General features: G+C 42.8%; 1 protein-coding gene across 1 annotated transcript; it reads left to right on the top strand.

Annotated features, from left to right (window-relative positions):
* Nucleotides 1-1,163: 1,163 nt before the first annotated feature.
* On the top strand, nucleotides 1,164-29,032 carry LOC144608039 (uncharacterized). Its single transcript, XM_078425273.1, has 4 exons — nucleotides 1,164-1,337; nucleotides 4,376-4,529; nucleotides 10,934-11,697; nucleotides 27,282-29,032. The coding sequence occupies exons 1-4, from the start codon at nucleotides 1,198-1,200 to the stop codon at nucleotides 27,352-27,354; spliced, it is 1,131 nt and encodes a 376-aa protein (XP_078281399.1). The 5' UTR covers nucleotides 1,164-1,197; the 3' UTR covers nucleotides 27,355-29,032.
* Nucleotides 29,033-60,948: the final 31,916 nt, after the last annotated feature.

Genomic DNA, 60,948 nt, shown 5'->3' with positions numbered 1-60,948 from the left:
AAAGTTCATAGTGTTTTTGTGAAGCTTTGTGGGCTTTGAATCTTTTCTATTTTTCTACGCCTCTGGGACACATGAACTCGTTGTTGGGCTGGGGTGCGTTTGGATGAGCAGTCCTCTGGAATATTTACATATACTGCGTAGGCATTTTTCATGGAGATGAAAGAGAATGAAGATGCTAGAAACTGGAGCAAAAAAAAACCAACTGCCGGAGGAGCTCAGCAGGTCAAACAGCACCAGTGGTTGGGGGGGGGGGGGGGAATTATCGATGTTTCAGGTAAATGATCTACATCAGTCCTGATGCAGGGTATCGACCTGAAATGTGACAATTCCTGCCCCTCTCAGATCTTGCTGAATTTCTCCAGCAGTTTGTATTTTGTTCTGCATTTTTCATATCTTATTCAATGGTGGGAGCCTTTTTGACCTGAGGAGAGAGTAAAAGCATGGAGGCGTGGGGAGAGGGGTATGGAGCTGTGAGGAGAAGGGGCATGGAGCTGTGGGGAGAAGGGGCATGGAGCTGTGGGGAGAAGGGGCATGGAGCTGTGGGGAGAAGGGGCATGGAGCTGTGGGGAGAAGGGGTATGGAGCTGTGATGTGGGGAGAGGGGCAATGGAGGTGTGGTGAGAGGGGCCATGGAGGTGTGGTGAGAGGAAGAGTGGCGTGGGGAGAGGGAGGGTGGCGTGGGGAGAGGGAGAGTGGTGTGGGGAGAGGGGACAGAGGCATGGGAGAGGTAGAGTGGTGTGGGGAGAGGGAGTGTGGGGAGAGGGAGAGTGGTGTTGGTGCGAGGGAGAGTGGTGTGGGGAGAGGGGACAGAGGCATGGGAGAGGGAGAGTGGTGTGGGGAGAGGGAGAGTGGTGTTGGTGAGCGGGAGAGTGGTGTGGGGAGAGGGGACAGAGGCATGGGAGAGGGAGAGTGTGGGGAGATGGAGGCGGGGCATGTGGAGAGGGAGAGTGTGGGGAGATGGAGGCGGGGCATGTGGAGAGGGAGAGTGTGGGGAGATGGAGGCGGGGCATGTGGAGAGGGAGAGTGTGGGGAGATGGAGGCGGGGCATGTGGAGAGGGGGGAGGAGTGTGGGGCGGACTCGGCGGGGGATTTGTATTTAGGAAGTGAACTAACTTTCCGGCTGTAAGAGGCAACGTTCGCAGCGGAACACCGGGCCGGACCGGACCGGACCGTCCCGTCCCGTCCCTCGGGAGCGGTCATGGCCGAGGAGAGGAGGCTGAAGCTGAAGCGGAGGAGGGTTGGCGGCGGGCTGCGGGAGCTGAGCCCCAGGCCGCCGCCCGGGCCGTGCCAGGAGGCCGGGCAGAGCGGCAGCGAGCAGCCGGGGGCAGAGGGGAAGCTGTAAGTGAGCGGGTGGGTGGGTGCCGAGCAGCGGCCTCACTGTAGAGGAAGTCCGAGGCAGCTATGGATCGGCCCTGAGGGAGGGAGGGAGGGTAGTATGATGTTTATCGAGTCACAGAACAAACAAGCCCTTCGGCCCGCCACGTGGGCCGCCAAGTTGGCATGCTGGGCTAGTCCAATTTCCCTGCTTTTTTGCCCCCCTAACCCCTTCCTATCCATATATCTGTCCACGTGTCTTTTGGAAGTCATAATTGACTCTATTTCAATAGCTTCCCCAGGCATATTCCAGATACGGACCGAGGAAAAGGTTGCCCCTGAGATTCCTCTAAAATCTTCCCCCTCTCATCTTAAGCCTCAGCCCTTTAGTTTTAGAATTCTCTGCCCTGGGGGTAGAAAACCTTAGGCATTTATTTATGTTCCTCGTGTATATTTCAATAAGGTCGCCCCTAATCCTCCTAGTGCCAAAGAAAAAAGTTCCAGCTATCTCACTATAACTCAAGCCTGCATGGCCTGGTAACATCCTGGTGAATGTCTTCTGGTCCCTTTCCAACTTAACGACAACACACTTCTGTATCAGTGCCAGCAGAACTGCACACAGTACTCCAAGTGTGATCATACTAATGGCTTGTAGGGTTGCATCATGATGCTCCAACCTTTATAGTCGATGGTCTTCCCAATGAAGGTAAGTGTGCCAAAGGACATGTCCACCTGATTTGCCCCCTTTGGAGAACCATGCACCTGTACTCCCTGCAACGTTATCCAAAGCTCTACCATATACCATCTCAAGTACTGTCCTGGTTTGCCATACTAAATTGCAACACCTCATACTTGTCAGAGTTAAATTCCATTTAAGTTCCATTTGCCATTCCTTGGATGTAGATCCTGTTCTATTCTTGATTATCTTTTATAACTGTCCACTATTCTATCACTTTTGGTGGCCTCTGTAATTTACTAACAATGAAACATTAAAAAAACAGTACAGGAATAGTTCCCTCTGCCCACAATGTTTGTGCACAATATGAAGCCAAGATAAACTAATCATATCTACTTTGCGCATGATCCACATCCCTCCATTCCCTGGGTATCCATGTACCTATCTGAAGCTCAATCTGAAGAAGGGTCCCAACCCGAAATGTCACCGATCCATTTTCTCCCGAGATGTTGCCTGACCTGCTGAGTTACTCCAGCACTTTGTGTCTATCTGATATAAACCAGCATCTGCAGTTCCTTTTTATTACCTATATGAAAATCTCTTAAACAGCACTATTGTATCAGCCTCCACCACCATCCCTGGCATTGTGTTCCAGGCACCCAGCACCTTCTGTGTGAAAAAAAACAACTTGCCCAGCACATCTCCTTGTATAATTTTATATCTTCTTAAACCTTATAAATACTTTATTTTTCTTTTTGACCAAGTTTACAATCATCCAAGGTTCCCTTACCTTGCCATCCATATCCCTCCCCCTTACTGGAACATGCTGGTCCTGAACTTTGATCAGCTGGCCTTTAAACGACTTCCACTGGCAGATGGCAACTGACCCAATAACAACTGCTGCCAATTTACTCTCCATTCTAAGGACCAACTATTCAGCAAAATTTTGCCTTGGCATACATATTGATACCAATATTATTAAGTAAGATAGACACAAAAAGCTTGTGTAACTCAGTGGGTTATTAAGTATGACTTGTAGCTATATAGCACAAATACTCATACTGTATAAAAAAAATAAATCTGCAGAAGCGAGAAATCTGAAACTAACAACAGAAAATGCTGGAAACACAGAGTAGGTTAGGCAGTATCTGTGGAAAGGGAATCAAGTTAAACTAAACTTTGAAATGCAGCAGCTGACTTTTGTGCATATCCTTCAAGCACCGATTTATTCACAAAATGCTGGAGTAACTCAGCAGGTCAGGCAGCATCTCGGAAGAGAAGGAATGGGTGACGTTTCGGGTCGAGACCCTTCTTCAGACCCTTCTTCAAGCATCCACTGACTGAATGACCACTCAGTTTGTTTCTTGTCGGGAAATTTCAACCACTGCACTGGTCTTCCTCTGCAATGGCCCAGTCTCATTAACAGCCAGAATAAACAGGGGGGGTCATTTCAATTTGTTATTCCTAAGAAAGGAAATCTGTGATTACTACATTGCAGTTACAGTCTTTCAAAGAGAAAGGAATAACATGACTTGCATCCCTGTAACTCCAAGAATTTGTTTTGTAGTTGGTGCATTAAATATCCTTTAGTTTAGTGTAATTTATTATTGTCATGTGCATCGAGGTATTTTTTCAAAGCTTTTTTCAAAAGAATGCTAGAAAGCAGCATGACTCCAGAGTGGGTGTGTAATTGACTTGAAAATTAAGCTGACACTTTGCTGTACAGGCTTGTTCGAGGCAGTAGAGAGCTTCACAGCTACTGCCCACAATAATCTGGGTGGGGGAAAGGGGGGCTGAGGTTCCCACTGCCACAAACCCTGTAAAATGGGAAGAAACATCAGAAAAGTTCATGTTAATGTTCCAGCAGCTTCCACCAAGCAACCTTTGTTAGGTCAATAGGATCACCTCACAATGGCGTAGCTGATAGAGCTGTTTTCTCACAGCGCTAGAGACTCGGGTTTGATCCTGACCTCGGGTCCTGTCCGCATTGAGTTTTCACTTTCTCCTTGTGAACATGTTGCTATCCCCCGGGTGCCCTGGTTTCCCCCCACATCCTGATTATATGCGGGTTTGCCGGTTAATTGGCCTCTGTAAATTGCACTTAGTATGCTCGGCATGGACTCGATGGGATGAAGGGCTTAATTCTGTGCTGTACCTTTCAATCAAAAAAAAAGTTTGGCTGATGCCCAATGCAGTTGCTTATTGTGTAAGAGTTCATATGTGAAAAGTGACCAATTGGGCTCGAGGAATTATAGCTCTGAACTAGCAGATCAGTGAGTGAAATAACACTTTCTGCAAAAGAGATGAAAGTTAGCAATCTTACAATAAGACAAGTGTCTAAGCCAAATGACAATTACAAGCATCACCAAAGTTTTTGTATTTGCAGGCTGCCAGCTACTGTATCCACTTGGCTCGATGACAATGACATGAATGAGACTGACTACATTTGGGCTCTTTTGATGAAATCTATGTTTCCAGACATGAAAGGATCAGATTGGAAGACTATTTCAGTGCCGGACTTGCCCTTGGACTCCGAGAAGGTATGGCCCAATTCCCTGTGAAGAATGGGCATTCTCTTTAATTTCTTGAGTCCCTGATCTTTGACATTTACTCCAGGTATCCAATATTGCTCAATTATGTGGTTGAAGGATTGTTTGGCAATTTGCTTTTTGACCTTTTCACGGCCTTCTGAAACTTGTCACATAATTGTGCGTGTATATTTGCATTTTAATTACAACTGAGTTGGGAAGGCAGCAAATAAAAAAGCATTTCTTGCAGAACTTTTGTTTCCTGGTCTTTCAGCATTGATTGGGAAAACTGTACAGTTGGGGAACTTTAGGTGATGGTGAGCCCTTATGTCCAGGTTCTATGTTATTCCGCTGCTCAGCCAGTTAACAGATACTAACGCTGCAAAACTCACTGTGGGCTTGAACTCTGAACCACATAGACTAAATGTCCAATGCAGTTTCCAGCTTTGTGCTCAGCCAATTGATGTTGGCCAGGACACCAGTTGTGGTTATTCTAGTGGCCTTAGCACCTTCTGCCAAGTTTAAATGTTCTCTTTTTTTTCCAATGCATTTCAGTAATCCCTGCTGAGAAATGTACATATCTTGAATTCAATGCAGAGAGGCCACTTCAGTGAGGCTTGGAAGGGCTGCTGCCATTCTGAATCATGTCCCAGTAAGAGACCCGAGTGGGGAAAAGGGGGGGGGGGGGGGGGGGGGGGGGGAGGGAAATGGATTGATTGCCATTTAGGCTTGTTTGTAAGGTGAATGGCATGCTCTAAATTCAAGATCTTCATTTCTAATGAGCCAATGCATCACAACAAAGCTCTGCAGTCTTACCACATCCAGTCATAAACAACTAAAGGGAAGCCATTTAATGAATAACAAAGAGTAGGTCTGGTTTGGTTTAGTTTAGTTTAGAGATACAGCACAGAAACAGGCCCTTGGGCCCATCAGGGTTCCACCGACCAGCGATCCGCACACATTAACACTATTCTACACACACGAGGGACAATTTACGCATACACCAAGCTAATTAACCTACATACCTGTACGTCTTTGGAGTGTGGGAGGAAATCGTAGATCTCAGAGAAAACCTACGTGGTCACGGGGAGAACGTACAAACTCCGTACAGACAGCACCTGTACTCGGGATTGAACCCGGGTCTCTGGTGCTGCATGCGCTATTTGGCACCAACTCTACCGCTGCACCACCGTGGGTGTCCCCCTGGTGGTCGAGGAAGTGTGAAAAGGCCATATGTGAAATTACCAGCAGAAAAGTGAAAACATATATAAATGCCTGAAACAAGAGGTAGAAGGATTGAGGTACTGATTACCTGAAATTGCTGAATGCATTGTTGGTTCCAAAAGAGTAACGTGCCTTGTTGAAAGATGGGAATGTCGTTCCGCCAGCTTTCCTTGCTCATCTTTGGAACAGGGTAGGAAGCTGAGGAACGGTTTTTGAGAATTGGAGTGATGAGAAATTAGAAACTTCAGGTCACCCTTGCAGAGCAAATGATGAGGTTCTGCAAAGTGGTTATCAGTTTTGTTTAGTTTCCCATTAGCACAAAATTAGAAGAAGCACATAAAGAAAAACTGGGTACTATGAAACTGAGAGGACTTCCCAGCAAACAACACAAATCCAAAGCCAGTCAGACTGAGAATTGATAAATAAATAATGAATGGCCTGAGAAGGAAAGATAAATTAGTGGTAAATTCATAAACAGCAAGGAAGCTTAGATAACGAGAGAAACTGAGGCTCTGGTCAGGGAAAAGGAGGCATGGGACAGGAAAAGGCAACTGGGATCCCTGGGGGAGTTTCAGGAATGGAGGAGCTTACTTAAGAAGGAACCCAGGAAGGCAAAAAGGGGACCTGTGATTGCTCTGGCAGATAATCTTGAGACAAATCCCGAAAGATTTTATGTATATTGAAGCTAAGAGAGTAATTAGAGAGACAATAGGGCCCCTCAAGAAACCAAAGCGATCATCTCTGTGTCGACTGCAGGACATGGGCAAGGTCCTCAATGAGTATTTCTCCTCTGGTTTTACCGAGGGGGAAGACATGAAGACTAGAGAACTAGGGACAGTTAATTGAAATGTCTTCAGGACAGACCACATTACGGTCAACGCCACTTCTTGTAACTTCTAAATTGCATACATCCTGACTTCGACCTTTAACAGCATTAGGTCTAAATCCATTTCCAACTCCACCACGCAAATATCCTCACTGTAGGAAACACCAGTGGTTCAAGAAGGCAACTCGCCACCACTTCTCAAGGACCGTTGGGGATGGTTGATACTGTTCTTGCTAGCAATGCACCGATCCTGAACGATGCATAAAATAAAATCCACCCCACCGGCTGAATCATCCCCAATTTTTCTCGACTTTTCCTGCAGGTTAAGATTGGGAATTTTGGCTGATTTCCCCCCTCATCAATCCAGTGGCTTGGAGTGGCTTGCGTGAGGATCAGTTCCTTCAGAATATGCAGCTCACTTCTCACTAAACGCATTTGATTAGCCATCAGGACTGATTAATTTTATTTTCTATGGTACGAATAGAATTCATTTAACATAGACAAGCGGTATCTTTTATTCCTTCTGGAACCTTGAGTGGTTAATTTGTGCACTTTTTTGACCACTGTTTATTTACCGATTTGCTGTACAAAATCAACAAAATTTGTTTTCCTGTCAGCGGTCTGACCCCAGCTTGCTGCTGGGCGGTGTTCCAGACGGGGATAAATATAAGACCAATATTTACCACTGTCCAAATGAGTATCATTTTGTTCATCTCCTCTGCTAAAATCAGCAGTTAGTAAAGCAAAACCGATTTCCCTTCAAAGTGTGCATTGATTAATATATGAAGTCTTTCTATTTTAGGTGTTGGGCTGGACTGGGTGGGTTTGAGAGAGGAAGGCTGTCAATCAGTCAATTTAGTGGGCTGGATTCAGTGACTACTTGCCAGCGCATCCATTAATAATGACTCAGCTGTTGTTGGCTAACACACCGTATGCGAAAGTAGTATGACAGACACAGGCTGTTTGCTTCAACCAGTCTCTGTTGATGTTTATCAAGGGCCGTACATGTCCACCCTGTTTATCCACATTTCTTGCGTTTTAATGTGGGGCTGCTGGATTAATTTTTTGTGTGTGTGTAAATTATACATAAAGTAAAGCAGCTGATATGCACAGCTTTAGACTACACCCAAATACTTTACATTTGCAATGCAGAAGAATAATTTCAGTCTTCCTGCAGCATGATATTGGAGTAGCCCCAGCTGAAATTGCGTCATGTTTTTCAGATTAAGGAAAATCGTGGGTCACTTGGGAAACCGTAGCAATACTTCACAGCTGCAACACTGTTTAAAGCCACTTCATTTTGTTGTACAGAGTGTTGCATGGAGTTTTGAGACATTCACAGGAGAGGAACACAAGTGGCTTTGCGGCCTCTGGTGAGCTGTGAGGTATTACAGCTTCCAAATGTGATTTTGTTGGGTTTGATGCTCGATCAGAGACATGCAGAGATTCCATAGGGAGGGGACGCAGGGATCATGCCTGGAAACCTTGTTTGCTAAACATTCAAGAACTGCAATGGTTCTCTCCCAATTCCCCTCAAGGATAATTAGGAATGTGGATAAATGTGAGGTTATCCACTTTGGTGGCAAGAACAGGAAAGCAGATTATTACCTGAATGGTGGCCGATTAGGAGAAGGGGAGATACAACGAGACCTGGGTGTCGTGGTACACCAGTCATTGACAGTAGGCATGCAGGTGCAGCAGGCAGTGAAGAAAGCGAATGGTATGTTGGCATTCATAGCGAGGGGATTTGAGTATAGGAGCAGGGAGGTTCTGCTGCAGTTGTACAGGGCATTGGTGAGACCACACCTGGAGTATTGCGTACAGTTTTGGTCTCCTAATCTGAGGAAAGACATTCTTGCCATAGAGGGAGTACAGAGAAGGTCCACCAGATTGATTCCTGGGATGGCAGGACTTCATATGAAGAAAGATTGGATAGACTCGGCTTATACTCGCTGGAATTTAGAAGATTGAGGGGGGATCTTATAGAAACTTATAAAATTCTTAAGGGGTTGGACAGGCTAGATGCAGGAAGATTGTTCCCGATGTTGGGGAAGTCCAGAACAAGGGGTCACAGTTTAAGGATAAGGGGGAAGTCCTTTAGGACCGAGATGAGAAAGTTTTTTTTCACACAGAGAGTGGTGAATCTGTGGAATTCTCTGCCACAGAAGGTAGTTGAGGCCAGTTAATTGGCTATATTTAAGAGGGAGTTAGATGTGGCCCTTGTGGCTAAAGGGATCAGGGGGTATGGAGAGAAGGCAGGTACAGGTTACTGAGCTGGATGATCAGCCATGATCATATTGAATGGCGGTGCAGGCTCGAAGGGCCGAATGGCCTACTCCTGCACCTATTTTCTATGTTTCTATGAATATGCTCCCAGTGATACCCATATCTCAAAAATAAAAATGATACTGTGAACCATTATCCTACCTCCCCTTCTCCAAGGAGTATTGTATCTGGAGCTGTGCAAATGTGCTTCTCCACCTGGTCACCTCTCTAGCCTGTCCTGCAGGACTGGAAAGTAGCTAATGTTGTTCCTTTGTTTAAGAAGGGAAGTAGAGAGAATCCTGGGAATTATAGGCCTATGAACCTCGCGCCAGTGGTAGGGAAGCAATTGGAGAGGGTTCTTTGGAAGGGAATGGGTTAATTGGGGACAGTCAGCATGGCTTTGTTCACGACAGGTTATGGCTTACTAACAAGATACACAGGATTAATAGTGACTTGGACATATGGATTCAGACCCGGCTTAGTGAAAGAAATAAGAGGGTTGTGGCGAAAGGATAATATTCAGGCTGGAGGTCTGTTACAAATGGAATTGAGCAGTGATCTGTGCTGGGACCTCTGTTGTTTGTGATATATATATATATATGTGTGTGTGTGTGTGTGTGTGTGTGTATGTGTGTACATGTGTATATATATGTGTATATATATGTGTGTATATATGTGTATATATATATGTATATATATATATATATATATGTATGATTTTGATGTAAGCATCGACAGGTTGGTTCGTAAGTTTGTAGAGGCCACCTACAAGATGTAGAAGATGTCTGGGCTCATGGACTGTGAGGAAGAATGCCAAAGTATACTGCGGGATACAGATTAGTTACAGAAATGGGCAGAGAATTGTCAGATGGAGTTTAAACCAAGCCATTGTGAGGTATTGCACTTTGGGATGTTGAATATTTGGGGGAAATATACAATTTAATGGAATGACCCACAGAGAGATTTTGGGGCCCATGTCCTTAACTTCTTGAAAGATGCAACACAGACTTGGATTGTTTTCTCTGGAACGCCAGACGTTGAAGACTGATAGAAGTATATAAAATTATGAGAGGAATAGATAGGATAGACAGGCAGAACCTTTGCCCTACGATGGAAATATGAAATACTAGAGGATGTAGCTTTACGGTGAGAGGGGCGGGGCAAGGTTGATGATTGCCCAGGACGTTCTACTGGAGATGATGGTGGAGGCAGATATAATAGTGTCATTTAAGAGACTTTCGATAGGTACGTAGATATTCAAGGAATGGCGGGATATGGATTATGGCCTTATGACCTTCTGTGCAGTTGTGGCATCATATTTGCCATCGACATTGTGGGTCGAAGGGCCTGTTCCGGTGCTGTACTGTTCTATGTTCTATTTCGGGTGGTGGTGACTTGCTTTTGGCCTATTTACCTGTATCTAGCTCACCATTGTACTACAGATGCCAGAGATATTTCCCCCTTACAGGAAAGGATCTTCCTTTCATCCTTCTTTAGGAGACAAACAGTGCTTATGGGCTTTTGAGGATCGGTAAGTTCGGGGAGCATTAGATTGCACAAGGGAGACTTGGGCTCCTATGTGTACCGAGGTCTTGATGACTTTCTCTCCCTGAACATATGCATAACTAGTTTGTGACCAAAATAAGAATTGGAGAGAAAGAATGGGTGATTGGGTTACATCCCGCTGAGTTACTCCAGCATTTTGAGTTCAATTTAAACCAGCATCTGCAGTTCTTTCCTACACCTTCATATTCCATCTTGTTTCCTGATAAGGTGCAGATGCCAGTGGAGAGAATGTGCACAATTAGTGTTACCTCTCACTATCTTTGAGGTGGCTGTTCTTTATGGAAAAGTATCACAGATAGCGTTAATCTTCCCTAGTTAGGTGATTTTTATGTGCGTTCGAGGGAACCAGTAGAGACACTTCATTGTGAATTTATTTATTCATTAATGTGGAGAGTGAAGTATTACATTTGGAATGGGTATATCTCTGACGTTAGATATGGGCTTGGTTTGTTATTTTCCCCCATGCTACCCTTTTCTTTGATACCTTTTACATTTTGCAGAAACTGAACTGTGTTTAAACGTTCTTCCATGACAGATCCCCAAATACATTGAACCGGTTGTCACTGAAGCCATTTCTGTGGGAGGTGAGAGTTTTATGTGGACACCATTTCCACCTTCAGTGGCTCTGGAAGGGAAGAGCAGACCTGAGCCACTCCACAGCCATGGGACCGTCACTGCAAATAAGGGAGAACTGATCGATTCCACTGAGATCCATGCAGGCGGATCTCGACATCCTCTGTCAGAGAAGATGCAGAACAAACATGCTTTATCTTCTACAGACGCGGCAAAGTATCTTGTTTATCCAAAGGAAAATGATAACATGCAGCCAAAGAGCCACCTGGTCAATGTTAAATCGAATGATTCCTGTGAAGCAGATCCAGTGAGGTTCCCTGCAGAGCATGCCGTGGGGAAACGGGAAGACTCTTACCTAGTGGAAACATGGCACGTTACAGGTCACCGATCAGCTGACGCCCTGCTTGGTCCAGGCACATATCTTCAGAGGCCACGAGATCAAGAACCGCAGCAGCCGACGGCTATGACAATGCCCATCCGCAAGCCCAGTCAAGAGAAAGTAAAACAGCACAAAATGCTGACAGGAGGGACATTGTGTGCAGAGGAAGATGATGCTAGTATCAGCGTAGGAGAATGCCAGGTCCATTCTTTCTCTGAAAATAGTCTCTGTGTCACCATCACAAACAGTGACAAAGGTGCTATCACTAAAGGAAGGTCTGACGAGCAGATGGAAGCTGGGCTGGATTTGGAGAGCTGTCCAATGTGCCTTGTTCCCTTTCCTGCAGGGTAGGTGTTACTTGCAATGACGTTTTGATTTCTTTATGCCTTGATCTTCCTCTATCAGCCCTGTTTCGGCACAACTTGCCTATCTACTACCTTTCATTTTACTATTGCTAACGGAATGTATATTTTTATAATTCCTGTGTCTGTTTGAAGTTATTCTTTTTTTTAGTTAAAAGAAGTCTGTGTTGAGTGAAAAAAACCTTAATGAGAGGGAAGGTGTCTGAAAAATCTGATTAAATTCTCTTTATATATTGTATTTTTTCTGGGAATTCTTTCCGGAGTTTCTCCTACTTGTTCAGGTCTGTTCCTCATCTGACGTTCATCTGATCTGGTTCCAAGCTGTTAAATCTGTTGTTATATTAGCTGATAGAAGCTATGCAAACATTTGTATGGGCTCATGTTGATTTTCCTTTTGGTCCAGTTGACCAGGGCTTGGTGTTTGTTTCCAATTTGTCTCTTAATTACATGGGTGAAGCCAAGACTTTACTGCATGGAGGATAATAGAAATGTTCCAGAGGATGTTAAACACCAGAGGAGGACACAAAATGCTGGAGGAACCCAGTGGGTCAGGCAGCATCTCTGGAGAACATGGATAGGGAACATTTTGGGTTGGGACCCTTACTCATACTGATTTGGGGTGGGATGGGGGGAGAAAGCTGGGAGAGAGGAGGGGCAGGACTGAACTTTGTGGGTGATAGATGAACACGGGTGAGGCAGGTTTTGATAGGCAGGTGGTTGGAACAAAGGCCAGAGATTAAAGCAGAAGGTGTGAGACAAAAGGATTGAAGAGTTGCAAATTGTTGTACAACAGATTGGACTTAAAATAGACACAAAGTGCTGAAGTAACTCAACGGGTCAGGCAGCATCTCGAGGAAAAGGATAGGTGACATTTCGGCTCTGGACCCTTCTTCCTGTGGCATTCCTGTGGCCACACCATAATGACATTTAAGAGGCTTTTAGATATGCACATGGTATTCCAGGAATGGGAAAATAAGGATCACTTGCAGGCAGAGGACATTAGTTCAACTTAAGATCACGTTTGGTACGCACTTTGTGTCAGTCCCTGTCTGTTCCTGTACTGTACTGCTCTCGGTGAACCCTCAACAGCACTGATGTACAGATGGATCTTAGGATTCAAGTTCATAACTCTCTGAAAGTGACAACTCAATTCGATAGAGTGGTAAAGAAGGCATATGGTATGCATACCTTCATTGGTGCGGCATTGATTATAAGAGTCTGGAAGGAATGATGCAGCTTTCTAGGACTTGGTTAGGCTGCATTTGGAGTATTGCTTGTAGTTCTGGTCACTCCATTACAGGAAGGGTGGGGAGGTTTTGGGGTGGGTGCAGAAGAGGTTCACCAGAATTCTGCCTGGATTACAGGGTTTTAGCTATCAGGAGATGATGGACTAACTTGGATTGTTTTCTCTGGAGTGTCAGAGGCTGAGGGGAGATCTTATTATGAGAGGCAGAGATAGGGTAGACAGTCAGAACCTTTTTCCTGGGGTAGTAATTTGAAAGACTAGAAGGCATAGCATTAAGGTGAGAGGGACAAAGTTTAAAGAAGATGCATGGGACAGGTTTTCTACATAGAGGGTGCCTGGGACACGCTGCCAGGGGTGGTGGTGGAGGCAGATGTGATACTGGCGTTTAAGAGGCTTTCAGACAGGCACCTGAATATGCAAGGAATGGAAGGATATGGATCACGTGCATGCAGAGAGGATTATCTTGGCATCATGTGTGTCATGGGCATGTGACCAATGGGCCTGTTCCTGTGGTCTATGTTTTATGTTCTATGTATGTTATGACTGGGCTAGCACGTGTGGTTCTTGCACAATGGCAACACTCATTTGTTTCAGCCAGAGGCATTAAAGCCTTGATCGCAACTAATGTGTAATTCTGAAGTTTTTGCCCCTCCGTGCCAAAACCATTCCTGCACACCCTTATGGTACACTAACATATTTAAGTGACTTTTTACACAGCGTCCCTTGCTATGTTATGAGAATATCACCATAAAATCTGCAGAGTAAGCTCCATAGATATATATGATTTAGAGATTTATATGATTTTGCATTGTCTCCATGACAATACCTTGGAGTGAACACCTGATAGGGTTGTTTTTGCATTGTGTACACGAGTAATCACTTATAAAAGTTGATTTGTTTTTGTGTTGTGTAAAGATTATTTCCAAAGTTGTCCTTAGTTGTTGATGAAGAAAATAGGTTAAAATTCACAAATTTAACACTATTCTATTTGCATTATGGCACAAAGAATTGGAGTTGGATATATATTGAGTGTATTTCTATTTTGCAATGAATGTACATGTGCAAGGGCTAACTACAGAATCTAACATGGCTGGCATCACAACCACTCCAGCTCCTCTCAAAGTGGTTGACTCATGCAATCTCTAGGCAACAAGCATTGGCTACATTGCCTCTCACAGTGGAATTGACTGGTGCTTGCTTCATGGTGTTTATTATGGGCTTAATCGACTCCTGTTACATCACTGGTACATCAACCTGAGGCCACATTTTGAAATGGAAGTAGTTCCAAGGAAACTGTACAGACTCCATGAACGGGAGTGAGTTTATGGGCTGTAAAAATTGTGTTTGAAGCCAGCACTCAAATTGTGAATTTTTGGGAATTAAAGTGTTTTGTGCACACATTCCTGACTTCACTCCCTTGAGTGAAGTCACATCATCACCATGGTGATGCTTTGTCTTCACCCAAATTTTATACCTTTATGGACTTAAAGACCTAGAGCCAGCCATCTTAGAACATTATCATAAATTAGTTAACCCCTGTGCACTTCTGATGCTTTATGTGTATGATGTTTATTCATAAACATGAAGTGTAAACTTTGGACGGAATGATTCTGGACATTGGCATAATGCTCAATTTCCCTCCCTAAACAGCGAAAGATGGGGCAAGAATCTTTTACGGAAACTTAACGTCTCTTTGAATGCACCAATTTGACTTTGCTGAAGGAATATTGATGATCCTGTCTAGTATCTACACTTAGGTCAAAACTCAGGTCAAAACAGTGCGTGAGTGTAGGCAACGTGCGCTTTCCTACCCTTGCTTGAATTAGACTACACTGAATTGGTCTACACTCTAGTCTCTCCCCCCCCCCGCCCCGGGTTGAGTAGCTGTCAAATACTGTATTTGATATCTGGAATGAGCTGTCAGAGGAAGCTACTCAAGCAGATACAGTTACAGCTTTTAAAAGACCTTTGGACACATATATGGATAGGAAGGGTTTGAAGGGCTATGGGCGAAATGCAGGCAAATGGGACTATCCCAGCAACTTGGTCAGCATGGACCAGGTAATTCATGAAGATGTACCAGAGGGAAGACATGGAGTGGATACACAGTTTGCCTTTTCAGGAAAGGTTTAGATTGTTTTAAAATAGCACCTTTCCCCTCTCATTACTAAATTCTAAACAATGTGTGTGAATATCATGCACCCTGAATGTCTGAGAAGAAAAGTCTGAGTAGGTCCATTCTGGATGTTAGGCTGGGGAAGTAGCAACCTGTGGTTAAGTTCAACGTTAGATAGATTAGTTAGATAGATTGGTTCAAGATAGCCAAGAATAGTGTTGCTATACATAAGAACGCAGGATTGGAGGAAGCAAATTTTAATACTAATAATAATTTGGGGTTAGGATAGAGTCTGATGTAATTGTACATAAACTCCAACAGCAACACATACAGTTAATAAGTTATATTGTAGAAAGAATACAAAATATTAGGCGTGTATCCAAGGATAGAATTCTGAGTTCAGAATTTAAAATTAAGATTGCCACACTTTTTAAATACCAATCTTTTAATTTTTGGTTTAGTTTAGAGAAACAGTGTGGAAACGGTCCTTCGGCCCGTCAACCAATGATCACCCATTATCCCAGTTTTGCATCCAACACATGAAGGCCAATTTGCAGAGGCCAATTAACCTACAAACCCGCATGTCTTTGGAATTATTTTAAAAAAATCAGTTAGTAATTGGAATTTACTAATGATTAAATAATTAGTTCTGAGTAAATCACAGATTTAACAATATTAAACAGTAATGCAAACTTTGTGGTCAGTACTTTGCAATAAATATTTCAATAGTTTACCAATTATTAAGTCACTGTGAAAAAAGTAAACAACTCCAGAAAGTGTGGCGTGTAAATCTCACAACAATTTATAAAAGTTGACTTTTATAGTCTGAAGGTAATGGAATTGGATATATCAGAGTATCAGTTACAGTTGTTCAAGTAATGACTTGAGAGCGAGGAGGAAATTTCTATACGCGAGTTGCAAAGAATGATTTGCCACATGGAATAGATGAAACAGAGTCAGTTTCCACTCCTAAGGGAAGTGTAATTTAATATAGAGCCAAGGACAAAGCTGCCTGGTCCAATTGTAATTGGACTGTTCCAGCATGGATGCATTGTATATGCAAACACAGATGCTCCATCTAAGCCAGTCCCAGTTGTCTGCGTTTGGCCCATATCCATCAACATTTCCTTTCCATGTACCTGTCCAAATGTCTTTTAAATGTTGTTATTCTATCTGCCTCAACCATTTCCTTTGGAAGGTCATTCCATATACCCTCCACCCTCAGTGTGAAAAAGATGCACCTCAAGTTCCTATTAAATCTTTCCTCTCTCTCCTCAAACCTTTGCACCCTAGTTCTTAATTCCTCTATCATGAGAAAAAAATACTTTGTGCATTCACCTTATCTATTTCCCTAATTTTATACATGTTTATCATATGTTTATCAGCAAAGGTTTATCCTGCGCTCCAAGAAATAAAGTCTTAGACTGCCCAACCTCTCCCTAGCGGTCAGTCCCTCAACTCCTGGCAACATCCTCATAAATCTTCTCTGCATTCTTTCCAGCCTTATAACATCTTTACTATAGCAGGGAGACCACACAGAACACAATACTCCAAGTGTGCCCCACCGACGTCTTGTAAAATTGGAACATATCGTTCCAACCTCTACACTCAATTCCCTGACTGATGAAGGCCAGTGTGCCAAAAGCCTTCTTCGCCAGCCCATCTGCCTGCTTTGCCACCTTCAGGAACTATGTACTTGTACTCCGAGATCCCTCTGCTCTATAACTCTCTCCAGGGCCGTACCACTCACAGTGAAGATCCTGCCTTATTTTAACTTCACAAAATGCAACATTTCACATTTATCCTCATTAGGCCTTTCTCAGTCCACCGGCTGAGATGATCATGATCCCATTGTAATTTTTGATAACCATATTCAGTGTCCACGATGCGACCTAATTTAGGGTCATCTGTACATCATGCCTTGCAGATGCACAACAAAATTGTTGATAAAAATGACCAAACCGCAACCTGCCCAGCACTGATCCCTTAGGCACACCACCAATCACAGGCCCCCAGTCCAAAAAAACAACCTTCTACTGCCACCCTCTGCTTCTTACCATGAACCCCATACTCAGAATAAAAGGATAACCTTTAGAAAGGAGATAAGGAGGAATGGATTTAGTCAGACGATGATGAATCTGTGGAATTAATTGTCGTGAATAGTTGTGGAGGCTGTCATTGGGCATTTTTAAAGCAGAGATTGACAGGTTCTTGACTAGTAAGGGTGTCAAAGGTTATGGGGAGAAGGCAGGAGAATGGGGTTGAGAAGGAAAGATAGATCAACCATGGTTGAATGGTGAGTAGACTCGATGGGCCGAAATGCCTGATTCTGCTCCTATGGCCTGGTTATAAAACCAAGTGTAGTGGACATTTGCAGTTGGATCTGAAATACAGAAGAGGGAATTAATGCCATCAGACATCAAAGGATACATTTCCATTGAACAGTGCTGAGAATGAGAAATGAATGGCATCATGTGCAGGCTCGAAGGGCCGAATGGCCTACTCCTGCGCCTATTTTCTATGTGAATGATTTGAGGTGTAAAATGAAGAAGCGTAGCTTACAACGGGAACTTGATGTGGGAGAACATTTTCATTTTGGGCTTGGGTGATATTTAAAAAGGGGGTAAGAAAAGGAAGGGTTGGAGGGACTAAAGGGATCAGTATTGAATTGCTGACATGACATAAAAGGCTTGGTGTGTTGTGTGATTCAATAACATATCCCTTTAACATGTGGTCGTCATTACACATTGGATTACCATCTTCATGGTGCTGAGCAGCCAAATCACCATTTTCCACCTTGAGAGGCTGAGTCCCAGCAGTGAAGTCATGCCTGTTCTTGCATTACTCACTCCCCTGCCCATTTATCATTTATCATTTTCAATGTTTCTCAGCTGTTTCCTATTCTCAGAGTTAGAGCACAATTATTCTAGTCAAGGAATAATAATAAAATGTGGGGGAAAAGATGGCACAAAGACAAGGAATTTATACATAACTTGTAAAATTATATAGCCTTGTACAGCAATATAAACAAATGATTGTTCGCTTGTAACAGGCAGTTAAATAGTTCCCTGTCTCCCTGCAGTTACATGTCGTGCAGTACCACAGGGGAGGACAGGGGTAGGGCTAGTTCTGCACTCATTAATTCCAACAGGAAAATTGAAATGGTTATAAAGTTGTGCTCTCCATTAAGTCCATTGAAATGAATAAAGGTAGAATTTAATTTCACCGAAATAGCCCACTGTCCTTCAGAAACTGGCAGCAGTGGAAGAACAAGGCATAAAAAGAATGTTAAATATTCAAGTGTGTGTTATAAAGTGGGGAAAACCTAATTTTTCTGCCAATTAAGCGTGTTTGATCACAATGTCGGGATAGATGAGGAAGGCCATTCAGCCAATTAATCTAAAACATCCCATTCTGTCCCCCGCCTCATCCCTCCATCACAACAAGCAAACCATTCCGAAACATGTGTAGGAAGGAACTGCAGGCGCTGGTTTCTACCGAAGATGGACACAAATTGCTGGAGTTACTGGAGTCCATTCCGAAACATTCTCAGCTTTTTTCTTCCAAAAGCTTATGCAGAAATGTATGACATGTTGATGACTCCTTCAGTGAAGTCCAGGTTCTGGCTTCGATACTAAATTTTCTTTTACAAATTTGAACAACCTCGGCTCTCCTTTCCTTTACATGCTGCGGCCTTGATGTCAGGGAATGAATATATAAGCTGCTTTCAAACAAGTAGGCTCCTTTGTCCTGAAAGGTTTTGAGTAGTGAGTCCATTACCCCCTTGTGCCATGAATGGTGGAGCAATGTTGTTGAATTAGGACACATTCAGTTGTGGGGTACTCCTCTGACTGGGCAGCTTTCTGATGAATGCTGCTCCTGCTTCAATCAGACTGCTGCAGTTGGGGCTTCTGTGACGGCAATGTTTTTATCCTGTTGAATGTGAAGCAGATGTAGTTACCATTGTTGAGTGCCATTGTCTGGCAAGTTAAAATATTGCTCAAGGCTTACTACTTGCAGGCACGTACTTGCTGAGGACTTGCAACAGAACTGAATAGCACCCAATTTCTGTTATAAAGATGAAGGTCATTGATAGGTGTTGAAGATGATGGGATCGAGGATATTGTTCTGGAGAAAGTCCTTGGGCTGAGATAATTGTGCAGCCTACAAGCTGCCTCCATTTAGGTAAATGTTATTCCCTTTGTTCTGTGTCTGTACACTGTGGACGGCTTGATTAGGATCATGTATAGTCTTTCCGCTGACTGGATAGCATTTAACTAAAAAGCTTTTCACTGTACCTCGGTACACATGGCAACGAACGAGACTAAATTAAACTACTCAGTTAACACCATGGTTAATTGTATAGTTTGTGCCTGGATATCTATTTATCTGACCCTAAATGTACCAGTGTACAGGGTACTCACGGCACGGTAGCGCAGCGGTAGAGTTGCTGCTTTACAGCGAATGCAGCGCCGGAGACTCAGGTTCAATCCTGACTACGGGTGCTGCACTGTAAGGAGTTTGTACGTTCTCCCCGTGACCTGCGTGGGTTTTCTCCGAGATCTTCGGTTTCCTCCCACACTCCAAAGACGTACAGGTATGTAGGTTAATTGGCTGGGTAAATGTAAAAATTGTCCCTAGTGGGTGTAGGATAGTGTTAATGTACGGGGATCACTGGGCGGCACGGACTTGGAGGGCCGAAAAGGCCTGTTTCCAGCTGTATATATATGATATGATATGATATGAATGATTGATGACTTTTCTGCTGAAAATAAATTTCTCTTCATCTGCATTCCAAGTGGTCCACCTGTTAACCTGAGACTACGCCCCAGTTTCTCAACCTTCCTACTACTGGCTAGCAACCCCCTCAATCGTCTCAAGCTTGTATGTTGAATGAGCTCACGTCTTAATCTGCTAAACTCCAGTGAGTACCGGCCAATCTTATTCTCACGAGTGAGGACATTCTTCCCCGGAATCTATGCAGTGAATCTGTGCTGCAGAGTGAATGTATTCTTCTTTGGGTGAAGAGGCCAAAACTGTAGAATTTATTTCATATTACACAATTCTAAGCAAGACTTCATACATTTTGCACTCCATCTTGCTTGAAATAGAGGCCAACATGCCACATGCCCGTCCGATTGCTTGTTGTACTTGCTCTAGTGATTACACTGTCTCGTGAAGCAGCAGCAAAATGTCCAATTACATCAAATTGTCAACAGCAGAAGCCAAACACAAACCCAACGTCTTCAAGCTTGGCGTGCTGGCAACTGTTAACAGATAGAAACTTGCCATCTAGTCCAGGCAATCGAGTCACATAATCTATTTGGACAACTCAACAGTCACCCAAAAGAAAGAGGCTGCAAAAGAAACATTGCAAGTGCAAATTGGAGGTCAGCTGATGAGGCACAGCAAGTTTTCAACATAAAATATTGTGGGATCTTTTGTTTTGCAAGATGGACCCAGGAACGCAATCCAGATCTTGTCCTTATGTGAACCAACATGGATGTTATGCCTATCTGAGCATCCTGCCATGGCCTTCTACATAGTCAGCAAGGCTGGCTATTGTCCATGCTGAGAGAGGGATCCCTGTGGTGGCAGTGACAAGAATGCTCAAGTGGAGCCTGTGACGGGTGGTGTTGGACTGATTTAAAGCCCTAATGATAGGACCAGCAATCCCCACACATTAACACTATCTTATACCCACCAGGGACAATGTTTTTACATTTACCTAGCCAATTAACCTACAAACCTGTACGTCTTTGGAGTGTGGGAGAAAACCGAAGATCTCAGAAAAAATCCATGCAGGTCACGGGGAGAACGTACAAAGACCGTACAGACAGCACCCGTAGTCTGGATCGAACCCGGGCCTCCGGCGCTGCATTCGCTGTAAGGCAGCAACTCTACTGCTGCGCCACTGTGCCGCCCAAAATTAGCTCTGTAATTCATAGAGGTATCCATTTCTCTTTTTAATCACATTGGTAAGATGTCACTTTGGACTACTGTGTCAATCTTTTTTTTAAATGACTGAAAGCCTTCTCTGTGTTGATTTTCTTTAGTCTAGTTAGCAGCAGTGATATAGTGTTTCTCCGGTACTGCTGCTGAATTCTGATCAGCCCACATTTCTCTCTCATACTGTCTGTAAGTACACTCTACCATTCTTCCTCTCTCTTCCTCTCTCTTCCTCTCTCTTCCTCTCTCTTCCTCTCCCCCCGCCGAGTGGATGGCTTTACTTGAAAGCAACAGCCAATTTGCACAATGCAGGACCTCCCTGGCGATATTGAGATGTTCTATGACTGAATCTGTTGTCAGTTGTAGTTGGAAAGCCTGAGAACTCTCCTTGCTTTTCCATCACTTTTAGTCACACACTAGAAGTAGCCCGCGCAGGTCACATTGACAATAATGCAGACACATAAGCCGGGGACCTATTGAAGATGGTGTTGCTGTTGGGCTGATAGCCCACATGGTTGCCAACATGCCTGAGTTAAAATCTGACATTCCACATAGTTTCAGGCTCAGTTCTATGTGCTGATTATGTAAGCTTGGAAACTTTTAAAAATCTACTGAAAGAGAGTGAGGGGTTGGATTGGGGATGCATTTGGTGGTGGGGGAAAGGGAAGGGGTTGGATTAGATGGTTGCCTGGTGATCTGATATAAAACATTTCTCCATGGTTGACAGTCAGAAAGTGATCTTTAAGATCCCAAGGCTGGGCTGGTGGGCAAACATGTGGCACATGGAACTCGCTTTGGAGAAGTGTGAGGTCATGCATTTAAGGAAGGAACATGAGCCAAGTTAATACACAATAAATGAAAGGATGATGAAAATTGTTGGGGGGCAGAAGGATCTTGGATTGCTTATCCATGGATCTCCGAAGGTACTACAGCAGGTTGCTATAGTGGTTAAGAAGATATATGGGATGTTTTCCTTTATAATAGCCAAACAAAGACTATAACAACAGGGCGATCCTTCTGGAACTGCATAACTAGAGGGCACGAAGGGTATCTCCTGAAAGGGAACAAGGGTTTTAAGGTGATTTATCAAAGGTTTGAGGTAGGCTGAGGAAAAAAAATCTTTGAAAAAAGAAAGCTGAGGAAAACTGCGGAAAGCTTGATTAGAGGTGCATGAAAAGCAGATCTTTGTCCACATGGATCTGGTGGACCAGATGTATTGTAAGCATCGATGATTTTGTGCCCAGGCAATAATGACCACCGGCTGGCGCTGCGATGGCAGCCTACAGTCTGTCTGTCCTTTGTGTCCTTTTTTTTGTTATATTTGGTGAGTTTTAAAAGTCTGTATTAATGCTCTCTGGTTTGTTTTATGTGGGTGATGGGGGAAACATTTTTTCAATCTCTTACCTTGCCAGAGATGCGATTGTTTTTCGGATCGTATCTCTGGTCGCTCTGCGGCTTAACCTCATGGAGCTGGAGGCCTTGCCCGGGACTGACTTTGAGCCCCCGCGGGGCATGGACTTACCATCTGAGCGGGCGATTCCTTGCCTGGGTTGATGCTCCAACTGCGGACTTTAATATCAAGGAGCTAGCAGTCTCGGGTTGAGACCGAAGTCGGGAGCTCCAAGCTGCACTGTTCGACAAACCCCGACCCGGGGTAGATTGCCTGGCGTGGGGGAGCTGAGATCCCCCCCCCCCCACCGGATGCAGGAGCTTGACGAGGAAGGCCAGGCGGCGGCTGAGGAAGGCCAGGCGGCGGCTAAGGGAGTCAAGATCGTCCTGTCAACGGAAGGTTAGAGGGCCCCGACTGCTGGAGGACAAAGCAGGGAGAGATTGAACTTTTTTTCGCCTTCCATCACAGTGAGGAATGCGGAGGAGTCACTGTGGTGGAGTTCATGTTGAAATGTATTTTGTGTGTTCTGATGCTTTTTATAGTTATGACTGTATGGCAAATGGAATTCCTCGTATGTTGCAAAACATACTTGGCTAATAAAGTATGATTGTAAATGTGATTGGGATTGTGAGCTTTCGGGTTGTGTTTAATTTTACTCTGAATTTTGAATGCAATAGACAATGCTCGTTTCTGTGGGTTAGATTCATTGTTTGCCCAGTTAATGGACAGTATTGGATTTCAATAAAAACGAGCATTTGGATTGATGAGCTTCCTTCTCTATTGCTAAACTAGAAAGGAGCCGTTTGTGTTCCTGTGCTTGCATCCCCTGCTCACTGTCCAGGGCAATGTCATCAGCTAAGGCTTGAAATCTGCCATCATATCTGTGTTGATCAAGCTCATGCTACCATAGGCAAAACTCTGAAGTACATGTTGAATCTGTTTGGATATACATATTGAATGCAGCCTTTTGGGTCATGCTTCACACCCCCTTATCAGGTCAAGCATTCCTGTCCCAAATGGGGCAATCTGCAGGTCCCACATCAGCCACCTCAGAACCCGCAGAACTGGAGTGGAAGCCAGTCACCCACGATCCCCAGCGACTGTCTAAGTAAAAGGAGCCTTTATTTATTATTTAATGCAGGTCGGGTGAATAAAGGCAATTTTGCCTGCATCTCGGAGATTTTTTTTTGGACGTTGTCAGTGGGGCAGCACAGTGGCATAGCAGTAGAGTTACTGCCTTACAGCGCCAGAGACCCAGGTTTGATTCTGACTGCGGGTGCTGCCCACGGAATTTGTATGCTCTCCCTGTGATCGCGTAGGTTTTCTCCGGGTGCTCCAGTTTACTCCCACACTCCAAAGATGTACTGGTTTGTAGATTAATTGGCTTCAGTAAAATTGTAAGTTGCCTCTAGTGTGTGGTGTGATCACTGGTCGGTGTGGATTTGGTGGAAGGAAAGGGCCTGTTTCCATGCTGTATCTCCAAAGTAAAGTCGAAAAGGTTGTTGGAAATAGAGGTCAATATCTGCATCATGGGCATGAATCACTTTTGTCCAATACACAGTGTACACAGACGTCTTAACAGAAATGATAATTGGATCATGTCGACAGTGCAATGTAAATGTACACAGATGAACCTGGTTGAGGCAAGACATGGTTATGATCAGAATGCTTTTTAAAAAAATCCAGTTACGTTCTGAATTTTAAAAGAATTTGATGGGCCCTTTTTACTTAAAAGGGTCTTAAATTATAATATTTTTTCAGTGATATTAAAAGTAGACCATTGTTTTTCAAGGAGTTAATAAAGCTAATCAAACATTTGAGCAACTGGAGAAAAAATATTATACATTGTGGATGTTGCTGTAATTGAGATCCAGCATTGGATTTTCTTAACTTTCACCATTTCTTTTGTCTCCACTAATGTCAGCACATTTTTTTGTCTCTATCAAAATACTTCAGCTCCATAAAACTCTTCATTACTTTAACCAGTTGGTAACTAGGTTGTGTTAGTTGACATTTCAACTGAACTGAAGCTTGTCCATGGCTAAAATTCACAGTTGCATTCACCGAATAACAACAAGCATTGTTTACAGATATGTAACCAGAGGGTACCTGCTGGCCAATTTGACTTAATTGCTCATGGCTAAATTATAGACATCCAGAAAAAAAAAATCTAATTGTTCTAATCTCCCTATAACTCTTACAGGTCAACTTTTCTCTCTGTAAACATTTCTTTGGGAGTTTAGTTTACTGACACAGCATCAATCCAATTGTAGATTGGGAAGCAGAAGCTACAGCTGAAATGAATTACTTGGAGTGGCTGCCTCCTGGACAGAGATTTAATTTCTACTGGGACCGAAAAGATTCACTGCTGCACTGCTCCAATCAATCTGCCCTTGTGCATGCTTCGTTATGCAACTAATTGAGACTGATAGCAGCTGCATACTCTGCAGTTACACCAGGACTTTGGATGAGCAGCTCGATCGATGTAGAACATTCCGTTAAAGTTACAGAATCAGTCAACTTTTAGTGCTGGGTTTTCCCAGGGCTCTGAAAGGTGCTGACTCTTGCTAGGAGATGTTGCTATGGGCTGCAGATGTTCTTTGGTAATCTGTAGAAAGATTAAACTCTTCCCTTGGGTATAAGAAAGATTCCTAGTATGCCTGGAATCAAAATGGAAAAACTGAAACGGCCTGATAATTACAGCATAGTGGTTCTTATCCAGCACCCCATATCTGCCAATGTGAGGCAATAATATTTCTTCACTGTGTAAGAAGGAACTGCAGATGCTGGTTTAAACCAAAGATTGACACAGAAAGCTGGAGTAACTCAGCTGGACAAGCAGCATCTCTGGAGAGAAGGAATGGGTGATGTTTCGGGTCGAGACCCATCTTGAGGGTCTCGACCCGAAACATCACCCATTCCTTCTTTCCAGAGATGCTGCCTGTCCCGCTGAGTTACTCCAGCTCTCTGTGTTTATCTTATATTTCTTTACTGGTTGGCTATGTATTGATTATTATCTCTGCACTTCCCCAGAATATTTACAGTAAAATTCATGAAACCATCTTGGAATTACTTTCCCTTCCTGAAATGTGGCATCTTTCATTTCCCCTTGGCCCCTTGGGGTGGTGCAGTGGTGCAGTGGTAGAGTTGCTGCCTTACAACATGAGAGACTGACTCCAGGTGCTGCCTGCACACAGTTTGTGTGTTCTCCCTGTGACTGTGGGTTTACACCGGCTGACCGAAAGACGTACAGGTCTGTCGGTTAATTGACTTTGGTTAAATTGTCCTTGGTGTGTAGGATAGTTCTAGTGTATGGATCACTGATCAGCGCATACGTGGTGGGCCATAGGGCCTGTTTCCTCGCTCTCTGCGGCGCGGTACCTGTCGGCGCCAGTGGCTCGGGGCTGATTCGGAGTCTGCGGTGGGCGAGCTGGGCCTACAGTGCGAGTCATAGAGTGATACAGCGTGGAAACAGGCCCTTTGGCCCAACATGCCCATACTGGCCAACATGTCCTAGCTACACTGGTCCCACCGGCCTGCATTTGGTCCATATCCCTCCAAACCTGTCCTATCCATGTACCTGTCTAACTGTTTCTAAAAACGTTGGGATAGTCCCAGCCTCAACTACCTCCTCTGGCAACTTGTTCCATACACCCACCACCCTTTGTGTGAAAAGGTTACCCCTCAGATTACTATTACATCTTTTCCCTGAGCCTTAAATCTGTGTCCTCTAGTCCTCGATTGACCTACTCTGGGCAAGAGTCCTCCGTCATTGGTCTGTGGCAGGCGATCCTCGTTCCTCTGACCGCGGCGAGTGGGTCCTCTGCTGTCGGTCCATGGTGGCGAGCCGGGCACAATCGCACTGGTCAGCCACAACATTAAAACCGATCCCGAAGGTAGGAAGCTGAGTGTGATAATTAGCTTGACCTTGACTAACAGAACAGTCCATGCGAGGGCAAGGGCCTGTAGTTCAGCTGTGATAGGTCACAGATCTCTAAGAGGGCTGCTGTGTAAGCAGAAGGTTGTAGAACTCAGACAGCTTGAGAAAGGAGCATGGGTCGGCAGAGGAATGTTCAACAGTTGAGCCTTTCTGTAAATCCTCCCTTGAGGCACCTATGCTCCAGGGTTAAGTCTTCGAGCAAAGCCGGTGGAAGTGGCATGCATACACATTGCCATCTAGGCATTTAGACAACCCTTTTATAGTGAAAGTCAGTGGAAAGTACAGTGGTGATTAAGAGGCATGTTTAAAATGAAGGGGTGGTTTCTGTTTTGACCTAGAGATGCTGTGAGGTTGTGGATGGATTTTTAAATCATGCCAATGCAGAGCAAACAGCGTTAGTTAGTGAATGACGACTCTCAGGCACGTTCTGGAGAGAGTGCAGGACCCGGGAACATTGAGAATGTTGGGGATGGACTTCACTAGAGACCCGAAGTGCATCAGCCATACATCACAACACACACAAAAACACCTGTCTGAAGAAGAGTCTTGACCCGAAAAGTCACCCATCCTTTTTCTCCAGTGATGCTGCCTGACCCGCTGAGTTACTCCAGCATTTTGTGTCTATCTTCGGTATAAAGCAGCATCTGCAGTTCCTTCCTCCACACACTTGAACATGTCTGGTTGGATTTCCAGAGTGATGCGAAAAGCAAGAAATGGTCATTGAATTCACTCTGGGGAAAAAATATATACTTCTTTTGCACGGCACTGAAACAAGCAATGCTGTGGGGTTGAAATGCAAGGCCAAGTATTTGTTGCTCATTTTTGTATACTATTTTACTAGCCATCTGCCCTCATATTGCACATAGTGAGAGGTATTGTTCAATTTTCCCACATTATATTGATTATGGAATGGCCCTTGTTCTTTCAGATTCACCCAGTTGGATGTCGATAGCCATCTTGCCAAGTGCCTCTCTGAGAGCACAGAAGACGTGATGTGGTAATTACTTGGCTGAGAGAGGAGCATTTTAATGCAGCCTTTGGACAGCATTCAACTGGGACTATAAATAAAAATGCTCAAGCCTGGGTGCTGGAAAATGAAGACTGTCTTTGTGGTGATCTTCCACGTTTCTTTAGTTAGAAACATAGTTGATAAAAAAATGCCCAACTATTTGCATCTAGCTGAGTTAGAGTCCTCTCCAATTATTGACCATCTAAACCAGCTGTTTTCAACAAAATTTTATCACTTTGGATCAGATCAGGATATCTCGTACGTTAGATGTTGATTGTTAGCATATGCTCTGTGGAATGGTTTGCAGAATCTTTCCTTTATATGTTGAAGTGATTTACTTTCTTACCTCATCTGAATGTAATGACTCCGTGCTGAGTGCCAAGTGCAGAGCAGTACCTTTGCCCATTAGTCATTTTCCAGCCTCCCTGCTGCTTGCCATTGCATTATTTGCAGAGGGTTCACAGGTAAGCTAGACCAATCCAGCCTTACACTTCCAACATGGGGTCTCTGGCGAGGAAAGAGATCCCCCCCAGATAATTGAATTCCTACTTCGGATTTGAAGAAGGGTCCCGACCCAAATCGTCAACCATCCTTACTCTCCAGAGATGCTGCCCGACCCGCTGAGTTACTCCAGCACTTTCTGTCTATCTTCTGTTGAGACTTGTAGGACTCACACTGAGAATCTGAGGTTGACTTGCTGTTCCTACATGCTGTTTACACGTTTATATCGAATGTCCACTAGATCTCCCTATATTGAGCACAAGAACGGCAGTGGCATCTTGTTCACCAATTTGTGCACTCATACAGGGCCAGTGCCATTCCCAGTGGGTGCTAAAAACAGAACAGCTATGTCCTTTCTTCGCTGATGCCGGGAAGGTAGATTGGTGGCCAGTTCTCTGTAGAAGCCACAGAGCAGCTGCAGGGAGTATGTGGAGGGATAGGGAGAGGAAATGCATCAATCTCCTTCGCGTGGGGCCTCCCCCAGCAGGATCCAAGCACTAATCTAGGCCTGCATTTGGTGGTAAGGCTGATCAATTTGGCAGACATTGGAGTGATGATAGAAATGTTGCAATTGTCAAATAATATTTCTTCCAAACTAAGCAATGTATAAGGAGTCGTGCAGATGTTGAGAGTTACATTGGCAAGGTTTGAATGAGCAACTCCCCAATCTGCTGCAGTGTTTTTGTGAATGATAAACAAGAATCATAGGTTGCACCTGAGTGCATCAAATTAGTTTGGAAATTGCAGACATGGCACTGTGCAGGTTATATATCATTAGCTATGCAACAGTGAATGGCACATGGATTTGCCTTCCCCAAGCGTATTAATTATTTGAAAATGATTGTGAGTTTGCTCCAACCCAGGGTAAATTGGTGTTTGTGTGACTTGCACATTAAGAAACTGTCCATGAATAGCTCAATTTTTCATACAGAAGTGCGTCCTTAGGTTAGATGAACCAAGTTGCTCCACATTGTAGGTAGACACAAAAAGCTGGAGTAACTCAGCGGGTCAGACGGCATCTCTGGAGAAAAGGAACAGGTGACGTTTCGGGTCGAGACCATTCTACAGACAGAGTCTGAGGAAATATGTAGGAAGGAACAGCAGATGCTGGTTTACACTGAAGATAGACACAAAATCCTGGAGTAACTCAGTGGAACAGGCAGCATCTCTGGAGAGAAGGAATGGGTGACGTTTCGGGTTGAGACCCTTATTCAGACTAGACTGAAGAAGGATCTTGACCTGAAATGTCACCCATTCCTATTCTCTAGCAATGCTGTCTATCCCGCTGAGTTACTCCAGCATTTTGTGTCTATCTAGAGTCAGGGGAAAGGCTTTTTGTGTCTACGGTTTAAACCAGCATCTGCTGTTCCTTCCTACACATTTTGTTTGCTCCATATTTTATTCAGTCCTGTGACCTCTCTAATCTGTATGGTTAACATAGATCTGTATTGTATTCATCTTGTGATCTTTCTAATCTGAATGGTTCAATGAATAAATGAGTAAATTTATTGAGCCTTAAAAACTGAATTACAATGTGAATAATTAATATTTACAAATAAACTACAGATTATTAATCTTTGATTGGTGATAACTCTTTAATCAGAGTTGCTTTAAAGTAAACTTTGCGTGTAAAATGGAAGATCAAGACAGTTATAGGCTATCAATGTGTTCAAGACTTTCATTGTAAGGCATTTTTATATCTATAATAGCCATTTATGTTCAATGCTGATTCCTTCCAGCTGAAGAAGCAGTTGAACGTGAGGCTTAAAAAAATCTGTAGTTTACCACCAATATAGCTATTTTGAGTGATTTGAGCTCAATTTATCATGAGGTCCGAAATCATGGTTTAGACCCAAAAAGAAATCAGGATAATTATTACCTTTATAAGGATCAGGAGCAATTCAGAATAGAATGGGAACTTTCTGCAGCCAGAGAAAACTGGTCAAATCCAGCAACAGCTGAATGAAGCCAAACTGCCAGTACTGGGCAAGCATTTTGTTGTCAAAGTGGATTCTGAATCTGGTTCAAATGGAACCAACCCAACAGGACCTTGCATATTTAGGTGTAAACAAAAATAACATTCATGGAGTTTGGAATCGTGAATCTTCCTCATTTATTAGAAGTCCCAATGAACGAGAGGTTTACAGCATTTTTCTGGATAAACCACACTTTTCCAATTATTTCGGATATGGAACAGGGGAGAATTGAGATTAGCTCGAGTTAAAAATCCAGTACTGCTCAGTTCTTTTGTGTTGTAATTTCTTGAATGGGAGGGGAATAATAATGACGCACTTGAAATTGGTTTAGCATTGGACTATGACTGGCAGAGGAGTTATTGCTTTCTATAGCATGCTGCTGGAACTGTCTTCACAACTCATCGGTTCTGCTTGTAATTTTAAAAGATACTGTATACTTTCTTCCTTGCCAAGAGATTCTTGCTGTTGAATGGAGTTTGGGTCACTGCCTTCTTGTCAGCTTTTCTTCTAGCTAGATACTCAATCAGGCATTGAGCAAGTTATTTAGTCTCCAGAGTCTTTTTTTTTCCTTCAATCCTTGGCAAATTTCCCAGCCACATAGCTGTGGTTCAACAGAAAACACTCAAAACAAGCGTTGCTTGTAGGCTGTATCAATGAAAATTGCCATGTTATTGTCTTAAACTGGATCCGAATTTTGTGCTTGGATTAGGAATCTGTATTCTATGTAAATATAGAACCTGGATAGACGAAACGGTGTTTGCGAGCACTTATGGTTTACTGCACCTAATGATAATTTGCAGGGCAGATGCTGACTAATTTAACACTTTACAAATCCAAATTTGGTATGAAAATGGAAAAAAAAATGGTTTCAGAGAAGAACAGGACAGGACGATAAAAACTGAAAAAGCTGGTCAGGCCGTATCTGGGACGAGAAGCAGAGTTCATGTTTCTGGTCGAAGACCCTTTGTCAGAACATATTTAATTTAGGTTTCCAGCATCTGCAGTTTCTTTGACTTTAAGAACATGGGAATGATTTTTTTTCAAGAATCTCCTGGACGGCAGGAGGAGTCACTGGTGAGTCTCAACATTGCGGGGCATTTAGTGTTCCATCCAATGAAAATTCGTCAGATCCTGGCCAAATTAATCTTGTGTTGGGAATAAAGCCTCCCCCTAGGGACGGGCTCAGTGATGCATTTGGTAGAGCTGCTGCTTCACAATGCCAGTGACCCGTGTTTGATCATGACCTCGGGTGCTGTCTGGAGGGAGTTTGCACATTCCCCCGCATGGATTTCCTCAGCGTGCTCTGGTTTCCTCCCACATCGCAAAGACATGCAGGTTTGCAAGTTAATTGGCCTCGATAAATTGCCCCAAGTGTGTAGGGAGTGGATAAGAAAGTGGAACAACATAGAATGAGTCTGAACGGCTGACCGATGTTCAGCGGCAACTTGTTGGGGCAAAGGGACTGTTTCCATGCTTTATCTTTCAATAAATCAATCAGATTTTTTTTCCTAATGTTTACGCCTTTGTTTTCATATCAGATTTGAGTATAAGAAAGTCATGATGCAGCTTTATAAGACTTGTTATAAATGACTTTTTCTAAATGGGGCAAGGATTCGGCAATCGGCAGTGCAAAGAGACATGGGAATGCTGGTGCATGATTCACAAAAGGTTAATTTGCAGGTTGAGTCGGTGGTAAGGAAGGTAAATTCAATGTTCGCATTCATTTCAGGAGGACTAGAATATAAAAGCAAGGATGTAATGCTGAGGCTTTATCAGGTCACATTTAGAATATTGTGAGAACTTTTCAGCCTCATATCTGAGGAAGGATGTACTAACATTGGAGAGGGTCCAGAGGAGATTTATGAGAATAATCCCAGGGATGATTCTCTTAACATATGAGGAGCGTTTGATGCCACTGGGTCTGTACTTGCTGGAGTTTAGTAGGATGAGGGTGGCTCTCATTGAAAAGTATTGAATGATGAAAGGCCTAGATAGACTGAATGTGGAGAGGATGATTCTGATAGTGGGAGAGTCTAGGACCAGAGGGCACAGCCTCAGAATGAAAGGATGTACCTTTAGAATAGAGATGAGGAGGAATTTCTTTAGCCAAAGGGTGGTGAATCTGTGGAATTCAATGCCACAGATGGCCAAGTAGGCCAAGTCATTGGGTATCTTTAAATTGGAGATTGATGGGTTCGTGATGAGTAAAGGATTCAATGGTTATGGGGCGAAGACAGGAGAATGGGGTTAAGAGAGAAAAATAGATCAGCCATGATCGGATGGGACTGTGGACTTGATGAGCCGAATAGCCGAAGTCTGCTCCACTGTCTTATGGTTAGACCATTTTGCAGTATTGCGTCCAGTTCTGGTTTCCCCAGTACAAGAAGGACGTGGAAGCGTTGGAAAGAGTGCAGAGGTAAGTTAGCAGAAAGATGCCTGGATTAGGGGAGTATTAGCTACAAAGAGAGGTTGGACAGACTTGGATTGTTTTCTTGAGAACAACAGAGGTTGAGGGGAGACCTGATAGAAGCATGTAAAATAATGAGAGGCAAAGAGAGGGTAGACAGTCAGAACATTTCTCACAGGTGAGAAGTATCAAATAATGGAGGGCATTGCTTTAAAGCGAGGGAAATGTTGAAAGAAGATGTGGGAGGCAACGTTTGTACACTGAGTGTGGTGAGTGCCTGGACTTCACTGCCGGAAGTGGTGTTGGAGGCATACAATAGTGGCATTTTAGAGACGTTTGGATAGGCACATGGATAGTTAGCAATTGAGGAATATCGATTATGTGCAAGCAGATAAGGAATTGGTCTTGACATTATGTGCGGCACAGACGTTGTGGGCCGAAGGGCATGTTCCTGTGCTGTATTGTTCTACATTCTATTGTTTACAGTTCTAAAACATTTCATATTGGAAGAAGGCTATGCCCTTTTAGTCAGGCTTTTAATGTGCGACTAGTATTTTTTTTAAGTATTCAATTTTCTTCAAATGGAATATAACCCGTTCCTTATTTCTTAACAATGCAGGGGTGTGCTTTCATTTGCTTTTTATCTACTGGAATTTTCTGAAGAATTCACAAAATAATGTTGAAAATACATTAAAAATACGTTCAAAACTCAGCAAGGTTGAGTTTAGTCCAACTCGTCTGCCAGTCTTTCTTGGAGTCAACAATACATGATATGAATATCAAAGCATAAGTCTCCTGCTGGCAAAGATTCAGTTAAGATTCTTCGATGTAGTGATGATTTGTTATTTAATTTGTCACTTTAGGTTTTATTTGCTGCATTGGAGGACAGTGGACACATTTGTAGACTGTCTTTCACACATGGGCCTGTCAAAACCAGTAACATTTAACAGCCTATTTGATCAGATTAATGGGAAGGAGTCTGAAAAAAACCCCCAAGCTATTTAAAATGGAAGAACAACTCTCGCTTGCGCGCACGTGTCCTTCAATCTGGCAACAGTGACTACTTTTAAGTTTCAACTTGTGTGTTTCAGCTTGTTCAAAACTTGTGGTTTGCTTTTGATTTACTGCCTCCTTGCTAGGAAGTGATTGACTTCTTTTCTTACCATCTATGACAACTTGTATCCCCCATGAAAGTTACTGGTTTACTGCACCTCCCACTGTATAACACTTTGCATAATGATAGATTATTTAACAACCTAACGCCAGTAGAGTAGGAAAGAACTGCAGGTAGACACAAAATGTGGAGTAGCTCAGCAAGACAGGCAGCCATTCCTTCTGTCCAGAGATGCTGCCTGTCCCGGTGAGTTACTTCAGCATTTTGTGTCTACCTAACGCCAGTAGAGATCTGTGCTGTGAGAGTACATAAATAATACTTGCGCAACCTGGGTTATACGGTACCCTAGAAACTCATCACATTGAATATTGAATTAGATTTGTTACACTTTCATTAGAATGTCTAATTCAGACGAGCCTGGATAGCCCTGGTACTTAACAGGTTCTAACCTGGTTCAGCCATTTGCTACACAAAAATTAACCTTGAATGGCGTGGAAGTCTTGAGAATGTTTTCAATTTAGCAATTTTTTAAAAGAGAATAGATAAGAACAGTTCACACCCATAAATCAATTTAGAGTTTGGAGATACAGCACGGAAAAAGGCCCTTCGGCCCACCGAGTCCGCACCGAGCAGTGATTCCCACACATTATTCTACACACACTGGAGACAATTTTTTACATTTATACCAAGCAAATTAACCTACAAGCCTGTATGTCTTTGGAGTGTGGGAGGAAACCGAAGATCTGTGAAAACTCACGGGAAGAATGTACAAACTCCATATAGACAGCACACGAACCTGGGTCTCTGATGTTATGAACACTGTAAGACAGCAACTCTACCACTCCGCACTGTTCTGCCCATCATACAATTGTTTGTCAAACAAAATAACTGAAGTACAATAAACATTTCACTCTTTTACAGTCTCAGTGATGCTTGCATGGTTTACATCGCAAAAATGGAGAGGAATGAACCTGCAAATGGCGTGTGTTTGGCAACGGAAAGACACCAATCAATACTTTACATGTCGGTTTGCATACAGACCTCGAAGCTTGGCAGCCGGCCTAATATCTGATAATGTCACAGACCAGATGGTTAAAATCTGATTGGCTAAGATGTGTGCAGTTCCAGTCAGTGTCTATAATGCCACGGTTCCTCTGATTAAATTAAAGGATGTGGGTGAATGTGTGAATTAATTCCACTGCCTGCAAAAGCGTAGTTTTGAGGAAACTCTGCTCATGCTGCCTTTTGTACATCCTCTTTACTTAAAATGATTCTGCAGTTGTGAAGAAAAATGAACAGGTACAGACAGCTAGTGTACATTTTACAGACAGATCTATGTCCTTGCTCTCAAAACAGTTCAGTTCTGTATCTTTATGGCCTGTTGTGCATTTCCAACAATGTCTTAAAATGTTGATTTTTTAACTTTTAAAGTTATTCCTACAATTATGCAGCATTGTGAGTGGAATGCAAACTATTCAATAATTTGAGCAAATTGGGAAAGTCCATAATTAATAGCCAAAGAAAAATGAAATGTGATAATTTGATAAATTCCAGGACGTAATTAAGCCAAAACTCAAATTGTTAAACAGTGCAACACCAATTCAAAGCAGCACTTATAAAATGTAAACCTGTGGAAATTAGGAATTTAGAAATCATTGTGTAATAATGATTTAAATAGTGTCATAGCACAGAATGCTTAAGCTAGGCGGCACAGTGGTGCAACAGTGGAGGTGATGCCCCACAGCACCAGAGACGCATGTTTGATCCTGACTACAGCTGCTGTCTGTACGGAGTTTGTACGTTCTCCCTGTGATCGCGTGGGTCTGCTCCAGGTGCTCCGGTTTCCTCCCACACTCCAAAGACGTACAGGTTTGTGGGTTAATTGGCTCCGGTAGTTGTAAAAGTGTCCTTGATGTGTGTAGGTTAGTTAATGGGGTGATCTCTGGTCGGCAAGGGAAGGGTTTGGTGGGCCGAAGGGCCTGTTCCCGCACTGTATCTCTAAAGTCTAAGATAAAGTCTAAAGTTGAAACAGTAATTTACCAATTACAACAATGAATTGATTTTCACATTCTTCAGCTTGAAGTGGAGTAGCCACAAACCACAGACCTCAAAATATTTATCCCTGATTTAGACACTGCCCTCATGTTAGAAAGCAGCACATTGCACTGTTTTAAAAACAAATTATGAATAACGTATGTACATTGGTGGACTTGCGATAACAATCTAATACATTGTTCTATCTGCCATCCCTGTAGATTGTTATCCTGGATTCTGCTTAAAACTAATCTTCAAGAGAAATATCTGACCTGGTCAGAGAACCTTTTAGGCACTTCACTGTCTCGAAACAAATCTTTGGAATCCATGTACAAAGTTTCCAAATTTCTGGAATAGCAGCTGTTTCAGAAATAAGCGTAGACTTTGAAGGAAAATTTGACAAAAAGCTTGGGGGTGGGGGGGAGGACTGCAGTTTTAAAATACTTGTGAATTACCAGAATGCTCTGTGGATTAGAGGATTATAGCTATAAGGAAACTTGGATTGTTTTTTTCTAGAGTGCAGAGGCTGAGGGGAGACCTGATAGAAAAACATAGAATGATGAGATTCATAGATAGAGGACGCAGTCAGAACCTTTTTTCCAGGGTGGAAATGTCAAAGGCTAGAGAGTATGGCTTTAAGGTTAGAAGGGCAACATTTAAAGGATACTAGACCAAGTGGACCCGTTGGGCCCAAACCTCTTCTGCATTGGTACAGCACCCTGTACTCCCCTCTCTCCTCAATCCCCCACATCCTTCTCCCTTCTCCCCCACTCCCCCTTCCCTCCTCCCCTCCCCTCCCCTCCTTTTAAACTTTAAAAAGTGAATAACTTTAAAAATATAACACTGATTTCATTAAAACTACTTGCATTATCACTAAAGTGACAATGGTGAGTAAGGTGGGCCTAGAATTGTCGCGCTATCGTGCACCGTTTTGGCTGAAGTTCAGTCACAAACAAGATAACAAACGAGAGTTTTAGTATATAGATGTACAGTGAAAGTTTTTTTTACACAGTTATGAGTTCTTGGAATGTGTTGCTAGGGGTGGTATGGAGACAGATACAGCAGTGGCATTTAATAGACTTTTTAAATAGGTACATGGATATGCAGGGAGTGGAGGGCTATGGATCATGTGCGGGCCGTAGAGATGACCTTAATTTGGCATCATGTTTGGCACAAACAGTGTGGGTCAAAGGGCCTGTGCTGTACCAATCAACATCTCAGTATAAACTATGATTGGGATTTTTTCTATTGAATCTTTCTCAGTGAAATCTGAATGAACATATTCACAACTATTTCCCCACAGCACCCCAGAATTCACTGGATAAAGTATAGATTATATGAACTAAAGTAGATTGAATTGCTAATCCAGAAGCACCACACAGTTTGAGATGCCATTCAATTGTATCATAATAATATAATAATAATAATAATAATATATTCCTTTATTTGTCCCACACCGGGGAAATTTACAGTGATACAACAGCAAAGTGGATAGCAAGAGAGCAAGAGATCATTCATTATAAATAAATAATGGAACTGGGATTTTTGAAGTGACCAAGAAATCCATTCTATTTATTGCCAATTCTCTGAATATTAAAGTTACAAATTTTAAGTTGCTCCCTGCAATCTTATTCCAGGTGTAACTTTTTCACATAATTTCTCCTTAAGATTTTTCCCTCCCTTTCCCCTTCACTTTTCTTCTTGAGTTCAAAAATAATAACTTGCATTTACATGGCACGTTGCAGTAAAATGTCCCAATGCATTTCCTTCACAGGAACTTCATAAGCATGATTTTTAAAAATCTGATAGGGAATTAATATTTACAGTGACACATACAGTTACAAGTAGGTGGGCCGGCTTGGTCTGGAGTGTGTCAAGCTTTAACCTATCTCCCTCTGAACTTGCTGCACTCCATTCACTAAGGTCCCACACCAACATTGGCATTGTCTACAGAAAAGAGAAAGATAAAAACATAGAAAAATAGGCGCAGGAGTAGGCCATTCGCCCCTACGAGCCAACCGCCATTCAATGTGATCATGGCTGATCATCTAAAATCAGTGCCCTGTTCCTGCTTTTCCGCATATCCCTTGATTCCTTTAGCCCTAAGAGCTAATTCTCTCTCTTGAAAACGTTCAGTGAATTGGTCTCCACTGCCTTCTGTGGCAGGGAATTCCACAGATTCTCTGGGTGAAGAAATTTTTCCTCATCTCAATCCTAAATGGCCTACCCCTTATTTTTAAACTGTGACCCCTGGTTCTGGACTGCCCCAACATTGGGAACATTTTTCCTGCATCTAGCCTGTCCAATCCTTTAAGAATTTTTATATCTTTCTATAAGATCCCCTCTCATCCTGTTAGAAGTGCTGTTGTTGCATGCCATATCAACTCCTCATTGGAGTGAATAAACAGCAATTTTCTGACGCTTCCTTATGAATCCCATTTCTGGACAATGACCCCATTATAGACCATAACTTCCCCTCCAGTCTGATCTTTTTGCTGGAGACATTCCCACCACATCTTCCAATCTCATAGTTCCAGCCAAGTCTTGTCCACTCTAAATTCTCTCTGAGATCCTCATCTGTACCTGTATTCTTGTTCCATGGCACTTGTCTCTTTCAATCTTGATTATTCTTTCCATCCAACTCCACAAACTTCTGACACCTTTTGGCATTTTACTAATTTCCTGGCGCCAATTACAGGTACCCAATTTTTCCATAAACATATCCCCTACCGGAATAGAAAGCATGCTCTTTCCTTCTATCTTGAACGGGGGCTCAATTAAACCCTCTACTCTTGTCACTCCCTCTGTACTTGGCTGAACCCGTCCTCACATTGCATGATGCTTCCTTCAATTTGACTTGCATCTACCAGAAGAAAGGTATTGCTATGGGAACCCATATAGGTTCAAACTGAGCACGAACTTCAGGGGGCTGTGCGCAATAATGTTTATTTACATTCCACTCAGGGCCTCATATTATCTGATTCATCTCCTCAAAAAACGTAATCAAGTTCGCAAGACATGACCTGCCGTGCACAAAGCCATGCTGACTATCCCAAATTAGCCCATTCTAATCCAAATGCAAGTAAATCCTATCCCGACGAATCATCTCCAATAGTTTCCCGACCACTGACGTAACTCTCATCGGACTCTAATTTCCTGGATTATTATCTACTTCCCTTCTTAAACAAAGGAACTGCTGAGGATGTAGCAAGGCACCAAATGACAGCATTGCATCTGTATTCACCAAGGAGAAGGACAGTGAGATCAGTATGGGGAATACTAATACACTAGGGCAGTTTGAGATCAAGAAGAAGGTGGCATTAGTGCTCCTGCAGAGCATTAAGGTGGATAAATCCCCAGAGCCTTATAGGATCTATTTCAGGTTATCGAGAGAGGCAAGAGGAGATTGCAGGGGCCTTGGCGTAAATCTTGATATCTTCTCCAGTTTCCAAATTCCCTCCTTTATCCTTGAGCGATCTTATTTTCTCCTTGGTAACTGCATTGTTTTCAATGCACATAAAAAGCCTTGGGAATTTCTTTAATCCAACTCGTTCATCATATCATCATCATATCATATCACATATATACAGCCGGAAACAGGACTTTTCGGCCCACCAAGTCCGTGCCGCCCATGACATTTCATGGCTGCATTCGGCCCTTCTCATTGTCCTCTTGCGTTTTAACTTGCTTGCTTTATATTCTGCAAAGGCCACTTCCAATTTCATCTTTCTAAACATTACATACGTTTCTTTTTTCTTTTTGACCCTTCTTTCTCTGCATTAAATCATGTTCAAACACTAACTTCTATCAATTTTGAGAAAACACCCTTGTCCCAAATTATTGACATGTTTCTCTCTACACAGATCCCAGTACTTTCCAGTTCCTTTTAGATTTATTTCAAATTTCCAGTATGCCCGTTTTGGAAGCTTCTATAGTGTTGACAGAGCGTCTATCGTGTTAAAGGAGGAGAGTATTTACTCATCATCAAGGGTTTGCAGTTGTTGGTTTATACCAAAGATAGATACAAAATACTGGAGTAACTCAGTGGGTCAGGCAGCATCTCTGGAGAGAAAGAATAGGTGATGTTTATCATATTTCGCTTGTGCAACTTACAACTCAGTGGTATGAACGTTGATTTTTCTAATTTCAAGTAACCTGCATTCCGTCCACTTCCCTCTCTTTCCCCCCTCTCTTTCCCCCATCTCCTCCCCCCACCCTAGTCATCCTACCAGTTCCACTGGTCGCATCTTTGTATCCCTCTTATCACATCTCCCTCTACCACCAAAGGGCCATTATGGGCTCCACCCTTCCTTAGGTTATGACTTGTCCTGGTCTTTTCTCGCTTCCAGCTTATCCCCCCACCCCCACCTCTTCTTTCAGTCTGAAGAAAGTTTCCGACCCGAAACATCACCTATTCTTGTTGCCTGACCCACTGAGTTATTCAGTTGTATAGGAGACTTTGTGTCTACAAGCTTTAATTTTTGTTAGTAACTTTTCAATCCAAGAATCTGATACGCTACTTTAAATTCACATACTATCTTAAATTTGAAGTTGCATCTCCTTGGCAGGTAAATGATAATGAGTGTTATTTGTATTTGAGACTTCAAGTCTATTAGTATCATTGTCCTTCTCCAACCATCCCTACCACTCCAATTTAAAAAAATGTTACTTTCAGTTTTGTTAGAAGATTTCCAAGGTAAAATGAAAAGCTAAGGGCTGTTTGCTCAAGAATATTTGGTTGAGGGGTTAATGTATTTATATGTTTCTGACCCCTATTTACGCAAACGTTATTTGATGTATGAATATTCTGTGTTCTATATATTTCTCCATTTACATTAATTAGCAAACATGGAGGATTTATTTTTTTGTAAGTGCATTACAGTAATTTTATTAGATACATTTCTGTATCAATCTGTATCATCGGATGCACCTTTCTGCATTGAGGTTCTGTTATGATTTTCTTGTAAAGCCATCTTAAATGAGAAAATGCATGCTTTTGTTGAAGGGGCTTTGTAAGTTTATTTATCAAGTAAAACAATGCAATGCTTCAAGGTTCATTTCCCAGCTTTTAAAAAACATCTATTGCATGTGGTCTTTATTCAGAAGTTGAGGTGTAAGTTCAAGGTGGTACGACAAAACGAGAGGACTATAGAAATTAATTAACATTTTGTCAAGAATATTGAATATGGGCAAACTGAAGAATGCAAAAAATAGTTCTTGCAAAAAATAAGTTAGGAATGTTGCAGAGAATCTGATTTTGACAATGACATTTAGGATATGGTTAGAAGAGAATTATTTGAAAGGGAGTGGTAGAATTATTCTGGCTAATATTTATCTTAATTTTGTTTAGTTTACTTTAGTTTAGAGATACAGCGCAGAAACCCATCAGCCCACCAAGTCCGCACCGACCAGCGATCACTGCACATTAACACTTCTCTGCACACACTAGGGTCACCAAGCCAATTAACCAACAGACCTGTATGCCATTGGAGTGTGGGAGGAAACCGAAGATCTCGGCGAAAACCCATGCAGGTCACTGGGAGAACGTACAAACTCTGTACAAACTCTACACCCATAGTCAGGATTGAACCCGGGTCTCTGGCGCTGTCTCTGGCCCCACTTCAAGAGTACTTCATTAGCTATGGGAAGCTCATGTAATTGCATATCTTTTGATTATCTACCAATTTCAAGATGCAGCTTTATAGGACTTTGGTTAAGGCAGCATTTGGAGTATTGCATACAGTTCTGCTCGCCTGGTTAAGGGAAGGGTGCAGGAGAGGTTTACTAGAATGATGCCTGCATTAGGGGGTTTTAGCTACTGTGAGTTTTTGGACAGACCCACCCGCCGAACAACTGCGGCTCCGACGACCGGATCGACGACTGGATCACGCCTCGGTAAGCCCAACCCGCCCCACAGGCCTCCCAGGGGAATGCGGAGAAGCTGGGCGGCAAGGCCTGCCTGGGTCGAAGGAGCCTCAGTGGCGGCGGCGATGAGAGGCTCGTCGGCGGCAGTGGGAGACTCGGTGGCAGCTTGGGCCTCGACGGCAGCAGGAATTCTACAGTTGCGATGCTCCCCAGATTATATTTCATTGCCAGCTCTTTGCCTACCCACTAATCTATGTCCTTTTGTCACGTCTGTATCCTCTTCAAAACTTATTTTCCTGCCTGTGAGTCATCAGCAAATTTAGCAATCATGGCTTGAGTGTCTTCAGACAAATCATTTATATTTATTGTACAAAGTTGAGGACTCGGTCATGTTCTCTCTGGCACACTGCTTATTACATCTTGCTCATCACCAAAAGACTCATTATGGACACACAGTGCTGGAGTAACTCAGAGGTCAGGCAGCATCTCTGGAGACCATGGACAGGTGAAGTTTTGGGTCGAGACCCTTCCCAAGACTCATTTATACCTACTCTCTGCTGCCTGTTAATCCACCAATCTTCCATTCAGGCCAATTAGTTCTTATGCCATGGTCTTTTATTCTCTGCTATAATCTTTGATATAGTTTATCAAATAATTTCTGGAAATCTGTATCACTGGTTTCCTTTTATCTACAGTGCATGTTACTCTTCAAAGGACTCCAGTAAATTAGTCAGACAAGATTTGTTTTTTCTCTAAAGCACGTTGACTTTACACAATTACCTTGAATTCTTCTGTTGTAATGTCCTTGGTAATACAATAAAACTCAGATAACGTGGCATGCTCAGGGCTTTGTTGTGCCTGACTGGCAGATTTTCTGGAGTACTGGATGATAGTTCCATTAATACCCCAAACATGGTTTAAATACATTTTTCATCAGGTGTTACACATTATTACAAGACATTTTCCATAAAACCTGCTGAGTTTAAAGGGAACACAGGAAACATCTTGGGACATTTAACCATCTCCAGGACTTTGTAAAGTATCTTGAGACATTCAATTTCAAAGGCACTCTATAAATGCCAATTATGTTTGTTTATTAACATTTACTGTGCAGGTTTAAATATTAGGCAAGGACACTTAACTGAGGCAGCTGCAATCCAGTTACTACATCCCATTGAAAGGTTACGCTTTCAAGAAAAAAATGGAAAAAAAGGGTGTTAATAAGTTTTAAGAACACAATTACTAGAAGGTAAGAGATTCAGACAACTGGGGAGAGATATAATATCTATGCTTTATACTGACCACGTATATTAAAGTTAGACAGTAACGTTTGTGTATTATCTCCAGAAAGTCAAAGTGTTGTTACACTGGTTCTCATGTTCTCACTCTAAGTTCAAATGTGGTGAGCCTTCTTCGTAGGTATCACAAAATGCTGGAGTAACTCAGCAGGTCAGGCAGCATCTAGGAGAGAAGGAATGGGTGAGACCCATCCTTTCGGGTCGAGACCCTTCTTCAGACTCGATTTCTCAGACGAGACATCAATTTCTCGGGACTTGCCTGCACCTCCATCTTTCTCGGGACTTGCCTGCACCTCCATCTTTCTCTGGACTTGCCCGCACCTCCATCTTTCTCGGGGCTTGCCTGCACCTCCATCTTTCTTGGGACTTGCCTGCACCTCCATCTTTCTCGGGACTTGCCTGCACCTCCATCTTTCTCTGGACTTGCCTGCGCCTCCATCTTTCTCGGGACTTGCCTGCACCTCCATCTTTTTCGAGCCTTCTTCGTATGTCTGCCTACATTGACCTTGCCAGACAACATTTTCTAGATTCACTGACTTGAGGAAGTTCTCAGTTTCCATCACTAGAAGATTGCCATTGATCAGCTTAAAGTTGAATACTGAGACTTTTAACCCTAATCAAAATCTTCAAAGCACTTGCCAGACAAGGCATTGTTTTTAATGATCTATATTCAATAGTAGAAATACTGAGAGGGGAATATAGTCTAAAGTTGCATTCTTTACTTGGTCTTGAATTGCAGGGTTGACAGTCCTGCAATGGCTAAAGGGGTTTTGATGAACTTTATTTTTATCCCAGAAATTAGCCTCCTCTTCCATTGGGATACAACTATGCTGACGGGCATTTGGAGTGTTTGACAGGTCTTTCGGAACCATCATGCTTTATGTGTTTAGATTAACTTCATTTTTCAATGAGTCAAATGCCAACTTCAGCGTCCTGTTTACAATGCAGCGTGCATGTTGTGAGTCACTGCTCCGCTTCCAGCAAAGGTCAAATGCCTTTAGGTGGCCTTCCGTCCAAGCCCAGTTGACAGCTTTTAGCGGAGTGGTTGCAAAGCCGTGGCTAAATCTGGCAGAAATCCTATGCAATATTAGAGCGTTCCTGTAAAATAAAGCGATTCAGACACATTCATACGAGTCCTCGTCCTAATCCATGCCTCATTTTCCTCATTCAAAGGTTGTGGGCATTGCTCATCAAACCTAACGTCCACCCTGAGGTCTAAACATGCCAGATGCATTTGAAGGAGGACACCTTCATTCACCTCAATCGGACATTTTGCTGTTGAAGTCTTTGTCGCTTCAAGATTTCCAAGTTTTTTTCTGCTCTTTTGTTGGGGCAACCAAGTCACCAGCTTGATTACATGGCACATGTTACGATGGGCCGAATAGCCTAATTCTACTCCTATAACTTGTGAACGCCTCTTCTTTGCAGGATTTGATCCATGGTTTTCATTATCGTCTTTGGTGGGAATTTCACCCTGGAGGAGCAACTTTTATATTTGGAGGTCTTAATCATTGTTCATGGTTCATAAATGGTAGCATTCTGCATCGATGCTCAACTGCGGGTATGGATGGACGAGTGGTAATTTTGTACCAGCAAGCTCTTTCTTGTGCTGTAGGAAGAGAGTATCTTTCATCATCTGTTGTTTGATCTGTTGCCAGCTTCAAATCCCTGGGCATTAACATCTCCGATGACCGGTCCTGGACCCAGCACACAGATGTAATCTTGAAGAAGGCGCGCCAACATCACTGCTTTCTTAGAAGTTTTAAGAGAGTTGGCATGTCTCCCAATACTCCAACAAACCTACAGATGTACTGCTTGGCAATTCCAACACACAGGAAGGCGAGGGTCTGCGGAGAGTGGTGGCCTCACGGCAGAGGCCTCCACACCATTGACGGCGTCTACATGAGGCACTGCCTCAAGAAGAAGGCATCTGACATCAAGAATGACTCTATGGCAAATGAGGTTCCTCGTATGTTGCAAAACATACTTGGCTAATAAGTATTATTGTGATTGTGATTGTGAATCTGCTCACTGTTACATCCGGGGAAGAGTAACAGAAGCTTGAAATCCCACAACTATAGGTTCAGGAACAGCTACTTTCCTACAAGTATCAGGTTCTTAAGCCAACCTGCACAACCCTAATCTCACCTCAACAACAGAACACTGCGGGCCACATCTTACACGACCATGGACTTGTTTCTTTTTCTTATTTGTGCACAAATGTCTTGTTGCACTGACTCTTTTAGGATTTCATATGTAATTTACGTATAATTTATGTTTGCGTGTTTGTCTGAGTCTATGTGCTTGCCACGCTGCTGCAATAAATATTTTACATTGGACCTATCTTACTGCCCTTGTGCATTTGACAATAAACTTGAGCTTGTTAACTCAGTTCATAGAATCACCACATAAGTGGACAGTTCAATGGGCCTTCGAGGCCTTCAAAATGAGTGCGCATTATTTGCTGCCAGAAGGTTCTCAAGGACTTCATTCTTTTCAGATTTTGCAGTAGTTTCTCCACTTATGCTTTTACGATTAATGTATACAGTCATACAGCATGGAAACAGGCCTTTCGGCCCAACCTGCCCATGCTGACAAAGATGACCCATTTACACAAGTCCCACAAGCCTGCATTTAGCCCATATCCCTCTAAACCCTCTAAATGTTGTTATAATAACTGCCTCAACTATCTCCCTTGGCAGCTCATTCCATTTACCCACCACCCTCTGTATGAAAAAGTTGCCCCTCCTATTAAATCTTTTCCCTCTCACCTTAAACCTATGCTCTCTGATTATTGATTCCCCAACTCTGGGTAAAAGACCCTATGCATTCACCCTCACTACTCCCCTCATGATATTAATAATTAAATAGAACGGATAAAAGACACAAAAAATAGAGAACAAAATTAGAATAAAGAAACGACCCCTAGACCTATAAATCCCCACTGAAATAACTGAGATTGAGAATCTTGCGCCTGGAATAACTTGGTGTGCAATCTAGTAACTGAATCCGCAACATGAATGAATATGTTGTTTTTAATCTTCCTGCAAGGTTGGGACTCACTTGCCTGATTATTTCGACTGTGTCAAAGAGTTGGGAGCCTCATTAGTCTTTGCAGCTACAATGCATGTCGGAAATTGACAAACAGCCGAAAGTTCAGAGATCACCAAGAATTCGTAGAACGAAAGAAACTGAAGAAATGATCAGATAAAAGTTAGGCTTTGCTTTTTAAAAAAAAGCTTTAGAGGTTGCAGGATGAATGGAACAAAGTACACTAAGTTTTGTATACACTCATTTGTGGATTCACAAATAATACCAGGAGAAAGAAGAAAGAAAACTATAACAAAATTAAGATGCCACAGTAGATTTCACCATTAATGCTGAGCTCCGGTTCCCATGGAATTAAATGCACTGATCTTTTACAAGAATCACATTCAGTGCTGTTAGTTATCACTGTATGTAATTTATTTCTTCCATTATCTCAGCAGTGCTGGACGCATTACTTCTCTTTGCCACTTACTCAATTGTTATAGACATTAACAGAAAAGCACTCTCAAGGCGAAAGAAGCACTTTGATTCATGCCGCAGTGCCTATCTACAAACCCACAGCGAGAGTACATGCGTACATTCCACTTTTAAGGCTGCAAAGCAAAAACTAATTTTGGAAAGAACTATGAGATTTTCTGAGGTAGTGGAATCTTTTACCTTCACATCACAGTACTCCACATGTCTCACACATCATAAATGCAACTGTGCTGACATGCTGCAACAGTTTAGCTTGCCATTCTGTGCAGTACTTTCTTATTTCACCTGTGATACTCTACTGCTCTCTCTTGCGATCCAGTACTATGAATATGCAGAGCCACAGAATTAACAGCAGCTTTCAAATCGTACAAAAATGTCTGTATCCCACGTCACTGAAATGAGAAATTGTGACGTTTTCTATATTCCGGTAATCCAGAATCCTCTGAACTTTGATGGTGTGGTTCTGGCAGATTTTCTAAACTATTGGATGTTACTGGTAGAACGCACTTTAATTCATAAATTCATCACTTATAGGAGCAGAATTAGGCCATTTGATCCATCAAGTCTACTCCGCCATTCGGCACGCTAGCGCAGCGGTAGAGTTGCTGCTTTACAGCGAATGCAGCGCCGGAGACTCAGGTTCGATCCTGACTACGGGTGCTGCACTGTAAGGAGTTTGTACGTTCTCCCCGTGACCTGCGTGGGTTTACTCCGAGATCTTCGGTTTCCTCCCACACTCCAAAGACGTACAGGTATGTAGGTTAATTGGCTGGGTAAATGTAAAAATTGTCCCTAGTGGGTGTAGGATAGTGTTAATGTGCGGGGATCACTGGGCGGCACGGACTTGGAGGGCCGAAAAGGCCTGTTTCCGGCTGTATGTATATGATATATGATATTCAATCATGGCTGATCTCTCAACCCCATTCTCCTGCCTTCTCCCCACATCACCTGGCACCTATACTAATCGAAATTTTAATTGATTTCACTTTTAATTGATTTTCTTTACATGTCACAAAGTAACATCATACATTTTCCACTGAGTTTAAAGGGAGCAGTGAATGTAGAAGTAGTCTGAATCTGGCCACTAACCTGCTCACGTTCTTGACCTCTGTTCCAGACCGTGAGCCTGGCTCCAGCCATGTGCACTCTGGATTCCCAGCTCATATTGTCGACAGCAGCGAGCCAAATGGCCAATTATCACAATTTTCGCAGACGCCAGATTATCTGAATTTTACTGTAATTGTAAGTGGTGAGAACACCAGACATCCGTTGACTGTCGTTTAATCTTTAAATATCAAAGTGTATTGTTTTTGGGCCGTGCAATTTTCTTCTGCATTAAACAGCTTTCAGATCCTCCCAATTCATGAAAACTCACTTTATGAGGAACAGTAGATATTAATTTGTGCACGGATGTCTGGTCTAACAAGTTACTTTTTTAATGATTAGTAGAATAAAAATATTTTGACACAGGTGTTACCAAAAATATCGAAATGGGTAATAGTATAATGTGCATGCAAAATATGTTTAATTAAACATTTCATGCAGTTCCTTATTAGTATATGAACCCACAGTAATAAAATCCTGCAAGAGTACTTTTAACATCAGTCTGGGGATGAATCGATGTGATCATAATTCATTGTGATATAAAAAAGATCTGTATTTATATAGCAATGTTAATATGAACAACATTCCATTAATAGGAGGAATTTCTTGAGTCAGTGGGTGGTGAATCTGTGGAATTCATTGCCACAGATGGCTGTGGAGGCCAAGGCAATGGATATTTTTAAGGTGGAGATTGACATGATTAATTGATTAGTTCATGTGTCAAGGGTTATGGGGAGAAGGCAGTAGAATGGGGTTGAGAGGGAAAGATAGATCAGTCCTGATTAAATAGTGGAGTAGATTTGATGGGCCGAGCGGCCTAATTCTGCTTATATAATGTCTGAACTAATTAATGTAGCAGAACATACTACATCCCTTCACAGAGCAGATGCAGATACCGAATAGTAATGGAAGAACTATTAAAGATGCCAAAGAAAGGTGGAAAAGCAGGGTTGAAGCCTGATTTGTGCTTGAGTACATCATCAAATAGGACACTGAGATTCTAAACTTATTAAGCTGAGGAAATCAGCCACTGAAGGGTACTGTTGTACCATGACTCCTTTCATTCCACCCAATTGATGACTATTTCCTGGCCTTTTATGTCAGATGGATGCCACTCAGACAAGATAAATTCATTGCTGTCACTTATTGACTTTTGCTTTCATCAGCAACCACTGCTTATTTCATTCACCGTCACATTTCGGGGAGTGTATCTGGAAGGGCATCTAAATCCCAGCATTAAATATATCACAATTTCACATCATGTTTGGTACTCGTTAACAGATTAAATACAAAAGCTGCCAATCCTTTGATTTTAATGGAAACCATGCACAAAATAAAAAAATAAGTTTTTTGTTAATAAAATATCACACGGGACACAGTGTCAGTCAAGACTAAAACTCTCCGATTTTGCATGAACTTCACAATGCCGGAACACATCATACTACAGAAATTGCACTGGAATACCAATGAACAAGTTTAATATGGTCGTTGTTTTAAACAGATGCCCAGTCTAACAGCTGGTGTAAAACACTACAGTGATCAGAGATACTTAGAGTGTAGGAAAATAACTGCAGATGCTGGTACAAATCGAAAGGATCACAAAATGCTGGAGTAACTCAGCAGGTCAGGCAGAATCTAGGAGAGAGGGAATTCCCTCCATCCCAGATGCTGCCTGACCTGCTGAGTTACTCCAGCATTTTGTGATACCATGGACCTATTTAATGCAGGATAGACACAAGAGGATTGTGCTGTTAAAGTGGATGAGCATCAGGCTCATGATGCTGTAGGACCAGGCTAGGCTCTGAGGCACAGCGAGGAAGGGTAATGTCAGGCCGAGCCTTAGTGGTAGGAACCTCATTAGTTAGGGGGACAGACAGGAGATTCTGTGGCAGCAATCGAAGCTCCAGGATGGTGTGTTGCCTCCCTGCTGCAAGGATTGGCACAAATGACATAGGTAGGTAAAGGTGAGACAGAGGTTCACCTGCACCTCCTCCAACCTCATCTATTGTATCCGCTGCTCTAGATGTCAACTTCTTTACATCGGCGAAACCAAGCGCAGGCTTGGCGATCGTTTCGCTCAACACCTTCGCTCAGTCCGCCTTAACCAACCTGATCTCCCGGTGGCTGAGCACTTCAACTCCCCCTCCCACTCCCAGTCTGACCTTTCTGTCATGGGCCTCCTCCAGTGCCATAGTGAGGCCCACCGGAAATTGGAGGAACAGCACCTCATATTTCGCTTGGGCAGCTTGCAGCCCAGCAGTATGAACATTGCCTTCTCCAACTTTAGATAGTTCCTCTGTCCCTCTCCTCCCCTCCTCCTTCCCAGTTCTCCCTCTATCTTCCTGTCTTCACCAATATCCTTCCTTTGTCCCGCCCCCCTGACATCAGTCTGAAGAAGGGTCTCGACCCGAAACGTCACCCATTCCTTCTCTCCTGAGATGCTGCCTGACCTGCTGAGTTACTCCAGCATTTTGTGAATAAATAGGTAGGAAAAGGGATGAGGTCCTGTGAAGTGAATATAGTGAATATAGTGAGTTAGGCTCAAGGTTAAAAAGCAGGACCTCCAGGGTAGTGATCTCTGGATTACTCCTGATGCCAGGTTCTAGTGAGGGGAGGAACAGCAAGATAAGACAGATGAACGTGTGGCTGAGTTGGTGCAGGTGGCAGGGATTCAAATTTTTGGACCGTTGGGATCTGTTCTGGGGCAGAGGTGACCTGTACAAGATGAACGGGTTCCATGTCAACCAGAGGGGATGAAATGCTCCATCTCAGATCTTGGTGGATCTCCTCCGCATCCTCTCCGAGGCAATTATTTCCCTCTGATAGAGCAACGAATGGAGATGTGGACTCCACTCTCAACTGTGGCCTAATCAATGTTTTGTAACGTTTTATCATCAACTCCCTGCCAATGAAGGTATCACAAAATGCTGGAGTAACTCAGCGGGCCAGGCAGCATCTCTGGAGAGGAATGGATGATGTTTCAGGTCGACCCTTCTTCAGACTGATGATGAAGATAACTAATCTGCTCTCTTCACCACCTTATTCAATTGAACTGCCATCTTCAGAGATCCTTGGATTTGTATACTGAGGTCCTTCTGTTCCTCAATAATCCCTCAGACGCTACCATGCATTCGTTAGGTCCCACCCTTATCAATCCTCCCAAAGTTCATCATTTCTTCCTTGTTGGATTTAAATTCCTTCTGCCACTGCTCTGCCTATCTTATCAACTCATCAATATCATCCTGTAACCTACAAACAACAACCCCTCCCATTTTTGGCACCTACAAACGTATGTTTACGTATCCTACATCCATTTCCAAGTAATTAATATGCATGTAACAAACATTAATATAGTTGTGCAAAGGTGAAGACATCAAATCAGATTGTTAGAAATTATGTTGCAAGTTCATGATGTATTCTGAAAATCTGAAATGCAAGATGTTTAAAAATGGTCCACATTTGTGGAAAGCATGCTGGTTTGTCCTTTGGTTCTAGTTCACATCATTTTCTCAAGTTTTGACCGAAGATAGACACAAAATGCTGGAGTAACTCAGTGAGACAGACAGCATCTCTGGAGAGAAGGAATGGGCAAAGTTTTGTGGTCGAGAGCCTACTTCAGACTCAATAGGCGACATTTCGGGTCGAGATCCTTCTTCACTCACCCACACCAGAAATGGACTCCAGCTGTACTTAACTCGACGCCAGATCTACGCCCTCAGCAAAAAAATAACATTGTTTTCCACCATGTAACCACGTCTCCTTGTCACAAGCATCGGCACTCAAAACGTGTAAATTACTGGTATCCCAGCAGCACAAACGTTGTCATGGTAATTTTGATACAAATACAATGAAAGGTTTGTTCTCTCCTCCGTAAAACTTGCATATATATACTGTTCCGTCACAGTAGCAGGTTAGCAGGATATTAGGTCAATGGAAACAGGCATTTCACAGTGGTTATGTTGAGTTTATAGAAAATCATACTCATATGTGATGTGGAAACTAATGCAATTTAAGTTTACGTATTGCATTCACACGAATCCTGTCGATTCAAGGTCTGTTCTTGTATTGGCTGATGATTTGAATTTGTACTGCAGGATTGATTCAGAGTATATGTTGAACATTTGCCTGATTATTAACATACATGGGCCTCAAAATTCTTCCATGGCTGGTTAAACAAATTAAAATGTGTCGGCAGTGCAAGTTACTTGCAGGTGAACTAGTGCTTTCTTCTACACATGAAAGCCATTGTGTATGTAAGCACTGTAAAGCCTACCCTTTCTCATTGATTACTTGCGATAATTGGGCATTATTTCCAAAGTTTCGGAAGATTTGCAAACTTATGTATGGGGCCGGCACGGTGGCACAGCAGTAGAGGGGACTCTGGTTCCATCCTGACTATGGGTGCTGTCTGTACGGAGTTTGCACATTCTCCCTGTGACTGTGTGGGTTTTCTCCAGGTGCTCTGGTTTCCTCCCACACTCCAAAGATGTGCAGGTTGGTAGTTAATTGGCTTCTGTAAATTATCCCTAGTGTGTAGGATAGTGTTAGTATATAGAATGATCGCTGGTCAGTGTGGACTTGGTGGGCTGAAGGGCCTGTTTCCACACTGTATCTCTCAACTCAACTCAACACAATTAAATTGCTAATCCCACTCATCTGCAGGTTGTGAGAGCGAGATGGTGCAGCTATGGCTTTAAGTAGCTCGCTGGGAATGGGAATGGGAATGGGAATGGGGAATATCTGCTCTCACAGATAAAGGGACATTAATTGCTACATCATTAATTGGGGTTAGTGTTTCCCACCCAACCCTCTCATACTGTCAATACCCAACATGTGAAACATCATGGAACATTTCAGTGTAATTTCCATCGGCAAACTCTCCAGTAAGGCAGAATCTTTAACTTATGCCTCCAGTTAAGGTTTGCTCTTGTATTCAAGATCCATAACATTTCTGAAGCACATGTGAGTAATTAAATCTTGCGACAGTGATATTTAAAGGTTTGCCCCATGCTGCACAGCTAACACTCTTTGTGTAAGTGAGCCTTATGCAATGGACAATGGTACACTATGGTACAACGTTTGACCCTGGTAGGTTTGACCCTGGTACGGTTGACCCTGGTACGTTTGAACCTGGTACGTTTGACAATGTACAATGTCCCCTCTACATTTGTGGAGGAGCTGATCTATTTTCAATTTCAAATTTGTTCCATACTGCAGAAAAATCATAAGGCCTGGAGGGATAGCTTTCTAGCCTGTTTTCATTCACAGAACAGTACAGCACAGGAAGAGGCCCTTTGACCCACAATGTCTGATGCTAATTCTAATCTGCCTCCACATGGAAACATAGAAACATAGAAAATAGGTGCAGGAGTAGGCCATTCGGCCCTTCGAGCCAGCCCCACCATTCAATATGATCATGGCTGATCATACATAATCTGCATACCTCCATTCCCTGCATAACCATATCTCTATCCATAAGCCTCTTAAATGCTACTGTTGGATCTGCCTCCACTATCGTAACTGTCTCCCCTGGCAGTGTGTTCCAGTCGCCTCCCACTCTCTGTGTAAGAAACTTGCCTTGCTCATTTCCTTTAAACTTCACCCCTCTCATGTTAAAGCCTCTAGTACTTGACTTTGATAAAAGGGTCTGACTGTCTACCCTATCTATGGCTCCCATAACTATATATACTTCTATTAGGTCTTCCCTCAACAATCCAAATCTGTCCAACCCTGTAGCTAATACCCCCTAATCCAGCAGTGTTGAATAACTCAAGATGAGGAATAATCTGATGAACTCAATCTCACAATCTACCTGTTAGATGTACTGCCTGTCGTATCTACTGTATAATCCTTGTGGAGATTGTCCCTGCATTCACTCTCAGGTTATCCTTCACTGTGTTCGGGAACACTGTAAGGTAAGATTGACTCAAGGTGACATGGAACTGATGCCTCATGGATCATCATCAGCAGCAGAATTGTATTCCGTCAGAACCTGAAGATGGGTCTTGACCAGAAACGTCACCTATCCATGTTAGAGATGCTGCCTGACCTGCTGAGATACTCCCAACACTTAAACTCAATGCCCAATATAACCCTGCCCCAACCGGTTATCTTTAAACCAGGGGATCAACCTGGAGACAGCACCATCATTGAAAAGCATTTGACCCCAATCTGACAAAGCTGCAAAACAGAACTAAATGTGTGAGAATCAGCATGCCACACGCATATAGAGCAACACAATCCCACACGAAAAACATCAAAGTTCTCCCCTATCTCATCTGGTGACATCTGTGCTGGAGAATGAAGTGACGAAGGAGAGGCAATAAGAATAACAGGCCCTTTGCCCACGCCGACTGAGATGCCCCATCTACACTAGTTCCACCTGCCTGCGCTTGACCCATATCCCTCTAAACCTTTCCCATCCATGTGAATGTCCAAATGTAGTTTAAAGGTTGCTATAATACCTGCCTCAAATACCTTCTCCGGCAGCCCGTTCCAAATACCCATCACTCGTGTGAAAAAGTTGCCCCTCAGGTTCCTATTAAATTTTCCCCTCTCACCTTAAACCTATGTCCTCTGGTCCTTTACTCCCATTCTCTGGGTAAATGACTCCGTGCATTTAGCCTATCTATTCCCCTCATGATCCTATAGACCTCTCTAAGGTCTTCCCTCATCCTCCGTCTAATATCCCTTGCTCACGGACGCTCAATGGAGCTCAGTTGAAGAGTGCCTGAAGCGAAGCCTCCACCATGAGTAAATCATTTAAAAACGTTGCCATCTACAAGTGTAATGCTGTTGATCCATCACAGCTTTCTCTTCACATTCTCACCAATATGAAACACATGTGGCGCTGAAGACGAATTCCAGGAAATCATTGCACCTCCAGCTGAGTTTGTTGGTTACAGCATTGGCACCTATCTGACAATGGGCCATTCTTAGTCACGTGTGTGCCCTCACGTGGTCACACACGTGGCCAGTCATATTTGACCTCTGACCCTAAACAAACATTGTCAGCATAACATACAAAAATTTAACTTGATAAACTTCGACATATATAAATCATATATACAGTGCAAAACCTGTAATGTTTTCAGAATTGGAAGAGATGTATTCCACAATTTTTCACATCTTTTACCAAGAATGGCCCCCATGTCGAAAATTCTCCAGCTACAGGTAGCTTGGCGCTAATGTATGTTTCAACACATTAATTGGATATAATGAGAGTGGTGATTTTAGGAACTCTCTTTGTATTACATAGGCTGAATCGATTATAATGCCTCTGTGATCAGGAACTAGAGAATCACCTAAAGTTACTTTGTAATTTGACAGTGTAAGAAAATAACTGCAGATGCTGGAACAAATCGAAGGTATTTATTTCACAAAATGCTGGAGTAACTCAGCAGGTCAGGCATCATCTCAGGAGAGAAGGAATGGGTGGCGTTTCGGGTCGAGACCCTTCTTCAGACTGATGTCAGGGGGGCGGGGCAAAGGCAATTTGACAATTTGTAATTTGACAAGCTGAAAAGAAGCAGTGTTGGATTTAAACAATTTAAGGGGAAAATATTTTTCTTTAAAATAAGTGCTAATATAAAAAATAAATGTCAATTCTGTTATAAAGATTCTAATGTTAAAATATGAAAGGCTGTATGCTGCATTGTTAGACAGAATTAACATGTGCAACAATATAACACACACCCTTTAGTGTAAGAAAATAACTGCAGATGCTGGTACAAATCGAAGGTATTTATTCACAAAATGCTGGAGTAACTCAGCAGGTCAGGCAGCATCTCAGGAGAGAAGGAATGGGTGACGTTTCAGGTTGAGACCCTTCTTCAGACCGCAATAATCTTGCAATAATCAGAATAAACCTTTTGCTATGGAAAATAATTTTACTTTTGGAAGTCTTGCAGGAAAAATAACTTTTTATTTCTGAGTTTGAAACTCTTGAGCCTCGAACTCCTTTCCCCCATTAACACAACTGTCTTTATTATATGATTTTCTAAATGACAAGTTTCCTTAAGAAGATAATTATCAGGTTACAACAGAACTAGAAGGGTCTCGACCCACAACGTCACCCATTCCTTCTCCCCAGGGATGCTGCCTGTCCCGCTGAGTTACTCCAGCATTGTGTGGCTACATACGTATACCACCGATTGACTAAAAAAGGGACATGTTAAGTATGGCGAAATGCCACTCCAAGACTTTGCTCTCAATCACCAAAGTAATGGGAGGTGTTGCCAACAGTGCTGCCAAATAGCACTCACGTACCAATAACTTTTCACTAACACTTGGTTTTGCCAAGATTATTGGTCTCTGGAAATCATAGCAGCCTCATTCCAAACATGGACAAAAGAGTTGTACTTCCGAGATGATCTGAGAATGAAGGTCCTTGATATCAATGCAGAGCATATTAGTCCAGCATTTTGTGTGACCCGCTGAGTTACTCCAGCATTTTGTGTCTATCTTCGGTGTAAACCAGCTCTGTAGTTTCTTCTTGGGCATTCCATACTCAATACCCTGACTGATGAAGGCCACTGCACTGAAAGCCTTCTTGACCACCCTATCTACCTGTGACACTCTGCTCAGGGAACTCTGTACCTGCACCTGCCCCAGTTGCCTCCCGCAGCCGACCTCGATGGGGGGGAATGTAAGACATCGGTTCACTCTCCCACCGGCCCCTGCTCCCCGCGTCTGCCTGCAGATACAACAGTGGTGTTTAAGAGACTTTCGGATAGGCACATGGAGATGCAGGGACATGGATTATCAGCAGGCAGATAAGAGTTGGGCTTGGCATCATGTTTGGCACGGACATCGTGGGCCGAAGGGCCTCTTCTCATGCTGCACTGTAGTATGTTCATGTTAGACAATTGTCACATGCTTTTGACTTTGCTGTGCACGTTTCACATGCATGGAAGCACCAGTGCACTTGCATTAGAGGATGCCAGGTTCGCATTTCCCAAGTGAAAGATAACAAAACGCAGATTAACATTGTGTGTTTGTTTTGTGATCTTGACTGAACTAATTATAATCTGTGTAGCGCCAGCAAAATAAGTTGTAAAAATAATGGAAACATTGCTCTCTTGCGTCAAAGTAGAAAAGAGGCCATGAGAGGGATTTGCAGGAAATGCCATTTCTGAATGGTTCAGGATTCATTTCGAGTGCTACAAAAACCAATTTACATTAATAGTCCCTGCATGTCCTGCTCCCCATTCACAATATCAGCTGGGTCACGTGAATGTGTTTCCATGCTAAAGAAAATATTTCACATCTTCAAAATAATATTGGTCAGGAAAACAATGAACATCAGAGAATAATTGGATTTGCCAACTGTCTGTAGTGCTTTTGCTGTGTTATATTTTGATGAAGCACACAATTATACAGTTTGTCAGTAACCACAAACAATATCACACACTCAGTATTAAATCTACAGTTCTTTTGCTAAAATCAGACATCATTCAATGTCATTTTCTTCTGTTGCATATCCTCTAATTTCTCCTTTTAATATCAAAAGGATGTAATTCTCTGTGCAGGTACGATAGCAGCATTTCAGAAACACTTTTGTAGATGCTGGTTTAAACCGAAGATAGACGCGAAGTGGGTGACGTTTACTCTCCCGAGATGCTGCCTGTCCTGCTGAGTTACTCCAGCATTTTGTATCTATCTTAAGAAACACTTGGACAGGTGCGTGGATAGGAAAGATTTAGAGTGATATGGGCCAGACGTGGGCAAATGGGACTGGCTCGGAAGGGGCATCTTGGTTGGCATGGGTGAGTTGGGCTGCAAGGCCTGTTTCCATGCTGGACGACTCCATGCCCCCAAGATGGATGAGTGAGGCAGTGAAGGAAAGGGGCATTGAGGTTGGAAGATTAAGGGAATCAGGAGAGGGGACTGCGCAGACCAGCAATCATCCCGTACACTAGAACTATCCTACAAACTCAGGTCAATGAACATTTTCAGAAGCCAATTAACCTAGAAACCTGTACGACTTTGGAGCGTGGGAGGAAACCAGAGCACCCGGAGAAAACCAACGTGGTCAAGGGGAGAACGTACAAACTCCATGCAGACGGCACCCTTAGTCAGAATCGAACCTGGGTCTCTGGCGCTGCAAGGCAGCAGCTCTACCGCTGCGCCACTGTGCCACTGTACCCATTCGTATGGGTTGCTTAATGCAAGTGCGTGTTGAGGCCTCAGCACTGATCCCTGTTCCATGCCACTCGTTTCTTCTTGCCAACTAGAAAAAAGCATTACACACCATGAGCTTTTTATTTTTGCAATGATCTTCTCAAATGCCTTCTGGAAATGTATGTGGAGTGCATCCTTTGATTAATGGTCACTGCACATTGAAAGTATTCAAGCACAAAGGGCTTCCACTCCTCCAAACTGTTGGGGAAGAAAGTCATCCTTGGTCTCAAGAGGTTGTCTAAGGAGAGGCTTCACTCTGAGTGAACTTCAACAGCATTCCTAGTGATACCATCTGGTTCTGTAACTCCTGATCAGGGTTGAACGATTTATAACGGTAATACCTATAACAATGTGAGCAAGTGTATTATTTATTTTTTCCTTTGGGCATGGGGCTTAATAACACAAATCTACAAAACAGAAGGCTATTAAAAGGCACAGCAGCAGAGAGGTTTCTGAAGAAGGATCTTGCTCGTTCCTACTCTCTCGGGATGCTATCTATCCCGTTGAGTTACTCCAGCATTTTGTGTCTATCTTGTATGGGTAAGCCTCCTTTCAACTTTGTAACACCACAGGTACTCAGCTGTTGCACGTGCAACATAAGGTTTTTAGCCTTACTTTTACCTTCCTTTTCTCTAACTTTTAACACCTTGCTTATAACCCATTTCCCTTCATCTGATTCTTACCTTTCCATTCTCTTCAGAGTTTATATAATCTATTTGAAGGGAAGGGCACTTGGAAGTAGCTAATGAATAATTATACAGCATGGAAACAGGCCCAATGTGCCCATGCCGACAAAATGCTCCATCTACACTAGTCCCATCTCCCCATGTTTGGCCCATATCCCTCTAAACCTTTTCTATTCATGTCCCAATGTTTTCTAAATACCTGGCTCAACTACCTCCTCTGGCTGCTTGTTCCATATGCCCACCATTGTGTGGAAAAAGTCGCCCCTCAGGTTCTATTAAATTTTCCCCCAGCCAATCTGCCATTCTCCAGTGCTTTAACAAATTGACAAATTGGAAAATATGCAAAAGAACCAGAATTAATATCCTCTATTTTAACAGAAATAGATGTGACCAGCATAAGACTGTGCTTCCTGGTATCAGAGGCACCAAAGGCAGGACTTTTAATATACGGAATACACCAAAAATGTCTTTGACATGTTTTTCTTTAAAAATGGTTGGTTCTCTGATTGATCTGCGGTAAAGGAATTAGGGCTTTAGCAAGGGTTACATTGAAGGGGGGGGGGGGGGGGGGGGGGGGGAATCCAAGCTAACCAGTGATTTTGGAGAGGGATTGTTGTTTTTTTGTCAGCAAGTGAAATAACACACAAGTGACCTGAACATGAATTAAAATTATGAGGAAATTGTGTTTGCGTTTAACTGGACAGTGGCCAATGTACACAGAACGGCCCTTTTTGTCATATGTCAAAGTTGTCAGTACATAGAAAGCAGTATCACAAAAGTATGCCAAATATTTTTGAGAATCACACAATTACAATGGCAGGAATATAAAGATTAATTAAAAGAACGCTAGTAGATTTTAAAGTGGGTTAACTAGCGCTATTGTAATTTGCTTTTCTTTAACAATGAAGCGATTTCTGAGGAAGCTTTGAAGGAGACAGGCAGTTTCAACGTAACCACTGCATAATTTACAGCTCGGTGATGCAGAAAAAGGAGCAACAAAGATGCATGAATTTCAGAGAGCTTCAAGGAGGATTAAGCTACAGTGATTCAACAGGTACAACATCTGTGAAAATACATTGCAGCATGCTGTGATTCTAATGTCATGCAGTTCTAAGCATATAAAACAAGGGACACAGGGAAGTAGACAATGTTAACTACAAACCTCAGAAGGCTTAAAAATCATTTGAAGTGTTGGCAAGGAACTGAATATTTCTCAAGATTCAAATAAAAACAACTCGACAATCTGGCAGTGGTGCAGCCTTACTCAATGCCGAGACAATTACTCCCACGACACCTTCAGGGCTGAATGCTTTCCGAGGAGTGGGATAACAATTAAACACTCTGACACTTCCATTCCTTCAAACTACGACCCAAACCCTATAAACCACTGCTGTAGCTACAATTAGTGGAGACCATGCAGGTTACAAACAACTCCAGGACTGCATCTCAGGAGAAATGTGTAAGAAGGAACTGGTTTAAACCGAAGACGTCTCGACCTGAAACGTCACCCATTCCTTCTCTCCAGAGATGCTGCCTGTCCCGCTGAGTTACTCCAGCATTTTGTGTCCAAACCAGCACCTGCAGTTCCTTCCTACACACTTACCAATTTAAGATATGTTTTACAAGTGATGGTCAGACATTGGGAAACGTGGAGGATGCACAAAAGATCTTTTAGTGGAAGTAATGATATCTTACGATAAGTAGATGTAATGGTGTCTCAATTCAACTGAAATAGACAAGTGCTGGATCCATAAAAAAATACAGTTACTCCACTAGACTGCATAAATTTAAGAATGCTATTAACTGTAGTGCTCTTCAGTTTCTCAGGAAGAAAGGCGAATTATATTGCTGCTATAATGGTAGGAGGTTCAGAGTGAACAAGAAGTGGCATAAATCAAATACCTAAAGTAATATTCCAAAGGGTATATCTGTGATAGGGTGTGGCCAGGTTTGTAACATCATTCGATTAACGAGTTAATGAGGAAAAATAAAATAAAGTTATAAATTAAATGATACAGAATGTAACTACAACAGTTTATTAAAAAATACAGAACATTTCAATAATGATATTTTTATCTGGTGAAGAGTTGTCTCAGCTAATGCCAGTATATTGGACAATGACTACAAAGCAAGCTCATTTTGGGAATAAAGTAGAGACGAATACTTATTTTAGGGTCATATAACTAGCCCATGTTGACCAAAATACTCCATCTGCACTAGTCCCATTTGGCCCATATCCCTCGAAACCTTTCCTATCCATATACCTGTTCAAATGTTTTTTAAATGTTGTTATTGTATCTGCCTCAACTACCTCATTCCATATACCCACCACCCTCTGAGTGAAAAAGTTGCCCCTCAGGTTCCTATTAAATCTTTCCCCTCTCACCTTAAACCTATGTCCTTGGGTTCTTGATTCCCCTACTCTGGGTAAAAGATTGTGCATTAACCCGATCTATTTCTCTCATGATCTCATACACCTGCATTAGATCATGCCTCCAATTCATGTGCTCCAAGCAGTAAAATTCTAGCCTGTGCAGCCTCTCCTTATAGCTCAGGCCCTCGGGTCCTGGCAACATCCTCGTATTTCTTCTCTGCACTCTTTCCAACTTAACAACAAGATGCCTGAGTGTATGGCACATATTTATTCCAGCAATTTATCACTCAGAAAAGATTTCATATCTTCATCAGAGATCTATTTGTTTGCAAACAGCTATGATAGACTTTTGCTGTCAATGTGTAAACCCACTGATTTACAGAGTTGCCTGTTGTTTGCTATTTCAATCACTTTTGGGTGGCACAAGTATAGCTGATGCCTCACAACGCCAGAGACTCAGGCTTCACCCTGACCTCGGGTGCTGTCTGTGTGGAGTTTGCACATTCTTCCTGGATTTACT

Source organism: Rhinoraja longicauda, chromosome 30 (genome assembly GCF_053455715.1).
Source record: "Rhinoraja longicauda isolate Sanriku21f chromosome 30, sRhiLon1.1, whole genome shotgun sequence".
NCBI lineage: Eukaryota > Metazoa > Chordata > Chondrichthyes > Rajiformes > Arhynchobatidae > Rhinoraja > Rhinoraja longicauda.
This window is presented reverse-complemented; position numbering and strand designations above follow the sequence as displayed.

Bases quoted from the DNA above. Each gene is read 5' to 3' on its own strand.
- LOC144608039 (XM_078425273.1), top strand. From the start codon at position 1,198: ATGGCCGAGGAGAGGAGGCTGAAGCTGAAGCGGAGGAGGGTTGGCGGC. The intron at 4,530-10,933 runs GTATGGCCCAAT...CTTCCATGACAG, and splicing joins TGCCCTTGGACTCCGAGAAG to ATCCCCAAATACATTGAACC. The intron at 11,698-27,281 runs GTAGGTGTTACT...TTGTTCTTTCAG, and splicing joins CTTGTTCCCTTTCCTGCAGG to ATTCACCCAGTTGGATGTCG.